Raw genomic sequence first — 72,089 nt, 5'->3', positions numbered from 1 at the left:
ATAATTGATGACATTTGGCACCCATCTTCAATATAGGTGGTTTTTCATCCGGATCGTTTTGATCCAAGATGGTGGTACGTGATCCAAGTTGCACCATGAAGTAAGCAAATTTTTTAAGATAGAGATGTGGATATGGAAATGCCACTACCAATGCTGGATCCAATTGATCCAGATGAATCTAGCGAAGAAGATGAAGATCACAATATGAGCCAAGAGGAAGATGTGCATAATGACATCGCACGGGAGGAAGATGGAGATCACAATATTAAGGAAGAAGACAATGATCATCAAAAATCACCACACTTTATTGAAGAAGATGATCAAGTACTTTTAGGTGAACGTATGATGCTAGAGTACAATGATGATATAGGAGATCAACTCGGTATAGAGTTAGAGATGGACTTGTTTGGCGCATTAGACTTGGCTCAAGATGAAACCATTGATGTAAATGCTCTTCGTTGATTTTTTTCATCTCAAACTTGGACATGAATATATGAGCTTCAAAGGCTTGATGTACATGCTCTCATACTTTTATTCTCTCAAAAGATCAAACATGTATGAAAATTTAAAAAAATTTGCCATTGGAGAAAACTAACTTTTAAGGTCGATATGAGAAAAAAAGCTCTCTATAAAATGTCGCTATTCGGTCTGAGGTTTTGGGTCTAGTGTTTGGTAAAAATATGTAAAAATGCATTTCAAACATGCAATTGATATTCGATGAGCATAACAGGACATAAAAATGTCCTTTTGAGGTTTTGTCAAAAAAATCAAACCTTGATGTAGATTTGGTTTTACAGTAGACTCATAGGACTATATCCTAAAAATATAAGGAGCACAAAAAACCATTACAGTAGACTCATGTATCTTAAATTTAGCATGAACTAAAGCAGAATGAACACAAGCAAAATAAGGTTTAAATTTGGTGTTCTACATGATATTATGTCTCACGCTACTCCAAAATATTCTATTGAAGACATATACAAAGTATGGTTGAGTTTGAAACTTGTGAGACATGTCAAGGAATTTGCAAAATATTAAAATTTACCTCGCTGTCAGCATTCACTACAATTAAATTTGAAGGTCATAGATCATAATAAGTATGGTTATATATCTCCAAATAGATCTAAACATATGTGTTATAGTTTGCCTGGAATCAAGGACTTACAAACTCTAAAAAAACACATTCTAAATAAGAAGTATGAACATTTTATCTAAAGCCTCAGAAAATAACTTGAATTTAAGGTTAGGTTGTCCTTAAACTTTTAGGTAGAACTCAAAGCAATAGGTGCAAGTTCAAACCCATAATAATTCTATCTTTTTTCATCATATAAGACATTATGTCAAATAATCAAAACCCCGAATTACATTATTGACGATTGTGAATAATTCTAGGAAGTGGCTAAGTTAACTGGACATAAATGTGTCCTAGGACATTTTCATGTCCTACCAAACTAGTGCTAAGCCCTAAATCCTAAATCCTAAAGCTTAAACCCTTAGACCCTCCCTAAACCCTAAACCCTATCTCTAGACCTTAGAACCTAGACTCTAAAGCCTAGACCTTAGACCCTAAGCCCTAAATCCAAATCCCTAGACCCTAAACTCGAGACCCTAGAGCTTAGACCCTAAACCCTAAATCCTAAACCCTAGACTCTTGACCCTAAAATGTCAACCTTTATATACTAACATGTAAGCAACCCTAAACCCTAAATCCTAAACCCTAAATTCTAAACCCTAAGCCCTAAACCTTGCACTATTAACCCTAAACCCTTGTGTCTACATCCTAGACCCTAAAACCTAGATCTTAGACCCTAGGACCTAGATTCCGAACCTTAGACCCTAAATCCTAAACTTGAGACCATAGATCCTTCACCCTAGCTAAACTCTACATTGCCATTAACAATTTATAAAAAATATTGATTTGTGCAACAGGCTGGGTGCACACGCAACTTGTTACACAATCATGAAAATCTGATGATTTGTGCAACAGGCTGATGTGCGTGCAAGGTTTACTGATGTATAAGTTAGGATGAGACACTTCAAAGGCTAAACTTTGTAGTTTTTCTTCCAAAAGCTTTGTCGTCAAGTTTATTAAAGCAAATAATTTTAAAAGGTTAAAAGGGGTAGGGGGAGGCAAGCATGGGGAATTGGAAACATTTGGGGGGAAACCCACTTAGGGAAAAAACTTTGTTGGCCACTACATAGCATGAAATATGAGACCAAGGCTAGCTATGTACTAATGTAAAGAAGTTGAGCTAGATGAGATCGTTTGTTCTCGTACAAGAGAGACATTTCAGATCAATAAAGAAGATTTCAAGTTCAGATGATTACAAAGCCATCATCGACAGCAGCAAAGACTTCTAGGATGCTAGGGTTTCATAATGGCATAATTGCGATACTTTGGTACTATAGTATCGGCAACAACTATAGAGTTTAGCTTTTTGCAAACCCTTCTTTCTCAGATCCATGATGACTAGTTGACTAGTTCTTTTATCTTCACATCCTTGGATGTTTGATTTGGGGTGACTATTTATGATGCTAAGTCTACCCCTCATCTTGCACTCAAGGATTTCTCCAATGATGATTCTTTTGATTTGGCTCTCTTATGCTTCACATGATGGCATTCTCATTTAGAGATTGTGCTTAATGCATGCTTGGTCTTCTATTTTCTCTACTTGACTAAATTTCACTTTGTGGAGGATGGTTTCAATTGGATTTTTGACTTGGGATAGGCTTGCTAAGTGGGGTGAGGATATGTCTCCTACTTGCCCTCTTTGTCAGTTTTCTTTAGAAACACACTTGCATTGGTTTCCAGATTGTGCTATCATAAGACTTGTATGGCACACAGTTTTCACATGGTTTAGGATTGTGGGCATTTGTCTACCAAAAATAGATGGAAGAATGCACTATCAGGTGATTGGGGGAAGATAATGGATTGTCAAACATCAATCTGGAATATTCTTCTCACAATGGTTATTCATAGGATCTAGCTTGCTCGTAATTCTATGGTTTTTGGATGGATTGCCTTTCCTAAGCATTTTTGTTGTCATGTGCTGGATGAATTGCTTTCAGTTTTGCATTACTACAATAAACTAGTAGTAGATTTTAGAGTAGCTTATGTTGTCCTTTCTAGGGTTTAATTGTATGTCTTTTCTTCTTTTTTCTTAATATAAAACTCTTATTTGCACATAAAAAAAGAAAAGAAAGAATCAAGTTTGTAACCTGACTCTTGTAGTCTTGTCCCTAGATGGATCTTTCCTCCCCTTCCATCAGCTTTCATGTACACTCCATCTTCATCTTCTTGCACACAACCAATAACTCCATCCACCTACACTACATCGAGTCCTGCATGCAGTAGATGCTTTCCATCAACTCCTGTAAATGTTCCAGCAAATATTACAATTTTTGTCCAGAAGCTCTCTTCTATCAACACTCTCAGGTTTGAGGTCTGCTCTTACTATGCAAGACGTTGTGCACAACTTCAATGTCGACAATGCTAGGTTCACTCTTGATATGCTCGATGGACTAGTCTTGTCTAGTAAAATTCATGTCGTGCACTACTTCAATGTTGACAATGCTAGGTTTACTCTTGATATGCTCGATGGACTAGTCTTGTCTAGTAAAAACTCATTGGAAAGGCCTTATGTCTTGGAAGAGTCTTGTGTATGCATCATGTACTAAAAAAAGCTCTGCCTAATGCGAGGTTACGTTTGAACACCCACAATTCTTTGATCATCCTTCTGGCATTTCTTTGGTTTTTTGTGATAAGTAGACATGATTTATATCGCTTTTCCATGATTTGGATGCTTGGCCTTGTAAACAAATTTACTTATTTTTGTTGGTGATTAAATCCCAATTGTGTAGGTCCTTGAATTATGGGGGCATATCAGTCGCTTTGGACATTTTCAAGTCCAGATAGCTCAAAATCCAAAAGAAAATTTATCTAAAATCCACTGCCAAAAGGTTTTCTTGACCAGTTGAGCATGGCACATCTTAGTCGCTTTGGACATTTTCAAGTCCAGATAGCTCAAAATCCAAGAGAAAATTTACCTTAAATCCACTGCCAAAAGGTTTTCTTGACCAGTTGAGCTAAGAAACCATTTTGGCAGGCAATGCTTCTCCTCATCACTTGTTCGTAAGCAATAATTTTTCCAATAATATAGTTCATCAAGTGGGTTTTGGGGGGTTTTTTGTAGAGACATAAATCCAGCAAGCAATAGGTATGTTTCAAACGCAGATGAAAATTGATAGAATTATTTTTTAGGTCTAGATGAATAATCTGGCATGCTAGCTTGGATAGATGAATGTAGTATTTTGCTTTAGTTGTGAAATTGCATGAAAAATAATATTTCAGGTTTTATGTTCTAGGTTGTCATTGATGAGCTTCAAGTCCTATGGACTAGAGTAAATGCATATGATGCAAGTGAATCTGATATAAGAAGAACAATATTCACTTTAAGGGGAATCTTGCTATGGATCATCCATGACTTTTCAGCTTATGGGCTCACTTCTGGTTGCTACACAAAAAGGGATACAATGCTAGTCTTGCACTTCGAGGAAGATACTCATCATGCCTTAAGAAGATGGAATATATAGGCCATAGGCACTTTCTTCCAATGGACCATAGATTCAAAAGTTTAAGAATTGCATTCAATGGCTCCACTAAATATAGAGAGCATCTTATATATCCTAGTGTCAAAGAAATAAAGGAATTTTGCAAACAGAGGGAGAAGTGGCTATTGGAAAGTAATAGGAGGCCTAAAGAAGATCCAGGGTTATTGACTAGGTGGAAAAGATGATCAATATTTTATACATTGCCATATTGGAAGGTAAGCACTCATGCTTCTACATGATTTAAAAACTTAAAATACCTTGCTTCTTCCATGTTGTATTAATTTTCATGCAACACCTTCTTGTTCGTAACACTCTTGATGTGATGCATGTGGAGAAAAATATTGTTGAAAATGTTTTAAAGACACTCTTACAAGAATCAAATAAAGATTCATTAAGAATTCATCTAGACATGAAGGATATGAAAATATGACCAGAATTATGGCCTCAAGTAGTCCATGGAAGAAATGACGAGTTGAAAATGCCAGTTGTGTCATATAGATTTACAAAGAAGGAAGAGGATGAGTTTTTTGCATTTGTAAAGAATATGAAAGTTCCAACAGGGTACTCAGCATCTTTGCTAAAGCATGTTCTTAGCAAAAAGCTACAAGGAATGAAAACGCATGATTATCATATTTTCCTTCAGCAGATACTGCCACTAGTAATAAGACATTCTTTGATTGATTCTGTTTGCTCCACTATTATGAGACTAAGTCTTGTGTTTCAACATTCAAGAGGAAGCTGAAGTGATGTTTCAACATTCAAGAAATAAGGTCTCTCATAATGAAAGAATGAAATACTTGAGAACTTTTCCAATGTGGTTGAAGCAAAAGGTAAGTAATAATAATACCCTTTATTTTCATTCACATGTAGATTTGTTGGTTCTAACTTTATTTATGTTCTTCCTGTAGGTCACCGAGTTAGTTCAAAGTGGAAGCTTTAAAGGTGATGACTATTTCACACTTCTTGATTTGGTAGAAGGGCCTAGTCATAAGGCAATTTCTCATCAACAAATGTGTGTGAATGGCTACCATCTACAGACAAAAGATGGAGATACACAAAATTGTGGAGTTGTAACATATTTCGATATGCTAAGCCAAAGTAGCATCAAAGATCAAAATCCAACATGATGCTTTATGCATTTTTTTGGAAAGATTGAGAAGATACTTCAATTGGATTTTGGGTCTTTCACAACCATCTTATTGTACTCTGATTGGTTCAAATCCGATACCAAAGGAAAGAATGCTACAACGAAAATAGATAAGTATGGATTCCAACTAGTCAACACAACAATGAAAATGAGCTCTTCAAATCTTGATGACCAACCCTTTGTCATGGTTGCACATGTACAATAAGTTTTTTATGTGCCTGACCCAAAGGAGCAAAATTGGAGTGTTGTGCTTGATCACATTCCAAGAGCAGGGGAAAATAACGATTCCATTGTCAATTTCTCTATTTCTAGAGATTTCTCATGCCCATCATCATGTCCACATGATATATTAGATACTTATGATGGACCTAGAGAGGGAGAGGAACCAATTTTAGCTAACTTGGTGAATATTGGAGATGATGGTGATGATGCTAATGTAATCAATGAGGATTAAGCAATCATGTCACTTGGGTGATTTCTTTAAAACTTGTTATAATAAGAGAGAGAGAGAGAGAGAGAGAGAGAGAGAGGAAGATTTTGTTCATGGATGATCTTGCCTTGTATTTGACCAATGTTTGGCTTGAAATGATACTTAAAATTTTAGGAGAATTTTGTATAGATTTGTTGAATATTCAAGCTAACAGTGATGATGATAACATAATTAACAATCAATTATGTTAGTTGAGACTGTTCTGAATTTTCAAAGTTGCATCACATGGAATTCATCTATATGTGTGTGCATATGCACACAGAGAGAGAGAGAGAGAGACAGAGAGACAGAGATATGTATGCTTAATAAATATCTTTTAGATGAATAGATACTACAATCATGGATAATGTTGCTCGCCATTTGGCAAATGTTTGGGTTGAAAGGATACCAAAAAATTTAGGAAGATATTGTAAGAGAGCTAGAAGAGGATCCAAATTTAATCATGATAAAGAGACACTTTCTTCTTTGATAGCCCACTCTCATCATCATCATTGGGATATGAAAATGACCAACAACATACCATGGAAGGCTATCATTGTCAACATCAACTAAAATAATTTGAAGAGTAATGATATATCAGGTATTTAACATTCCATACATTCTTTATTTGTATTATTATTTGGATTGATTTTGATTGATTTCAATGTGATTTATTTTTCTTATTTTTGCTATTACTTTTTTCTTTAAAAAATTCCAAATAATGTTCATGATGAAGAAGTTACATCACCGCCGGTAACCAAAAAAGGGAGAATATTAAAGGATGATGCAATGATAGAAAGAGAAAGATATCTTAGAAGGGCATCCAGAGAGGCCAAGAAAGCAAAATTTATTGAGCTAGGACATCGTATTAAGGTGGATGTAAATGAGGAACAAGTTCTCTCATTGCAATCAATTAAATTTGTATCGATCATTCAAAAGGAGATAGTGAGAAGATATGTTGATGTAAGGCTTGAATTTGTCTTGATATCTTTTGATGGTCTTACTTTTAAATATTTAGTATTTAAATTTTCTTTTATATCGATGAATACTTTTTTGTATATTTTATTGTATTTGCAGGCTCAATATGAATGTAATATTTATCGGTGACAAATGCTGGAAAACTAAAGTCTCAAAAGCATTTAGAGTGAACAAGCAGGCTGTATGTGAATTTTTTAAGTATTCTATTAAAAACTTGTTTACTTTAACATTGATTTTGTTGAGTTTTTATTAATGTGTTGTTTGTTATGAGTTGATGCTAGGCTTATAGTGTTTACTTATGGGATGGAGATGATGCATAAAAACCAACTTGGCTACCAAATGATGTATGGGAAAGAATAAAGACACTGCTAAATTCAGAGGAATTCAAGGTACGCAAACACACACACACACATTTTATTGCAAGTATCATATGTTCTTTCTTTATTCTATTTAACTTAACTACATTTTGACATTGTTTTCAAAGATCTAGTGAAAGAAATAAGAGAAATAGAAACGCCCAAGAAAACGTTACGAACTTAGGTCGAAAGGGTTATGTTGGAATGACACAAGAACTTGTAGGTTTAATAGTTTTCTTTCTTTTCATAATTCATGTTTTTATTGTAGTACTCTTTGATAAATCCACATGTATGACAAATATTTTAAACATGTAGATCTCTCGACTTCAATGGTCTCCTTCATATTGACAGGTGTTTTTAGAAGCTCATACCTCGAAAGGATATGGGATGAAAGGAAGACGAATACTATCTGACTATGCATTGTCTAAAGAGACCATGGTGTTGTTTCATTAGAGGTACTTCATGTTCTCTTTGTTTTATGAATAGAAATTATTAATAAATGAAATATAGTATCAATTTGATATATTTCATGTTTTTTATTGTGTAGGATCCTAATCCAAATGACAATGGGGATAATAACATTTATGGTCCAAGATTGGTTGTACCTACTAAAAAGACTACTTGTGGCAACAAAAATTTTACAATCAGTGATTTAGACCAAGTGATACATGAGAAGACTACTGAGTTGCAAAGAAAGCTTCATGAAAAGGATAAGGCTATGGATGCCTTGCAAGAACAACTTAATGATTTGAGGAAAAACATTTTTGCTCTACCTTTGGTAAATTTCATACCTACTTCATGATGATTTTCACAAAAAAGATGATTCATGCTCACACACACACACACACATGCGTGAGTGCGTGTATTGTAGATATTGTTTTGAAAAGGTTTATGGATCTTTGACTAGAGTAGAAAGCATTCACATGAAGCATTATTAAGTATCATATTTGCTTTATTTTAAAAAGGTTCATCAATCAACAATAAGAGTAGAAAAGATAGCACCACAAACAAATGACATATGTGTTTTCCAAGTAAGTTGAATTTATCTATTTTTCTTAATTAGTATGACAATGACCATAACGTTTTTAGATATTTTTCGTTAAAAAATTTTAAACAAATATTCTACAATGATCTCTTGAATGTATCTTTGTAGATTGATGCTTTTCAAAGTGGACAATGAGTAAAGATCTTACATAAGGACTCAAAAGACACAGTTGGAATAGGGACAATAATTAGTTTGGATCCTTCATTTAGAGTTCATACTATACCAATAGTAGTTGGTTATGTAGTAGTATGAGTTAATGATGCAATCATTAAGGTGCTTGTATATTTAAAGCAAATGATGAGATTCAGACATTGCTCAAGCTGTAGGCTTGAATGTTGCTTGGAAAACTCTTCATGTAATGTCTTTATAATTTTATATTTTATTTGTTATGTAAAAATTGTATTATTTATTTCTCAATCAACTATCAAATAATATTTGTTATCGAGTAAAATGTGTGTGTTATAAAAGATAAAAGTTATTCCTTAGCATTTTAGATGACTTCTTCACACTGTGTACTATGAGTACTGATGCACTTAAGACTTTTGATTAATCTTTCACACTTAGACAATAAATTTCATTCATAGATACCAAGTATTAAATGTAAAATTTTAGTCATTTAATATTCCAATGTCATGTAACTTTTCGGCCCATTTTAAAAGCTAGTAGAAGTTTAAAAAAATTTGCCCATTTTGAATGCTACTGTTTATAAAATAAGAAATGGCAATTGTGATTCCATTTCTTGCCATTTGTAACATAATAACCGGCATTTTATATGTCACTTTATTTCCATTTTCAACATGAAATCTTGTAAATTTTAAGTCATATTTTTCCATTTCGAATATAATAATTGACAATTTTTATGTCACCTTTTTCCATTTCAAACATACATTTTATGTCACCTTTTCCATTTCTTACACAATTGCTCTCAAATGTAGTGCCATTTCATGCATTAAAAATGGCAAAAATATATGGTACTTTTGGTTGCCATTTTGATTATGGAAATGGCAAAACTATATGGCACTTTTAGTTGCCATTTTGTTGAGATATGGTGCCATGAGCACATGAATTAGAGGCAAAGGTATGTGCTAAGGAATGTATTAAAGTAGCCACCCTAGGATGTGGACTACAAGATGTGGAGATGTGGATCGAGGACATCCACAAGGAGAGATGTGGATCAGAGGATCCCACAGATGTTGACCATTCAAAGGGCACTCTCTATAAGAGGCCTATCATGTATTGTTGAGAACACACATTGCAAGAGATATAGATTTGCTATCTCCCTCTCATGTCTTATTCAATGTGCTTTGAGCCTCCTTAGTTCTTCCGCAAATTTGGTTCCCCTGACATATTTTAGTTCTTGGGAGAAGGAGAGACCTCTCTAGTATGAATAGGGATATATTTTGAAATAGAAATATCAATTTATGAAGGTTCCTCTATGATCATGCCTATTTCTTTCATAATCCAATTGCTCCTACATAATTTTACCATTTTTCTTTTTAAACTTTGCTTGGCCAGTATTGATATGTGGTCATAGATCTACTATGGATATGTTGCTTGGACACTATTGATATGTTGCCATAAATCTACTAGTTACAAATGGAAGGCCAATGAACCATGGGAATGGACATGACAAAACATTCAAACACTTAAAGAGAATTCACTTAGATGGCATATGATGTATGACAATGTGTGGCCAATTTTGTGGAATAATCAATTTCTTCAATACCTTTAAAATATACCTTGAATTTTGTTGGGAAAATCAATGCCTTAAATATCTTTAAAAATACCATCAATTTTATTAGGAAAATAAATGCCTTTAAAACATACCCAATTGGATGATGTATGGCCATGCACCAAGAGGGTCAACCCATTCTACTTACCATGCCAAACGAGGTATCCCACCAAGCAAATTAAAAGATTGATAAGATTTAATTGGCCAATGTTTCTTGACATTTCAAGTGCCAATATTTTCATGGTCATAGGTTGAACTCATAAAAGCCTTAGAAGAACACATAAGACACTATAATGATGTGATATGCACTTTACCACTAATGCAATGTACATCCTCAACACTCACACTTAAGTTGCACTTATAGAATGTTACATGTGCATGAATGTTGAACCCCCAAAGCAAAGGTCTTCAAACATGAAGTGAAGGACAAGGCGAAGAATGAATTGAAAAATGGATTCAAGTTAGTAGTTTATGTGCAATGCAAAAGGAAGGATCATTTGATAAGTTCATGTCAGGGGCTTCTATGCAAACCAAAGCATTGGATCATTTGATGAGTTCATGTGTGTGTCTTGTGTGCAATGCAAAGGGTGGGATCATTTGATAAGTTCATGTTAGTGGCTTGTGTGCAAACCCAAGAGTTAGATAATTTGAGGAGTTCATGTTAGTGGTTTGTGTGCAATGCAAAGGGCAAGATCATTTGATAAGTTCATGTTAGTGGTTTGTTTGCAAACCAAAGAGTTGGATCATTTGATGAGTTCATGTTAGTGGTTTGTGTGCAATGCAAAGGCAAGATCATTTGATAAGTTCATGATAGTGGTTTGTGTGCAAACCAAAGAGTTGGATCATTTGATGGATTCATGTCAGTGGTTTGTGTACAATGCATAGGGTGAGATCATTTGATAAGTTCATGTTAGTGGCATGTGTGAAACAGAAGACGCAGATTATTTGACGATTTCATTTGTGTGCCTTGTGTGCAAATGCAAAGGGTGAGATCATTTGATAAGTTCATGTTAGGGGCTTATGTGCAAACCAAAGAGTGATATCATTTGATGAGTTTTCATGTTAGCAGCTTGTGTGCAAACCAAAGAGTTTGATCATTTGATGAGTTCATGTTAGTGGTTTGTATATGCAATGCAAAGGGTGGGATTATCTAATAGGTTCATGTTAGTGGTTTGTGTGCAAACCAAAGAGTCGGATCCTTTGATGACTTCATGTTAGTGGTTTGTGTGCAATGCAATGTGGGATCATTTGCTAAGTTCATGTATCCCTTCCTTGCATGCATCGAATGATAGTGGTACTTAGCATCATGTCACCGATCCATACTCCCATATTTCCCTTGCATAGACCCACCAAAATGTGGGATCATTTGATAAGTTCATGTGTCCCAGCTTCCTTGCATGCATCCACCATAGTGGGATCATTTCATAAGTTCATGCAAGACTTACCTCCATGCCACCGTCAATCCATACACCAGGATTTTCCTTTGCATAGACCCACCAAAGACATACCATCATGTCACCACCGATCCATACACTCATATTTTCCTCGCATAGACCCACCAAAATGTGGGATTATTTGATAAGTTCATGCAATACTTACCTTCATGTCACCAATCCATACACCCATATTTCCCTTGCATAGACCCACCAAAATGTGGGATCATTTGATAAGTTCATGTATCCCAACTTCCTTGCATGCATCCAACATAGTGGAATTATTTGATAAGTTCATGCAAGACTTACCTTCATGTCACTGATCCATACACGCAAATTTCCCTTGCATAAACCCACTAAAATGTGGGATCATTTGATAAGTTCATGTATCCCAGATTCCTTGCATGCATCCAACATAGTAGGATCATTTGATAAGTTCATGCAAGACTTACCTTCATGTCATCGATCCATACACCTAGATTTCCCTTACATAGACCCAATAAAACGTGGGATCATTTGATAAGTTCATGAATCCCAGTTGATGGGATCATACAACTTGTATGCTTTGCTTTCTTCACTTTAGCCAACCATGATGCATTTGCATGACTTTGCATCTAATTTTCTACGATGATCGTCATGAATGTGGCCATATGCTATGCAACTAAATATGTGAAGATGCCCAATGCATGGCTTGTCTCCAATGAATGCTTCATAAGGTGTCATACCAGTGTGGAAGCTCCAAGACTACTCATAGAGAGAGAATGAACTAGAGAGAGATGGACTCAAGAGTCTACATAAGAGAATATCTACAAGAGGGAGAGAAGGCTCATGGAAGAGGCTTGAGGATACTAGAGCTACAGCAACATGAGGCCTAATGGTGGAAGAGATGATGAACAAGAGAGAGGAGGACTCCTTTCATAGAGATTTTGTCACCCTCCTTCACCCATTTACAAATTCAGAGCAGTTTTCCATTCTAGCTTGTCAACTGCATCTTCAAAGTACTCTTCAAAGTACACTGGTTCTTCTGTAGCCATGATGGTAGTCATAAGAGCATAGTTGGTGGCTTTAATTGACTTGAATTGCTTTTCCTTTCTGAGCATATGTCAATCTGGTTCGTGGTCTTCTCTCCCTAGTAGACCCTTTGAGTTGCTATGGCTCTTCTTGGGGTGCTTCTAGCAATTCTTGCTCTTCTTCATCAACCTTTTCTACAGATGACTGAGTAATTAGTGTGTCTATCTCCTATGTATATGATGTTTTTCATTTTGATTCCTCATCAAAGATTACATATCTAGAGATAATGAGTGCTACAGCTTCAACCCATTTTGTACAAGAGTCAATGGCACCCAAAATATATTGATTACCTGAAAACTTTACTGGACGTTTGATGGGGTCCAATAAAATCTAGTCCTCCTCCATGTGCCACCCCTCCACCTAGGCGGTCCCATGCCTACATTTAGTGAGATATGGCCCAAAGTCCATGGGAGAAGTAATATAAAATAGATGGAGATGGATATTATATTGGGTTATTCCCTCCATATAGGATAGGCCCATGTGGGGGAGGTATGGAAGGTCCAAGAGTGCAAGTTAAATAATCGAGAAAGTAGGACGAGGTGGCAAGATTCCTTGTGCCAACCCTCCACTTGTCCTCCTAGATGTTTGAATATATTATTGGGAAGAGACCAAGGGAGTATCATAGACTTGGGATATGGGAGTTGATATATGTTGAAAAATGTGGCCAAGTGTTATCACACACAATTAAGTGTGTAACCACCTAGACCACATGGGAGACTCTTCCACACACACCATGCATGTGGGAGGATGCATTTATTAGGAGAGAACCTCTCTCTTGGCTATAAAAGGAGGGGACTATTACTTGATGGGACACGCTTATTCTTGTAAATCCACCTAGCTAGTACTTTGATATTTCCCCTCATCCTTACTTTTAAATAAAGCATGACCCTCTTTCCTTGATGTCTCCATCTCTACATTCCTCCTCCACCCATGTACATACTCCTCTTTCCCGTCTCCCTCTCCCCTTGTGCCATAGTCTCCCTCTTCTTTCCCTCCCCTCTTAATCCCTTTTCCCCACCCATGTTAACACTCCTCCCCTCACATTCCCTATCCTCTATCGCCCTCGAGCATTGCCATACCTATCCTCTAGCCTCTTGTCTTGATTTCTTTTTCAGCTAATAGAAATGATGTGGCTGCTGGGATCAAAATCTCCACGGCTAGTGGTGTAAAATCTGTTACTCCAATGACTGGGTGTGGCTTTGTAGCCTCTTCTGTACACAGTTCTCTACTTTTGCACCTCCAAACTGTGTGCCTTCCCTGTCTCTACGGCTGCAAAACCTCCCTGCTTCTGCACTTCCAGTCTACCTGCTTTCTGCTCACGGTTCCTACATGTATTCTCGCTGGCGAATCTTCTGCTCGTACGGGTTGCATCTGTAGAACTGTAACATTCGTGCTCCCTCTGAGTTCCTATGCACACATTCGCACATCTACTGTATACACTCACGTGCATCACAGATAGATCGCAATGGTTTTTTAAGCTCCTGTGTATTCTGGTCATGGATAGTTTTTATGGGCTTCTGCAAAACTAACAGATCCCGTGCCCGCCCCCCTCTTCTTCTTCTTCTTCTCCTTCTCTTTCTCTTCTCCTCTCCTCTCCTCTATTTTTATAAAGAGTGGGATTTGAACCCAAGACCTCCCTTCACATAAGGGAGACTTATCGTTGGCCCAGTAGATAAGAAGTGATGAAAATGTACTGATATTGCTTATATATTGAAATCCCATGAACTGTAACTCTCTAACCGTGGGGAGTCTTCACATGCTGTAAAACACAAAAGTACTTCACTTCATGTGTTCTACTCATATCTCCTACTAGATCACAGATTTTGAACTTTTTCAAGTTCACTTCACGGATGCACGCCACACAAGGAGGGTGGATATTTATGTCACTTCTCGACGAGTTTAAGGATTTGGTGCCTGGTCCTCCACGCCTTATGGCTACCAATGGGCAAGATCTCTTTCTTGATCTTCATGTCGATCTTCAACAACTGATTGTATAGTGCATTGCTCAAGGAGACGATGGGTGGGATGATACACCATGGATGATTCAAGGTAAAGAACTAGTGATACGCTGGGAGGACTTTGATTTCAATTCTACTCATTGTGCACTGATCGAGCTACTTGCTGCTTCGAAGGTAACTAAAAGGGTGTCCTTCTTCGAAGGGTGGGATGCTCCCCAAGCTTGGGGGGGGATTTGGCACATCTGCCTATTAATTCCTATGGATAAGCTCATCTTGAATGGTTTATTCTCAATCATACTACAAAGGTTTCTAGGGCTCGGCTATGGTTGGTAATGTTTTGACCAAGGAATCCCTTTGTACCTAATCAACCCTTTGTGCCTCATTTTGAGCTTCAAGTTGTAATTCTTTTTTGTCTAAAGATAAACTATCAACAAAGGATTGCAAGTTTATTTGGTGCTGAATGTTTGGCTCAAGTATTGAATTCTCCCCACCCTCTCCTTCTACCTATCTTGGAAGACCGAGAAACTTGGGATGTCCGGATTTTAGTCTTGGTGTGATGACATCTTGGCTCCTCCAATTTGACGGCACATACAAACCGTCGACCAAGGCTGCTGGTGTGGGTGTGAAGCTCACTTCACCAAGGGGTGAGGTGTATTGTTATAGTAAGTTTGCACCAACAAGTACTTGCAACCAAGCTGAGTACTCGACACTCATTTTTGGGCTACAAAGGGTGCAAGAACATCGCATCAAGCAACTTGAGGTGCAAGGAGATTCTCAACTTATGTGTGAACAAGTTAGTGGAAGGTGGAAGTTGTAGAGCAAAGGCTTGGTTCCACGACATCAACAAGCATTGGAGCTGTGCCAACAATTTGAAGAGGTAAAAATTCAACATATCCCTCGAGCTCAAAATATAGTTGCTGATTTCTTGGCATGTGAAGCTTGTACTTCAATTACGCATGATGCGAGTGGAAGCACCACCCCAACAAAGCCGCAAGCCATGAAGGAGGGTGATCATTTGTAAGGAATGCAAAGGTTCATCATGAAACTAAGTGTTGGGCATATTTGATATGAGTTTACCAACTTCAGAAGATCATCAGAAAGGTCCTCAAGGACATGGCTCAAAAGAAGTATGCCAGACTGCACACCCCTTGAAGAAAGAGCATGGCAATTACAAGAACTGAAAGAAGCTGAATGTGATGTGCAAGCTCTCCAACTATTGACATTTGTCATGGCATTCTTGTTTGCCTTGATGAACAACCTCATGCAGCGCCGTGTCTCTAACCCTCGCTTGTAAAGATGGATGTGATATCATGAGGGTTGGTCCTTTTAAGATTGTATATGAGCTATTCTATGCTGAAGATTCTTCCTGTGTAGTATTTCACAATACACCAGTCACACCCTACCCTGCCTATGTGTGCTTTGTGGATGTATCTTCACCTGATTTTCAGTTCAAGCTACCTCTTTCCATTGTTTTCCCATAGATAAGCCTCATTTCTTCTCTCTTTTCCATTTTCCAAGCATGGCTGACATTCTTGTGTTCTGTGGATGGGTTGAAGAAAATCCAAATGAGTATCTTGTGGCCTTCAAGCACCATTGTGTTTCTCTCAACTTTCTTATTGAAGATAGATGGCTGTTGGTTCTTCCCACATTTCTAGAGGGTTTGGCTCAAGTGTGGTATGAGAAGCAGGCCTCCGATGTTTGCCAAAGTTGGCCAAGGGTAACAGTAGCAATGATTGAGTATTTCGGTAAAGAAGAGGAGCCGGAGAATGTGTACCTGCAAGTAGCAAACTTAAAGCAGTCAGAAGGTGAGACGGTGCATCGATATGTGGATCGAGTGTCCGTGCTCAGGCCAGATTAGTACAACTTGAAAAGTTAGATGAAACCCGATGCCTTGCACCACACCAAATAGAGATCCAAAAGAATCGACAAAAGGCCTGCTTGGATGCTAAGATTTGCAAGGGATGGGAAAGACACTTTGCTGAGGGGGATGTTGTGCTATGCTTTGATAACATATTAGACCACCAAATGGATAAGAAGTTTCTGCCACTTTGGACCGGTCCATACAAAGTCATCAAGGAATGTAGTAATGGGTCTGTACAAGTTCAGGAGCTGCATAAGCCATATGGCAAGAAGGTGATCAACAAGCGTTATCTCAAGCCCTTCTTTGTGCGTGATGGTCTCAGGCATGGAAATGTTGTGCATTCCCTACCTGGGGGGGAAACTGTTATGGATAAATTTGACCAAAGTAAAAAGGCATAAATATGAGTGTGTGCTAGGGTTGAGGTGGCAGGGCATGACCATGTGCCACCCTTCCACGTAAGAGGACCCATAAGGTGTGTTGTACATAATCCATGGTAGTAATATTATAAAATGTTAAGGTGGCATGGCTCCTCCATGTGCCACCCCTCCACCTAGGTGGTCCCATGCCTGCATTTAGTGAGATATGGCCCAAAGTCCATGGGAGAAGTAATATAAAATAGGTGGAGATGGATATTATATTGGGTTATTCCCTCCATATAGGAATAGGCCCATGTGGGGGAGGTATAAAAGGTCCAAGAGTGCAAGTTAAATAATGGGGAAAGTAGGATGAGGTGGCAAGATTCCTTGTGCCAACCCTCCACTTGTCCTCCTAGATGTTTGAATATATTATTGGGAAGAGACCAAGGGAGTATCATAGACTTGGGATATGGGAGTTGATATATGTGGAAAAATGTGGCTAAGCATTATCACACACAATTGAGAGTGCGTAACCGCCTAGCCCACATGGGAGACTCTTCCATACACACCATGCATGTGGGAGGATGCATTTATTGGGAGAGACCCTCACTCTTGGCTATAAAAGGAGGGGGCTATTACTTGATGGGACATGCTCATTCTTGTAAAGCCACCTAGCTAGTACTTTGATATTTCCCCTCATCCTTACTTTCAAATAAAGCATGACCCTCTCCCCTTGATGTCTCCATCTCTACATTCCTCCTCCACCCATGTACATACTCCTCTTTCCCCACTCCCTCTCCCCTTGAGCCATAGTCTCCCTCTTCTTTCCCTCCCCTCTTAATCCCTTTTCCCCACCCATGTTGATGCTCCTCCCCTCACGTTCCCTATTCCTCTATGGCCCTCAAGCGTCGCCATACCTATCCTCTAGCCTCTTGTCTTGATTTCTTTTTCAGCTAATAGTACAAACAACTCCCTCTACTCAAAGATCTCAAGACATGACAAGTGATACAGTGTTATACATGTCAAGGAACAACAAACGGATGTAGTGAGTGTTCCTGTAAGACACCAACCAACCAACCGGTGGCATGCTTAAATTGTCAAGGACCTCACTTCCTAAGGATGACCAAACCTTGCCCACAATGGTAGCTCTCAGAATGAATGCTCCATTGTGATTGAGCTATGGGTTAGATCATCTTTTCAAGGATTGTCTGATGAGGAGGACCCCAATAATGCCATATAGACCTGAAGGCTGGCATTAATTTACCAAGTATCGAAAGAGGCCAAGTTTCTTTGGTGTCTCTAAATGTGTTCACTAGGGTCCAGGCTAGAGCTATGCGTAAGGGTCTCCGTAATAAGGCCAAGAGGGATAGAGCAGCCACAACACAACCCATGGATATAGGGTAGATGAGGCCATTAATGTGGGGAAATATTAGAATTATTCGAAGCGGGTCCAATGAGGACACGACTACAGTCTCCACCTCCACATCTTTTGGACACACCCCATCAGCTCAAATCCTATTGACCCTTGGACTAAGGGAAAGGATAATACAAGAGGGGTACCATCTTACAAGTAAAACTCAACCCCTACGAGTCTTAATGGATACCCAATCTTGCTATTGAAAAGCAATGCCTCATTGAGGCACAACAACTAGTTTGAGATTGTCAAGAGAAATTTGAGCAATGGCTCAAGATCAACAAGGCCATGGACACAATACATCCAAACTAACAAGCCCTTATTTGATCCTCCTAAAGCCTCTCCCATGTTGGAAAAGGTGAATGAGGAAGAATCAGGGGCATGTATGTGGGACATTCTCTCTAAGGCACAAGATGTTTGAAGAGAATACCACGTGGCATCAAGTTCCAGAGGAGGACCCTATTTCGTTTTATGGCTTTGAAGAGCCAGAGTTAGAAGGCCAAGAGACTATCACCCAACCTCGAGATGTGGCAAGGCTAGCCGCATTCGTATCCACATAAGTAAAAATGCCTATTGTATCCCTATTAAGAGGGAACCCTATCCTTTAGAGAGATATCTCTGACTGGATGAATGGAGAGATGGTCACCCCTGAGGAGGTGCCCACTAGTTGAATCCCCCATGGAGGAGCAGAACCTCCTTAAGATACCAGTCAATAAATTGGGCCAGTACTTCAAAAGCAATGACACTAATGTTATAGTTTTGGTCACCTGCCAAAACAAGAGTGCCACGGCAATACTGGATGGAGGTGCGGGTGTTAGCATAGTCACAAAACAATGCTGGATCAAGTGGGGATGGCTTGAAATTGAAAATCACCAATCTAGTGGTCAAGCTTGTAGATGGAGGGATAGCCCAACCTGTGGGAGTCCTGAGGGACATCAAAATCAAAACCATTAGACTCACCTAACTTGTTTAGTTTGTCATAATCAATTTCAACAGTCAACTGGATGATTATGAGGTGATTCTAGGAAGACTACAATAGGACTAGCCCATGACTAGCTCTCCAAGAGAATCTATATGCGCAAGGATGAAGAAGTTATGAGGGCTAATCATCAAACCTGGAAGGTTCACCCCATGACCACTAATCTATTTGTTTCTCATGTCTAAGCTGATACCACAGAATAGGTCTCCTCCATAAATGTGTTCCAAGCCTACAATGAGAAGGATGCAAAAGAGGACTGGGATGAACAATGGTACGCTCCACTGCCAAAACTTGAGCTCTCCTAGAATTGGATGCATGTCATCGTGATTAATGTTTTGAGAGCACCTGATAATGGAAGAGGATATAAAAGGTCAATAATAAACTCCATTGGTTGAGGCACACCAATTCTGTTATGGTTGGGCCACTAACTCTCTTCCAAGTGGGGAGCTAGATTAGATTGAATTAAGCCCCCCTCTGGTTCCCTAATGGTAGAGGAAATCCCTCCACCTAGAGCAAAGGCCCCTCTAGATGCTAAAGACATGCAAGGAGATAAAGCCCCTAGGGCCAAATACTAAAATACTTCTCCTAATGAGGAGAAGTAGCTTGAATAAAAAGTCCTGAAGGATGATGAAGAGGAAGAGGTTGACTTACACTGGTTTCCCTAAGCATTTCAAGGTCTACATGGTCCAACACTCCTGCTACATTCCAATCATTGATAATTGGAGCTTTCAAGGAATACTTGAGGTATTTCCAAGAGGAATTTTTTGATGTTCTACGTGTACATTATGCATGGGTTGATCACCTTGAATATCTTTGACTAGTTTGCAAGATGTGTTGCCTCTATAGTATTTCTCTCAATCTATTCATGTGCCAATTTTTTATTAAACATGGGGTAATATTAAGTTATGTTGTATCCAAGAATGGAATTTCTATGGCTTACAATGTAATTAGGCTCATCTTGGAGCTACCCCCCTACCAATGTGAAGGGAGTACATCACTTTACTTGGCATATGATCTACTATTCTATATTTATCTATAGCTATGCAAAGATTGTGTGCCCCTTTTATAAGTTGTTGGTCATAGTCAATTGGATGAAGGCCCTCCAAACCTCCTATGAAATCATCAAACCCGTCATGTCTTCTGCCCTTACTTTGCAAGCACCAGAATAGAATTTAATATTCCTTGTACATATAGATGCCTCCAACTTCGCAATAGGGTGTGTGTTGGCACAGCCAGGTGAGTACAATTTGGACTATCCGATATATTTTGCAAGTTGCCATCTAAATAATGCAGAGATGAAATACACAACAATGGAGAGGGAGGGCCTTGCAATGATCTACATTGTGAAGAAGTCTCATCACTACTTGTTAGCAAACAATTTGTGTAGTTTGTGGACCACCAGACACTCCTCTACCTAGTAAATAAATTTACATGATGGGACGCTTCATGCGGTGGATGCTTATCCTTTTGTAATTTCATTTCCCTGTAGTGGTACAAAATGGATGCACCTACTTCATGGTTGATCATATGTCCCGAATCCCAAACAGAGGACCCACAACTTGGGGTGGATGATGGCCTCCTAAATGCCCCACTATTCCTTGTGGATTTAATATTGGAACGGGATCAAGAGGTTGGTCATTTCTTAGCCAATGGGCCCCCACAAGACAAGGCTCTTAACAAAGAAAGGGGCCAAAAACTCATTAAGGATGCAATACCATACCAATTTATAGCTAGCCAACTCTATCGAATGGGTAAGGATGGCATAATGCGACACTATATTGCAAAGATGAGTTTGTGGACGTGTTGGAAGAAGCCCATGTGGGCATTGCAGGATCATGGGATACAGTTTGCAAGTGTGGTAAAGAAACACTGTCACTAAAGAAAGAGGAGAAATATGGGAGGAAGTAAGATGGAGATAGCAATGACTCCCAAAAGCAATGTAAGCCCAAATTAGCACCAAAAAGCAAGACATGAAGCTAATGTGGAAGTATAATAGGCAAATAACCATTGATGAAGTCATTGGAGCACAAGTGGCCCTTCAACCAAAGAAGTTGTCTTTAATATCACTCCATTGCACTGTGTTTCTTGGGAAGATAGAGCTTAAGGTGTACGTAAAAATGTGGAATGAAAACTTCTTGCACCCTAGTGAATTCATTGATTTGGAACTGATGCAATTGCCAAGGAATGATCTATGTATCAAACACATGAAATAGATGCCTTGGTTCCAAATATATTTAAGATGAGCACCAAAGAGAAAATAGTGTGAATCAACATGAAATGAATATTAGGCATAGTAGAGATGAAGAGATCACCAATATCTGAGATATCAACAAATAAGAGAAGAGTGGATGGCACCTGGATGGTAAGAGTAGATGAGCAATCTTTTAGAAGGTTTGAATGACCAAGAAATGCAAGCTAAGAAAAAGAGTCAAATTTTTCATTAGTATAAAATTGTATATGATACTAATAAGCACTGCAAAGAACGAGGAGAAAAATAAGGTCAAGAATGATCAATGTTCACCTCTTAAGGGAAAATTAACATCTCCCATCATCCAACTAAATCCATGAAGGCAAAGGAGTGGATGGTATGGTTCCCCCCATGATGATGCTCCACAAGAGAGTGCGCCAGAAACTCCATTGGTGAATATGAATCGTTCCTTGTGCAATTTGTTGATCCTATCCTTCAGTGACTTGGCATAGTGGGGGTACATACGGTATCTTCACTATCAAATGGGTTTGCATCTAGAATGAGGGGGATTTGTTGCTGAACCAAGTTTGATGGTACCCCCTTAAAATCTATGTATTCTCAGGTTGTTGTGCTCCATGAAGAGACTTTGGCTTCCCTGAGGAATATGTTGGGGAGTTCTTCATTGATTTCGATCAATTTTGGTGCTTTCTATGAACCCACATTTGATTTGTATGATTTAGATCAATTTTGGTGTGAACCCACTTTGATTTCTCTGATTGCCTAGCATTTAGTGATTTGCCCACTACTTTGGTTCAACTTATTTGGTCTATCGGCTACTCTTAGACTTCTCTTTATGCTTCTTTGTCTTCAATGAAGCCTTTTGGGAGGAAGGCCAGGGGGAGCTCTTTGTATTTAGCCAGCCTTTTGGTTACACCAAAATTGTGTCAATTATTGCAATTGGCACCATGTTGAGGATGAGTAGTTTTTCCTTGCATAGGCTTCTTCCACCTCAAGGCATTCGATCTTGCAATTATTCTATATCAAGCTTTTCCCCATTGATATCTGCACATCCTTCCCATCACGTGTGATGCTAAGGGTCCTCCCTCCCCAATTGTGAAGCATCTTGGTACCTACTACTCTTCAATCATGGTCATCCCAAAAGCATGGGGTACCTTATTTTCTCTCCATTTTGATCATGATGAACATGAGCATGAAGTAAAGTCCATTGATCTTGATGCATGTGTCATTCATCATGCCTACTGGCATCTCCAATCTCTGATCCACTATATGAATTTGAATGGTGAAGGCTTCAAGTTTTTCAACTTGAGCCTCCTATGGATTCTTCAAAGATAATGTTTACGCTTGAGCCTCCATCAATGATGCTTTTACTCCTGAGCGAGCACTACCTTCACCATGTGACTTCCAATTTTTGATATTGATCATGGGCTCTTCATCATCCCCATTTTATATTTCATTCACTTCCACCATCGTTTCTAAGAGTGTTGATGGTCAAAGCTCCTAGGTCAATTATTGTACTTTAAAGAATTTCACACATTGTATAGTGAGTTTCGGTTGGCCAATGAAATTCATCATTTTTGAAATCCCAAAGCTTCTCCTAGGACATGTTGGCCTAATTCTACTCCATTGTAGATTTTCATTATCTTCTCTCTCAATTACATTTCCATCCTTTGTTCAATTCCGTGGGTTCTATCTTTCGGCCGATCGATCGATCGTTGCTTTGCGGACCTGATGACACCCCCATCTCAATGGAGGGTCCTTTTTGCTTGAGGTAGCTTAGCCATTTTTATTTTTTATTTCTAGCAAAATCCAAACTAAATTGGATTCTTGAGATGCATCTAGACCACTGCTTGTGGTCTGGTCACCACCTTCATACCGACCTCTGTCAACACCACACGTGCCATTTTTTTGCGCAGTCATCTTGATTGCATGCTTTTTGTAGCATGTCTAGTTGCTTCTTGCACAATAAAAATATGTTCCTTTGGTGGACTTCCTTGCCCACAAAAGCAGCAGGCTATGTTGGTGCTCTTTGGTTTGTCCTTGTGATAGGGTCTTCTAGTCCCCTTTTCCACTTGGTGGACATCATCCAATTGGTTCTACCTGTTGTGAACCAGCACTCTTTGGTTGTATGGCCCGAATGATTGTAAATATTACAATACTAGCATGAGTAACACTCATTCACTATATCACCATCCACCTTACACTAGTGGCACCATACTTTGCCCTACTCTAAGGTGCCTTTGATTCCCTTCTCATTTAGAATCCTTTTGAATTCCTCATTTTTGAACATGGCATCCTTTATTATCAGCAATTAGTCTTCATCGTCTTCTTTTTGTTTAGTCTTGCGTATTGTTCAGTTGCTTGGTCAACACTCTCATCAATGTTGCAAAATTGTACATAGATTTGCATCACCCATTGACCTAGTCAGTTGAGCTTCAGCAATACATCCTCCTTATTGAATTTGAGGAATGTAGCTTAAAGCTCATCCCAACTACTTTGTCCACGAATGTGGGGGGGAGGCAAATATCAGGTGTTCTTTCTCCATAGAGTATAAAATCACTACCATATACATAACTCTACATATGAGATTGGGTACTCTCTGCCTCTTGTCCCCATGTAGTTTTGGTCCTCTTACTGCAAACCTTGGTGGACAAAGTAGCTGCAAACATGTTCATTGTGTCTTGTGATGTTAGATTTGGTCTTCACCCTTCTGATAATTTTGAAGATCGGCTTCCTTATTCTTCCTAGAAATCATCCAAAATTGTTGGAGGTTGGGTTCCTTGCCTTTCTTGCTTGTCCCTTTCTTCCTTTCTTCCTTTGGCATAATTTCTAGTGAACCTCTTAGCTTGGTCACTACCTTTAGTCAAGGTGTCTTTTTTAGTTATCGTTTAGAGTCGTCTCGCTTGAGATTCAATTTTGGCAATTGACTCTTCTTTTATTTTTGGTATCTTTGTTGGCATCACGTTCTTGTGATCACTGTTTTTTACATTCACTACTGTAAGTCGGTTGGCACTATTCCCACAATTGGCTTTTCTAACACAAACCACTTCTTCCCCAACTAGATCACCAAGATGTTAACACTAAATCATGGCTCTATGTGCAGGTGCCTTGGGTTGCCCCATCGCACTTTGCATTGCATTGGATGTGTGGGCAATGTTCCTATTCTAGGTAGCCAATTGATGGTTCACTTCCCAATGAAGAAGTACAAAGGGATATATAGTGTATGCATGTGGCATGGGGGTAAGGGAAAATGCACGAGTTAGAAAACGAAAGGAAAGAGAGTCAAAGATAAAGTATAATGAATTAGAAATGATCTTATTTTATTCCTTGTGATCAAGATTTAAATGACATTAAGGCCACACACTACGCACATGTGTTGCCCTAGCAACAAGATGATTTGAACTACTAGCACTCTTGGACTTTATACACATGACTCTCTTTGACATTCGCGATGGGTACTATGATGGCATTTACAATCATTTGCACCTACCCGTCAGAAGGATAGGGGCAAACACATCGTCTTGGTTCATAGCTCTGATGCTCCTGACATTTGTGGACTCTATATTTGTTGGCCTTCTCTGCATTTGCCAAAGACTCTAATAGTTGTGATTGCTGTTGACTTACCTTTACCTTGTAGTGCAATGGCTACCTTGGGTTGGTCATTGTATAGAATACATTGATTGGTGGAAAGGGACTACTTCCCACCTTGCCTTGCCCTTCGACTTATGCTCCTTTGTTAGCAATTCAAGAGACCTACCACCCGTTGCCTAAGTTGAGTCCCACATACATTGGTTTAGGTTCAACAAGGGGCCCCCTCCCCTCTTATTTATGAGGCTATTAATTTAAAAATTCCTTTATTCTACTTCTTTCACAACATCTTGGGAAGAGAGTGATTAATGAGGACTTCCCTCTATTTATGATGGGAGGAGTCTCCTCCCTTCTTGTTTATGAGGACAAGAATTTAAAACCGTTTTACTATGCTTCTTTCACAATGTCTTCATTTAGCTTAGTGGAAAGGTCCAATGAGTTGTTAATGGGTTGTAGTCCCTCCTTTACATGGAATTTTAAAGCTATCTCTTTGAACTTAGCTAATTGAGATATGACACCTTTTCGTGTAAGAATGCAATTGAGTTTTTGAGTTTCTCTATTGAAAAATGTAGACATTTTCAATTGTGTTGATCCTTAGGTCAAATTATATGCATGGGGTACTTTGTTGATACTAAGGGCCTCTAGAATAGGTGAATGAGAGAAAACTAATGGAAGAATAAGGTGAGAGCCAAATAGTGGGTATAAGATTGCATTCATAATACATTCTTTCTATGCACTTCAAGTCAAGTGTGTGCAAGACTTTTGTGTCAATCTTTTGAGGTGAAAGGGTAGAGATAAGATGTTATTCTACGGACATAACAACATTGTAAGGGAATAAGCTATGTTCATAGGTTGAATGTGATCCATGTTTCGAAGTTGGTGAAAAAGGCTAAAAAATAAAGATACCAAACCCCTCCAAAATAAAGGAAAGGATTGTTTGCGCACATAGAGCAAATTGCACTATTGGAAATGACATGTCCTTTTTGAGTTGGGACTCACTTAATATGCCATGAATGGTTGCATGAGTACTGGGTATAGAAGGAGTATAGAAGCCCGGTTGGAAACGTATCCAAAGTAGTTGAATTTTTTTTATAGGGCCATAAGGCTAAGGAAGAAAATTTAGCATAACAGTTTTGAATTGTTTGTAAGGTCATACATCCATGATTGCACATTGGTATAAGGGCCCTTTTGTTTATGAAGTATTGAGAGTTACTATTTGTAAGGTGATACATCCGTGATTGCACATTGGTATAAGGGCCCTTTTGTTTATGAAGTATTGAGAGTTAGTGAAAAGATGCTTGGGAATGACATAGGTGGCCATGATAGGAGTACCAATGTGAATATTTGATCAAATAGACATTAAACATATGGAGATGGTGAATTTGAGGTGTTGGGTTGAGGTGCAGAAGATGCTTCGACAAAAAGTATAGAGGGTGTACCTACAAAGGATGGATGGAGAGGGGTAGTGAAGATTTCTCTACAGTGGCATTGGTTAAAAATAAAATGATGGATATGGGAATGGATGTCATGTGGATTCAGTGAAGATGTAGATTATCCGTATATCGAAGGAACTAGGTTGTACCTAATAAAGATGAGAATAGATAATAGACAGGTGTACCAATACGAACATAGGTCAAAAGTGACAGCTTCTGCATGCCAAAATGTAAGTTCTTTATTGACAAAAAATAATATACATGAGTGTGACTCCCTTGGTTTTATGTACCAACAACTAGGTCTATTAAAAACACAAAGTTCTTTGTGCATTAAAGCTATATTAATCATACACAAACATACGTGGCTCCTTGTGCGCAGAATCAAGGCATTACATACATGGTACGAATGGTTCTTGTATGCAAGACACATTAAAGATTATGCAAGATTATTACGACCAGGGTGAACATGTTTCAAGAGCAGATCTTGTTCTATGGAAGCTTTAGATTGTGGGAAATTAGAAGATGAGTTTTGCAAGTGAGAGGGTTTTTAACTATGTTAAGAATGTGGTTGAAACTTTAATTGTTATTGGGAAAGGAATAGTTTTGTTGAGGTGGAAGTAAGTGAAGGAGTTTGTGTGTGATGAGTATATTAATGATGGAATACCTACTGTGAGGATGTCCAAATTTTTCACGAGAAATTTTAAGAGTTGTTCCTCGAGCTTGTAGCCCAAGTGGGAGGTCTTGTTTTCAAGCCTCAAGGAGACCTAATGTGAGTGACAATGCGTGTGGCTTCATTCAATTCATCGTGCCTAGTCAAAGGGTTTGGCAGAGTTATTGAATGAGTTGACAAGTGTTTGTGACCAATGTGTTGTGGAGGTTGTCGAACTGACTCTAGATACATGGTCTTGGTCGGCAGGGGCAATCTGGGGTAGTAGACGGGGGGGCGCCAACATGAATGTGAGGGTGAGAGAGAGAGAGAGAGAGAGAGAGACAGAGAGAGAGAGAGAGAGAAGAGGAAAAAGGAGAATTGTGTCAATGGGGGACCTCATGTAGGAGACGTGTGGGCGGAAAGAACGCTTAAAAAGGAGGTCAAAAAAAGGTCGTGCTTTATAATGCGCCTGGGCAGCAAGGGCAGCAAAAGACGGGATTGCGTGGGGCCGGGGGCGCCACGTCAGCGAAAAGGAGCCCGACGTGGCGGTCTAGAAAATAATTTCCGATTATTAAAAAAAAAAGGCCAAAAAATAGTTTCTGAAATTACTTTTATATTTTTTACCCACCCATTTTCTTCATCATCTTCATCATCTTCTTCTTTTCTTCACCTTGGTCCTTGCGATCGCCATAGCCATAGCTTCGAGCTCTTCCAATCGCTATAGCCATCTCCAATCTTCGATTTTTCTCCCACCATGAACTACCCATCTCGCCAAATCGCCCCCTCCCCTGATTCCCCCCTCCAAAAATGTATCCTCGTCACTGGTGGCGCTGGTTACATCGGTAGCCACACTGCCCTCCAGCTCCTCCTCGAAGGTCACCTGGTCGTCATCGTCGATAACCTTGACAATTCTGTCGAGGACGCTGTCACACGCGTCGCACAACTCGCTGGGAAACATGGGCGCAACCTTTACTTCTTTCAGGTAAAGATCGTTTCTTGGGGGAGAAAAGTATGCTTTAATTTCGCAGCTTCAAGCTCGTACAAAATGTAAGAAGGTTAGAAATGAGGGGCTTACGGTTCTTCTACCCCTCGGAATCATTATGCGCATCGTTTTTAGCACACCGGATTTCCAAATCTAGGTTCTTCTACCCCTTCCGAATTCTCCTGCAGCCGTTTTTAGGATAAATAGCGCGGAGCGTGAGTATTTTAGCGATGATGTATAAATTATGTTTTGCAGGTGGACCTTCGCAAAAAGGAGGCGCTTGAGAAGGTCTTCTCAATGGCCAAGTACGGGTTTTACTGCCACTTTTGGAATTCCATCTTGTATTGGAGTCAAAATTTTCGTCCAGTGTGGACGTTTCTGGAACTCATGTCAAATTTTCATGACGCTTACGAATTTCCCTGGCAGGTTTGACGCTGTCATTCACTTTGCGGGCGTGAAAGCTGTGGGTGAAAGTGTAGCCAAGCCATTGTCCTACTATGGGAATAACCTGATCGGCACACTCAATCTCCTGGAACTCATGAGTAAATATGGCTGTAAAAAGGCAAGGCTCCACAATAACCTGTGCTCTAGTATCGACCCATACCCTTAGTGAATATTCCCCAAGCCAATGTTAATGATGTCTAGTTAACTAAGCGAAAAGTTGTCAGGCAGTAGATCTTGCAGTTTTATTGTAGTGTACATATACCCTAGTGGGTGCAGTTCAGTTAGTTAATGGATCATCTATAGATTAGCCTTTTTCCTACTGTCCATTATGGCCCTGGAGTGTTGTTTAACATCTGATTTGTCAGAACTTGCACTAGATCTTGCTTTATGCGTGTAGCAGACGGAGCTTCCTTTTCTCTCAGGGGAAATTGAATATCTCTCATCCTAAGGAGTGTAATGATCTTACTTTGATTTTGCAGCTAGTATTTTCTTCATCTGCAACAGTTTATGGTCAACCAAAAACTGTCCCCTGCACTGAAGAGTTCCCTTTGTCAGCTACAAACCCATACGGTCGCACCAAGGTATTTTGTTTTACTCTTTTTTATTGAAGCTGCCTTGTTTGTTCTACTGTGGAAGAGGCTAATGCATGGACACCCTTGCACAGCTCTTTATTGAGGAGATAGCCCGTGATGTTCAGAAAGCAGATCCTGAATGGGGGATCATCCTTCTTCGTTATTTTAATCCAGTTGGAGCTCATCCCAGTGGGCTCATTGGTGAGGATCCAAGAGGCATTCCAAACAATCTGATGCCATTTATTCAGCAAGTGGCGGTTGGCAGGCGTAAGGAGCTAACTGTTTTTGGAAATGACTATCCCACGAGAGATGGTACTGGGGTATGCATTAAATTGCTATTTTTTCCTGCATTGTTTTTAAATACTCAGGTGTGAACACTAGAAGTGTTGCTTTTTGGTACAATCTGAAAGAAAGAAGGGGCTTCTGTTGCTATGTTTAGGCATCAATTATCAGGGTCAGGGTTCACACGTAAGTGATGTATTGTTGGGATGCTCAATTAGGGTCCCTATTATTGCTTGAGTTTAGGAGTCAATCAATGCTAAAAGAGGAAGAGAACCATTCTAGCTTTGGAACGAAGGTCAAGTTTGACATTTGGTAATAGAAACTCAACATTCTTGGTCTGTTTACAATGTAGAAATGCTGATGAGTGACCTGCAGCAACTTTGGCCACGGATGATGTCAGTAAGAATGCTATGGCCTGTAGTCTACCCTAGGTGTGATGCCAGGATAGTGTAGTCTATGCTAGGTAGGTTTATTAAGTGGCATTGGCCAAGTCTAATCACAAGGTTTTGCATGTGTTCACGTGGCAAAGATTGGGAATCAAGTCTTGTTTGCGCTTGAGGATCTGCAGGGTGTAAGTCCTAGTGACATGTTGTTCCCTTTAAGAATCACGTTGTGCTCGTGCTTGAGAATCTGCAGGGAGAAAGTCCTATTGTCATGTTCTTTTTGCAAAATCTGCCTAGTGGGGGTAGCATAATCAGCTTCATTTTATGGACTCGTGCTGTTTTGTTTCTACCACAGTTCATGGTTGTGTACACACTTGCACGAGGGACAGAGTTAGAGGGTCACGTGATTCTCAGATGTCCAGCCTACCATGAGATGCAAGGACGTTCCCGTGTCATTGCCACAAGACCCTTTTTTCATGGCAGTGGCTGCTCAACCTCCTTCCTAGCCCCCTTGCTGCCCTTCACAAACCCCACCGAGCCCTGCCCTCACTCAGCCTACTACCTCCTCAGTGACGACTCCTCTCTCCCCCTCCCCCCTCCTGTCTCGTAGGGCTGGCTGCGCTGGGTTACCCCTGTTGAATGAGCCTTCCCTTCCTCCTACTGGGTCCTTGGGCCCTCCCTGTAGCACCTTCCTCCTCTGCTCCTAGGTGGGTGAGTCCCACCCTACACTCCTCCCTTGGGTACCTCCCCAAGACCTGTCCACACCCCTGCCCCCGTGCTTCGCTTGTTTTGCTCCTTCATCCAGCTCTGCCCATCACTTCTTGGACGTCTCCTCTCTTCTTTGACTTCCCTTTCCTCTTTTTTTTTTCACCCCTCTTGTCCCTTCTTACCTGGCCTCATCATCTAGTATGGCCGTGAAAAGTCGCATACCAACATAGGGGCATGAATCAATGCAAATTTCAGGTCTCCAAAATTGATATGCGCTTCTTTTGACCACTAAAAAGCATCCTTTTTCAAGAGGTCCGTAGCTGCCCTCTTGGCAAATGTCTGAATAAATCGCTTGTAGAAGGAAGCAAGTCCCAAAAAGCCTCTTAGTTGGGTGGGATTTAGTGGCTGCAGCTATCTCCGCTCATGCATTGCACCTTTGCGGGGCCCACCAGAATCCCATCTCTACTCACAATGTGCCCCAAGCATTCAACCTCTTTTGCCATAAAGTACATTTGCTGGCGTTTGCATAGAGCTTATGCAACCTCAAAATATCCAGCACGTGCTTGACATGCTCAAAGTGTTCCTGTTTGCTTTTGCTGTAAATGAGGATGTCATCTAAGAAAACCAGCAGCACTGGGTTTGCCCAGGAGACTTTGCGGGTCTTGACCCAGTATAGCTGCTTATGGTTGGGCACTGATGACGACATGTTGCTTTGCTTCTTTTATTTTTTATGTAGATTTTTGGACTTTAGAACAACACAATTTCTAAATTTATACGATTGGATATATTCTAGTCTCACAAAGGTATACATATAGGAAGAGAAGTGGCTGCAATATTTTGTTCATGAGTGCGTGAAATCATACAAACCACTTTTTGTTCGAAAGGCTATTTTGTGTTGATCACCCTCTTTCACTCTGATAACCCGATCTGAGATCTATCTTTGTGAAGAACTGAGCACCCTTTAGTTCATCCAACAGATCATCAATCTTGGGCATCGAATTCTGTTTTTAATAGTAGCCTTGTTGAGGTCCCTGTAATCAAAGCACATGCGGTATGAACCATCTTTCCGAAATTATGGCATTGTCAACATCCCTCTTTGGAGGTAACTGACATGACATATCAACAAAATTTGAGAGTAATTGTTGTTGTATTTCCATGTCCTTCACTTGGGGAAGGCTTCCCGTATGAGTCATTGACACATTCAATGCATAAATGGCACTTTCTTTCTTGAGCTCTTGGGTCAACTGCAATATCATTGTTTTGCCCTTATGTGCAAAGTAGGGAAGAATTGAGCACCCTCTAGTTCATCCAACAGATCATCAATTCTGGGCATCGAATTCTGTTTTCTATAGTAGCCTTGTTGAGATCCCTGTAGTCAAAGCACATGCGGTATGAACCATATTTCTTTTCCACAAGGAGCATTGGGGAGGCAAAGGGAAAAGTGCTATGAGAAATGAAATTCTTAGAGAGATGGTATGGAGCCTTGTTTATGGGGGCTTACTTCAAGGCTGGAAATCATGGCATGCTCAACATCCCTCTTTGGAGGTAATCGACATGACATATCAACAAAATTTGAGAGCAGTTGCTGCATTTTCATATCCTTCACCTGGGGAAGGCTTCCTGAATGAGTCATTGACACATTCAATGCATAAATGGCACTTTCTTTCTTGAGCTCTTGGGCCAACTGCAATACCACTATTTTTCCCTTATGTGCAAAGCATGGATGAGCTGAGCTCCCTTTAGTTCATCCAACAGATCATCAATCTTGGGCATTGAATTCTGTTTTTTATAGTAGCCTCGCTGAGATCCCTGTAATCAATGCACATGCGGTATGCACCATCTTTCTTTTTCACAAGGAGCACTGTGGAGGCAAAGTGAGAGGCGCTATGAGGAATGAAATTTGTCCCAAGCAACTCTTTCTGTCCTGCCATTTCCTCCTGTTCCACATTAGAGAGACGGTATGGAGCATTGTTTATGGGCTTACTTCAAGGCTCCAAAACGATGGCATGATCAAGATCCCTCTTTTGAGGTAAATTGACATGGCATATCAGCAAATACATCAGCAAAATCTGAGAGCAGCTGCTGCATTTTCATATCCTTCACTTGGGGAAGGCTTCCCGTATGAGTTACTATCACATTCAATGCATAAATGGCACTTTCTTTCTTGAGCTCTAGGGCCAACTGCCATGCTGAAACAAACTGCATTTTTGGGGCTGTCAAACCCTGAAATAGCACTATTTTTGCCCTCATGTGCAAAGTGGAGAGTCATGGCATTCAAGTCAATACTAAACTCTCCAAGGATTTCATCCAATCATATCCTGTGAATAGGAGGCTTGATCAGCTCAGAAGAAACCAGATCCATGAAGGGAAGAACCATGGAATAGGCCAGATAGATTATGACTCAGATTCTGATGCTGACATCCTTCCTGAACCTCCTGCAGACCCTACTGGTTTTATGTCCTTTGCAATGAAAGCCTATTATTCTAATGGTGTGCCAGCTCATAGGAGCAGAGAACCACCTTTCCTAGGGATACCGGCCGTGAACTGGATGGTCTGTGTCAAAGGTTCAACGAGTGCATGTAGTTATGCCCTTCCATCAATATATTTAGACGGTTAAATCTGCTGAACCTAAGGGTGTTACATAAAGAGAGAGTGAGAGAGCAAGAAGCAAGAGAGCTGAACGTAGTGCTTGCAATAGAAGAAGTGAGTAATACAAGAAGTGGGATGGGTTTGTCTAAGTGACAAAACCTTATCCTTCACTAACAGTAGTTAGTGAACTAACTGTAGTTAGTGAACTAACTGTGGTTGGGAGGAAAAACCTCTAAATGAGGGAAAAGTGCCCCTAACCTACCTATTACATTACATTGGTCACTGCTGAATTATAATAATAATTCTAACACCCCCCTGCAGTGCCAGTGTCATGTACAAGGAAATGATCAATCACCAAAAGGAGATAAGTTAAGGGCACTGCGAAATGCCTCAAACTTTTCACGTGGAAGTGCTTTGGTGAAGATGTCTGCAACATTGTCATGTGTTGACACATAGATCATACTAATCTCTCTTGCATGCAACTTCTCTCTGACATAGTGATAGTGAACCTCAATGTGCTTCGTGCGAGCATGAAACATAGGATTCTTTGCCACTGCTATAGCACTCTGACTATCAGTGAGAATCGGAGAAGGACCCTCCAATGAAGATGAAGATCAGTAAACAAACGATGCAGCCAAACACATTCAACTGTCGCTGTGAAAGCTGCCCTGTACTCAGCTTCACATGAGGAGGTAGCCACTGTAGACTGTTTGCTCAACCAAGAAATGCAAGCATGTCCTAGAAAGAAACAATTCCCACTGGTGGACTGCCTAGTATCATAGTCTCCAGCCCAATCTGAGTCACTGTAAGCATGCATCTGCAAGTCACCCCCCTTGGGAAACATCAAGCCAAAAGACTTTGTACCTTGCAAGTAACGGAAGATGCGTTTTACAGCTTGCCAATGCATAATCTTTGGGCTGTGCATATACCTGCTCACCTGAGAAACTGAAAACTGAATATCAGGTCGTGTATTGCAGAGATAAATGAGGCATCCAACAGCCTAACTATAGAGTGTGACATCAATTGATTCACCCGCATCATGCATTGTAAGCTTCAGCCCCGGCTCCATGGGAGTGGACATAGGCTTGCAATCATGCATTTTGAATCTGTCCAAGAGCTTTTGAACATACTTGGACTGAGACATAACAATGCCACGTTTCTCTTGAATAAACTGGATCCCCAAAAAGAAATGTAACAAGCCCAAGTCTGACATATCAAATGTAGCTTTCAATTGGGCCTTGAAATCTGCAATTACTTCCTCATTTGATCTGGTGAGCAGCATGTCATCTACATAAAGAATGATGACCAGAATATCCCCCCCATCCTTCTTGATGTAGAGGGTGCTCTCAGTTGGACTATTGTGCAGCCCCTTGCTGGTCAGAAAGGCATCAATTTTGGCATACCATGCACGTGGGGCTTGTCTCAGCCCATACAAAGCTTTATTCAGCTTGCATACCTGAAGTGCATTTCCTGAAATTTCAAAGCCCAGAGGTTGTTTGACATAAACCTCTTCCAACAAGTCTCCATTAAGGAAAGCTGTTTTAATGTCCAACTGATGAACATTCCATTCAAAATTTGCAGCCATGGCTATAACTGACCTGATGGTGGTCATCCTGGATGTAGGAGCAAAAGTCTTCTCATAATCTATGCCTTTTTTTTGGGCATATCCTTTTGCAACCAGCCTTGCCTTGTACCGATCAATGGAGCCAGATTTTCTGGGCATATCCTTTTGCAACCAGCCTTGCCTTGTACCGATCAATGGACCCATCTGGCTTTCTTTTGACTTTGAAAACCCACTGTGTACCTATGGCATTTTTACCTGGTGGCAAATCCACAACATCCCAAGTCTTATTTTTATGAATGGACTCCAACTCATCGTGCATAGCATTCATCCAATGCACATTATCTTTTGCTTCTTCAAATGTCTTAGGCTCCTCCTCATCAAGAAGAGTACCTGCAGAAGCTGATTCAACTGAATGAGCTCCCTCCATGTGCCTTACTGCACTACGAGTTCTGCCAGGCAATGGAGCTTCAAGCCTGCTCTCCTTGAGAGTCTGAAGCAACCAATGCGGGACTGTTTTGGCTGCATGTATCTCTTGAATTTCTTGCCTGACAACTTCATCCACACCCTGAGGTTGTACCAATTCAGCTGGGGGCTAAATCTGTACTTGTGGAGCTGGCGGAGGTTGCTGTAAATTCTGATTTTCAGCGGGGGAACCAAATGCTATAGGAAGCATCCCCTCAAACACATCATCTGGAGAGGTTGGAATCTGAAATTCAGCATTTGTATGCGCAGAATTTTCATAGAATATGACATCTCTATTGACAAAAATCTTGTGTGTAGCAGGATTGTAGAGACGATAGCCTTTGCTTTGTGAACTATATCCCACAAAAATGCATTTTAGTGCAATTGACAATGTAAGAAATCCACAGATCGTGACAGACAACTTGTGTCTGAACTCCACAAGCACGTGGGCATATGCAACACAGCCAAAAATTCTGAAGTGGTCCATTGAAGGCTTTCTCCCATGCCATGCCTCATAGGGAGTGATTGTCTTCAAAGCCTTTGTAGGAGCCCGATTTAAAATATAGTTGGCACACGTGAGGCCTTCCAGCCAAAACCTATGAGGCAACTTTTTACTTATGAGCATGCATCTATCCTTTTCCATGGCGATGCGATTCTTCCATTCAGCTTCGCCATTCTGTTGAGGTGTAAGCCTCACTGTAAGCTGATGCATAATGCCTTTTTTTTTCAGAAATGTCTCAAATTCATGAGACATGTATTTCCCCCCTCGATCTGTGCGAAGTGTTTGCACCTTGAGTCCTGTCTCATTTTCAACCATAGCCACAAAGTGTTTGAAATACATAAACACTTCTGATTTTGCCTTGAGACCATAGACCCAAGTGTAATCGGTAAAGTCATCTATGAATGTAACAAAATAGAGATAACCCCCAAAAGCAGGTGTCCTCATGGGACCGCAGACATCACTGTGAATAAGCTGCAATTTTCTTGTAGCTTTCACTGCACCATCCTTCTTGAAGGGAAGCTTATGCATTTTGCCAAGAATGCAACCTTCACATGCATGAGGAGGCGGCGACTCCAAAGGAGGTAATGCATCAACTATCATGCTTTTGAAGTGTCATTAAGCTGCCATTGCTCATGTGCCCATACCTAGCATGCCATAACTCCGCATTGTGCATCGCAGCAGTGGGAGTGCTAACTGATAATGCAAGATGGGATCTTTTTTCATATAAATCAAGCTGAAAAAGACCCCGATACAAAGTGCCAGACAACCTCAAAGCATATTCATTTTCTTTGTCTCTGACTGCACACTTGTCATCATCAAAAACAACCTGAAATCCTCCTCTATTGAGTGAGGACACTGAAGGCAAATTCTTCTTTATACCTGGCACAGAGTACATCTGAAATTCTGAAATCTGTGCCATCAGTGGATGTGAGAATAATATCTCCCACTCCACACTCTGAATAAGAAGAATTATTTGCACAAGTGACCTTCTTCTGGCACTCATGGTGGACTGTGCGAACCACACATGCACAAATATCTCCTGAGTGGAAGTCACATGCCAACATAGTGCATGTGGATAAAAAGAGACACAACGCCAAGGCAGTGGACCTATGAGTGCATTAGTGAAACAAAACATAGAAATTAGGCATGGAATGCCACTCTCGCGAAGAAGTGCCAGCAATGTCGATGTAGATCTTGCCTTTCACATCACAAAATAATTGCACCAATACTCGGTACCACACTTGCATCCTCAGAACACCACATGCCTTCTTTGCCACATCACCTTAAAAAAAAACAGGTTGTCCCTCCATGAATCAAATGCCTAGTGCTGGGCGCTACATCCGATATTTGGTCGGTATGTCCCCATTACTGCATCTGCCTCCATCTCTTGGACAATACAATTTCCTTGGTTCACTTCAAGAAGAGCTTAGGTGTTGATAATTCAAGTGAAATAAGGAGCAAGGCACAAGAAATTCTTCTTAGATTGAATACTTGCTGGAATAGTTCTGCAAGAGCGAATTCCACGCTTGAAGAGATCAAAATGCATGCACATAAAAGATTTTTCTACACTCGCCTTGATTGTACCAGCATAAATCTCCTGATAGCCTTCTTTGCAGATTGCAGCTTGCTCTCCCTTGCATAAGATCCTCCACAGAAGACACCAACCGCAGCATAGCAGCATCCCGCAATGGAAAATCGGAATTCGTAAGGACTCTGGAAGGGCGTCCACAGTCTCCAACGTTTGCAAACCACGATCAAAAGAATACCGCAACAACAACTCCACAAATGGTTGCCTTCGTGTGCAGCAAGCACCATGACTCCGTAACAGCACTGTGAGGTTGATTCGTCCATCCTACGGGTGTTGTGCAAGCCCTCTGCACTGGGTTACTGCATTGTGTGGCAGATTATGGCCTGGCATTGTGTTGTGGATTCTATGGATGCTCTTGCATTGCGTGCATATATATAGAAGTGTCTATGCCCCTTCATTGCCCACACGTGTGCCTCTTGGTATTCCCATGTGCACACACCTCTTGGCATCCCCACTTAGTGCTAAACCCGTGTGGTTTTAGGCCCTAACAAGAAAATGCCTCACACAGTTGTTGCTTCTCAGGGTGCTACAAAGAAGGTACTGGACATCCTACTGAGAAGATCCTTATAATGGATCTTCTACTCTCCATGGTGGATTTTACTGCTTCATACAACAGTTACATGGTCCCGCAAACACATATTCAGCAGTTTGCTAGTGACAGGTCTCCACATCATCTGTTGAGACAGGAGACTGAAGGAACAAGGATCTACATGGCAGTCCTCAATAAAATACTACAGAACTCAGACATATCTTGGCAAAAGGCATCAAGCAATGTGTCTCATTCTCCTGTTTTAAGTCACATTTTCGTGCTCCTTCCCAAAGAACACACTTCCAGAATCCCTCTTAGCAAGATTGCTAGCAGAAAGATGAGGGATACTCAGGACCAGAAGGTGAATCTTTGAAGAATTTAAATGTGGAAGATACAAAAGATTTTCCAGAAGATAGTCACAAGAAAGACAAGGATTTGGTTATTCAACTTAGTTGAATAATCAGCAGGCGTTACTCAATCTTTTTTTAAAGATGCTCTAAATGCTGGTGCTGTGCCCACCATTGCAACATCATGGCAGAATGTGGAGGACAGTGAATGTCGACGTGTTCATGATGCAGCTATGGAAGCATATGTGTTGCTCATGTTACTGTAGAAGATGTGTATGCAGCACTAGGGAACCCTTTTGTGTTCCCGTTTGAGATATGGTTGGTCTTTCAGTCGTCAAGTGCTGAGCTCTCACAATTGCCTGGTTCTTCACCATCATCTATAGTTGGTGTGAGAGACCACGCTTAACATCATGTGATTACATGTGTATAGCATTAACACATATAGAGTGCTATAAAGGAAAGGGTTAGATGCTCTAACCCTAACCCTAAATAGGTTTGTATATATTCTATATTTTCAACTAAATCTAGTGTACAGTTAGTCATTTGTGGTGTGCTCTCTAGCTGTGCCCCCTATCCTCGGCGATCAATAGTCGAGATGCATCAATGTCATGAAGTCCCACAGCAGAAATACTGTCAGCTCAGTATCTCGGATGAAACATATAGTGTCATCGAGTGACCTCATGAAATTACGGTGAGCCCGTTTGTACTGAGGGAGTGGAGGTGCTACCCCCCTCTCGAACGTCAGATAATGCTCCAGATGCTCGCTCTGTTGAACTACTTGTAGGAGCCCGGATCAATCGGCTCTAACTAGAAAGCATCAAGGTAAAGCTGCAATATCCCAGGTGAATCTGCCAGTTCACCTTCCTCCATTCATTTTGCATCGAGTGATGGGTAATTTTGAAATTTTACCAAGTAGCGACAAATAACTTTACCCTTGAGCTTTCTATCTCTGTGTGCTAGAATTTGCTCTGGGACCAGAAGTTCATCCTGTCCTTCCACTTCAGGCTGTATCTCTTTAGCTAAATCCTTGGGAACATCTGCATGATATTGCTTTAACTCTAGGCCCTCTAGGGGGCCCATTAAAAATGCCACGTCATCATTTTTCAACAACCACTCTTTTACTTCCTTGGAATGCATTTGGGCCTAGGGTTTAATTACGCTTATGCCCTAGGCATCATGCCGCGTTTAATTACACATTATTAAGCCCACCTTTGGACTTTTAAAACCAAAGTTGTGACAGTCTTGTAGTACATTAAAGTACTTAGAATTTCACGTCCCCGTGACATTTGCCATCTCAAGAAAAGTCTCTATGGCATAAAGAAAGCACAAGTATTTTGTTGATCTGAGATACAGGAAATCCAATGCAGATCATAATCTCTACTACAAAGTTCAAGGGAAAGACATTACTATTATACTTTTGTACGTAGATGATTTGATTGTGACCGGAAGCAAGGATAACTTCATCAAAAAGCTAAAACAAGACTTATCTGCAGAGTTCGACATGAAAGATCTTGGACTTATGCACTATTATCTTGGAATTGAGTTCTGAAGAGATTCATATTAGAACAAAGTTTGAAACTTACAAAAGATTCAAAAAAGCCTACAGTCAATGACAGGTACTACAGGCAGCTCATTGGATCTCTTATATATTTGACTATCACACGGACAGATATCTGTTATGCAGTAAGTTCACTAGCTCAGTTTATGGCAAATCCAAAACAGTCTCACTGGAATGCAGCCAATCCACACAGGGATATGTATTTTTTCTTGGTCAAGGTGCTATGTCATGGTTGTTAAACAAACAGCCAACGTTGCTTTATCTTCGACTGAAGCATAATATAGAGCACTCACTACAGCTGCATGCGAGGCTATATGGCTCAGAAGACTATTGTCAGAAACATATTACTTTGATGAATCAAAGCCAATAACAATATACAGTGATAATCAATCGGCTCAAGCATTGGCCAAGAATCTAGTATATTACTCCAGGATAAAGCACATTGATGTCAGAGAGCACTTCATTAGAGAAAGAGTGTTACTTGGTGACATCACACTGTAGCATTGTGATAGCAAAGAGAATGTTGCAGACATTTTTACCAAACCACTCGGTAAAGAGCTTTTCGAGAAACACCAACAAGCTCTTGGTTTGACGCAGAGGAAGGACATTTCCATTGAAGAGGTGTGATGGAATGTAATGTTCAGTCTTTCTTTGATTTGCCCGAATCATCATCTTGAGGAAAGGCCTACTTTATGATGTTGATCTTAAGGGAAGGTGTTGAGAGACCACGCTCAACATCATGTGATTACATGTGTATAGCACTTACACATATAGAGTGCTATAAAGGAAAGGATTAGATACCCTAATCCTAGCCCTAAATGGGTTTGTATATATTCTACATTTTCAACTAAATCTAGTGTACAATTAGTAATTAATTTGTGGTGTGCTCTCTAGCTGTGCCCTCTCTCCTCATCTCCACTCTTCTCCTCTCCCCTTTTCATATTTTGTCAGTTGGTGTTGGGGTAGGGTTGCAAGTAAAGTCACGGTGTAAAACAGTTATGATACTATCCATGGAGCTGCTCATGTATATTTATTGCCAAGAATATCAATCCTTGATGCATGTGAAACTCCTCTATCCTCAAGGTACTGGGGTTGACGACTACTCCTTTTTCCGATATTCTCAAGAATTGGATCTTTGTGAGACAGTGCTGGGGTTTCTTTCCAAGAGTCCGTGACGTATGGAGCTGGAGTGGATCTAACCGTATGATATGGTTGATCTCATCTCGTGGGATCAGGGGGATGGTGCATCCAAGCTGTACTGAAAGGTGGGGATCTAGTCTATTTGAATACCCTTACTGGTGAACCCATCTAGATATATGTGCATACCATGTCATGGTAACTCTACTATATGCAAGTTGCTTGGATGACTCAAGTGCAACTCGGTAGCGTCTAGTTAGGCAAGCCCAAACCCTATGAAGGTATGTCAGTGTTCGTAAGATGGCATCAATCTATAGTGGTGTCATGGTGAACTCTGCTTGTGCTATCTGGTGAGGGACTGGGGAGAATGAAAGAAAAACGTTCGTGAGAGGCCTTGCGGGCCTATGGGACAAAGTACACTAAGAGAAAGAACTCATATAAGCCTCAAAGGGCTGAAGTAAAGGGTGTGCTAGGGCCCTTGTTGAGTGCTATGCTAAGCTAAGCTATAGAGTTCAAAAACTGAAATAAAATTGAGGCTTAGAAGCTGAGACCCCGGCACCGTGGTGGCCTTTAGTGGGCTGCAAAGATATCTTGGAATTGCATTTGTCAAGTTGTCTCTCGCTGTGGTGGAGGGCGTGGTTTGCTCGACCTCTGTATCCGATGAGCTATGTCAAGAGTGATGCCTCGTTTTTGGTGGTCTCCTCTAAGGAAAGCGGAGATAGGTCGGACCTCAATTATGCATGCTTTGGTCACACTTTGTGTCATGTGCTTTGTGTCCCTTGCTTGGCAGCATCATGTTGTCTCTGTCCGCTGATCCATACCGCCCGCATGTGAGCTAACTCTTCCTCCTCCACCCCCCATATGTCCTAGAGCCGACTCAAGTGCATAGAAGTCCGTGATATGTCACTCTGATTGGTTTGTTCCAAAATCCTGTGACGCTGTCATTGCTTGCTGCTGTCATGGTTTGTCGTAGTGTCTCTCTATGTCATTTAATCAGATAGAGACCAATGCAGATCTAATCATGGAATTGGATCAGTCAAGAGAGTGGACCAAAGCCGTGTCCGTTTTAAAAGAGGTAGTGGTATCGTCCCGGAATCTCATACTAGGTTGGGCAAACACATAAGAAATGCTTCTTTGTCTCAACATCCCCAGTGTGCATAACCTGTGGATTTGCTACTCTCTAGGTATGCCAGCTCTCCTTGCCTCAATCTCCAGTTGATGTGACGATACCTGCATCTGTCGAATGGCAATCCTCAGTGCATGTGAGACTCCTCTGTAAAGGGCTCTGATGATGAGTCCATTGTCCGATACCCTCAAGAAATAGTCGTGATAGAACTGGATCTTGGTGGGGAACACTCTTGTCCCCCTCCCCCCCACCCTCTCAAAATAAGAAAAAAAAGTCCGTGATGTATGGAGTTGGAGGAGATCTAACCGTATGATACAGTTAATCTCATCTCGAGGGATTGACTTGGGCGGTGCATCCATGCTATACTAACCGGGTTCATTTGGATACCATGTGAACACATGTACATACCATGTATCAGGCCTACTCTCAGCTAATCGTCTGGATGACTCTTGTGCCAACTGCGGTAGTCTCCATTGAGGTAAGGCCCAAACTCTGTGAAGGAATGTCACAGTCTGAAAAATGGCATCAATTTGGAGAAGCATCATGGAAAACTTTGCCTGTACTATCTGATGGGGGATTGAGGGCGTACTCGGAATCATCATATCACTTGTAGCCGCTCAAATCTCCTCCACTCTGTTGCCGAAAGGTTGCTCCCCGAGAATGGTGCCGTGTACATGGCAGTCGACCTCGCTAGGGTGTTGAAAAGCAAGTCCTTCGTGGGTGGGTCCTGAAAAGCACTGCCTCTTTAACCAGGCCAAAGCTCTTTGTCCACATGTGAGTCATGCTCTGGCTAGATGGAAATTGGCCATGTGAAGACTAAACTCTGTGAAGGAATGTCACTGTCTGGAAAATGGCATCAATTTGGAGAAGCATCATGGCAAACTTTGCCTGTACTATCTGATGGGGGATCGAGGGCGTACTCCGAATCATCATATCACTTGTAGCCGCTCAAATCTCCTCCACTCTGTTGCCGAAAGGTTGCTCCCCGAGAATGGTCTAGATGCCTCTGCAGTCCCTTTGCTGAATATGATATAAGGACAATGTCATTGGCATATAGCAATATTTGTACCATCCAGCAGTGATCTCTCATCTCCTAGGCGGTCAATGAAGGATGTGATCCCGTCAATGAAGAGAGTTGGTGAAAGAGGGCATCCCTGCTTCACTCCGATGGTCCTCTCTGATAGGCCTTAGATTCTCCCTCTGACGGACTTGTATAGGCTCATCACCCCCCGAATCAGAACCTCTGGAATATGCATCTCCTAAACGCTCTTGATCATACGGGATCGTGGGACAATGTCAAAGGCCTTCCGGAAGTCTACAAAGCAAGTGTAGACTTTTTGGTGCCTCGATCTCGCCTCCTCAATGATGACCCTCAAGGTGAAGATGTGGTCTAGGAGTGAGTGCTGCCGTCAAAAACTTGCTTGTCCTAGAGCCCGCTACCCCTATTCTTGTAACTGCTGAACTCCTCCTCTAGTACCGACCCATAATCTTGGCCAGAGTGTGGCTAATCATAAGGTGCGGTAGTTCCCAATGTTTGTGGGGTCCCCTGCTTTGTGTATGGGCACAATGGTGGTAGTACTCCAAGTAGGTGGGAAGCCGTGGCGTATAGTGTGGTTGAACATCTATGCTAAAATTGAAGCTAGGATCTCTTGTCCATGTGCGAAGTGCTCAGTGTGAAGTCCCTCATGATCTTGAGCTCTCTGGTTATGGAGTTGGTGGGAACCAATGACATGTGGTGAGCTTGGGCATGGAGGACATATCAAATGATTTTTGCATCAGGATGTCATAGAGTGAGCTCGCATATGTGGGCCATACCTCTGGATCTATGATGGGAACCCTTCAGATTGAAGCCCCCACCCAATGGTAGGGTCTCCCCCTCGAAATGATTAGGATCACCTCCTCCATGCGTGCATTGAAGTCACCAAGTAGGAGTTTATCTCCGTTGCCTGGAAAATTCCGTGATGTCATCATATATTGTCTCATATGGACAGTGTTTTCTATTTAGTGACCTCATGTGCATAGGATGATGAATATGGGGGGAAATGTCACGAGGGCGTGAGTTTTGATGCTCACATGTGGCCTCGACCCCGGTAATCAAATGGTGAGGTCGCAAGATGTGGGTGTGCAAGTTTCCCTAGGCAATTGTGCCTTGGGGGCAATTGAAAGGTTTAGGGTGAAAGAAGGGCCCCAAAACCTTAGGCCTTTCAAGTTGGTCATTGGTAGGCTTTAAAAGAGGCTCCACTAGAGGGGGGCCTAGGGGCAAATGGAGCCCTTGGGGGCAACCCAAGGCATGGGTGCCACGTGGTAAGCACATGCAGGCCTTAGGGAGAGAAACGGCGATGGACGCACTTACGGCTCAGGAGCAAAAGGAAGAAGGGAGACTGGTGGTACGAGAGCAATTAGGCGTGGAGAAAGACTGCACGTGGGGGCAGTTGCGAATGGTCGTACGGAAGATGCATAAGGGTGGCCTTGCATCGGGCGACGTGTGTGGGCTGTGGGCTGGAAAGAGCTGTATGGGCTGCAAATGGGCTTTGTACGGGCTGATGCATGGGATCGTGTACGGAGGGCATGGTTGCTAGGTACGGATCACTTACGGACTGCCTATGGACTGTTGCAAAGATCACGTACGGATGATGAGGACTGCGTACGGTCTGCTCATTGACTGTGTACGGTCATGGTATGGTCTAGTTATGGGCTGTGTACGGCTATTGAACAGATTGTGTGCAGGCTGAGATTGATTTGACGTACGGATGGAGCAAGGGCTGCATATGCACGTCCGTTGATCACCAAGGCTTGTCCATGTGGGTGCGCTGGGAGCTGGTCTAGTCACAAGTAGTTGACTATGAGTCTCTCTGAAGAGCAAGTGCGCACGCAAGGTACCTTGGCCTGTTTGTGGGCTGCAGTTGGAATGGGCTGTATAACAACCTCCCATTTGCCTTTGAATATGGGCTTTTGCCAAAGTGGCTGAGTGGGAGTGCCTTTCAGCTTGATATGCAGGTATTGAGTCCAGGAAGGTGTGCAAATAGCTCATGGTTTTTGAAGAGACTTGCTTGGCAGGATGGTTACAATGAATGCTTTCAGAAGATGTTCGTGTTTCTGATCTCTGTGGGCAGTTCAGTGATGCTTTCTCCCATTGTTTGGGTATTCCAGTGAGTCAGTGGACACTTTTGATTGTCTGGGGAGCGTGTGGCCTTGTTTCGGCTGCTAGTAAGCGCTTTCAGGTTAAATGCAGGTGTTTGCACTGAGTATATATGCCTATGGTCACATGGTTGTGATAGCAGAGCCCCGCAGGGCTAATGTGTTGTGTGATACTGATGCCTTGGACTGAGGGAAGAGCATTGAATGCGTGTGAGTTGGTACTCACTGTGTAATCTCTTTGTGGCACTCTTCAATTAATAAAGGAATACCGAAAGGGGCACCAAGGCTTTGGGCCCTGTTTGTGTCTTTGTGTTTGAGCAGGAGCGTTCTAGCTACCACTTTCTGTCTGTGGAGTGTTTGCTGAGTATTTTATTGTGAAGGCTTTTGTTTGGTTAGTGTTCTACCACCCTCTTGTTAGCCTTGAGGCTGGTTTCAGGAAATAGCACACTGCAATGAAGATCGGTCGTGCCTTCGGGAGCTGGACTCGTATCCACTTATCTCGTGCATGCTACTCCCTCCGTACTACAGATATGAATGGTCTTAGGTATCATCTGAAAAGGACAGCTACACCTCTAGAGCCCTGTATCCCACTGTCTCTCCTCATCTCCCTCCTATGGGCTGACTCCCAAATATATCCTGTCACTTTGAGCAGCTATCTTTCTGGGCTCTCGTGTCTCTCGGTATAGAAGATTATGTCTCTTGTCGGTGTATGTCTTAAAGAAACCCCCCCCCCCCCCCCCCCCCCAACGGATTAGGACAAAAGGGTGACATTGCAATTTCACACTGTGTGCACTCATCCCATGGGCCTGACACCGTTGTAACTCCCCATCTTCCTTCTCTTCCGTCTTTTCCCTGTCTACTCCCTCTCGAATAATCACTTTACCAGGGTAATCTTTTTTTTTTTCCAAAATTGCTGCCTTTCTGAAATAAAATGGCTTTTCACTTTTCTAGAAAGCTTTTTGTTTTTTTCCACCTTAAGGTTTGGAATCCCATAACTTCCAAATGACATCCAAAGGAATCCAAATATGCAAAAATGTTGTAAGATAACTTCTATTTGTCTTTACCTCCTCTACGAATCCATTCTCCATGTCTTCCAATGAAATTTTATTATATTAGATCTAAAACAGTGCAATACTGTTCAAAACATTTCCTTTTTCTTCTCTTCTACCTCTAAACAATTGAATCTAGAGAATTAGATCAACGACTTTCTCTTTTAGACTTTTCCTACGTATAAAATTTCATATAAATATTTGTCCCGCAATAAAACTACAAAGTACATTTTGAATAGAAAGTACTTAGAATGGAAAAAAATAGGTTGGCACATTTGGAGTTCTAGATGCACAGAGGCTATTGATGGCACTCAGGTCTGCCTAGCTTATATCATTGCCAGTATCTAGATATTTTACATGCCCGTTTTTATTTTAGTTTCAAAAGAGAGTTTGATTGAGTATGCTTTTGCTTTCAAAGTTTGGACTGTAATTTTGCATCTTTGTAGGATGTGTTGGCTATGGCAAGAAATGGAAAGCTCAAAAATGGAGGAGAAAAGGAGAAAAAAGAGATGTTGTAATATATTTTTGCAAAACTGAAAGTGGAGGCTGAAGAGGGAGCCAACATAACAAAACCCTAGGGCTAACTGCCCTAACTGGACTAAGTGTCCTAACTCACTCAGGTGGTACATGTACTAATTGTACCAATAGTCCTAATTGACTATAACTAGGCCTACAATGCACATACCAAGGAATAAGTGGCACCTATGGATAGCCCATAGAATGACCTACAAACCCCCCTTCATGGTATGGGCTGAAGTATCCTGGACATGGCTTAGGATACCTGAATACCTAAAACAGTGCAATACTGTTCAAAACATTTCCTTTTGCTTCTCTTCTACCTCTAAACAATTGAATCTAGAGAATTAGATCAACGACTTTCTCTTTTAGACTTTTCCTACGTATAAAATTTCATATAAATATTTGTCCCGCAATAAAACTACAAAGTACATTTTGAATACAAAGTACTCAGAATGGCAAAAAATAGGTTGGCACATTTGGAGTTCTAGATGCACAGAGGCTATTGATGGCAATCAGGTCTGCCTAGCTTATATCATTGCCAGTATCTAGATATTTTACATGCCCGTTTTTCTTTTAGTTTCAAAAGAGAGTTTGATTGAGTATGCTTTTGCTTTCAAAGTTTGGACTGTAATTTTGCATCTTTGTAGGATGTGTTGGCTATGGCAAGGAATGGAAAGCTCAAAAATGGAGGAGAAAAGGAGAAAAATGAGATGTTGTAATATATTTTTGCAAAACTGAAAGTGGAGGCTGAAGAGGGAGCCAACATAACAAAACCCTAGGGCTAACTGCCCTAACTGGACTAAGTATCTTAACTCACTCAGGTGGTACATGTACTAATTGTACCAATAGTCCTAATTGACTATAACTAGGCCTACAATGCACATACCAAGGAATAAGTGGCACCTATGGATAGCCCATAGAATGGCCTACAAACCCCCCTTCATGGTATGGGCTGAAGTATCCTGGACATGGCTCAGGATACCTGAATATCTAATGTCATGGTTGCACATGTTCGTATTGTAGGGATATAGCAACCTATGACTATACAGAGTACAACAGATCAATTACAAAAGGTACTAAGTTTAAAGCTTGCCGAAAAGCCTCAAACTTAGCGACGTCGAGGTAGAGCCTTCGTAAAAAGATCTGCCAAGTTGTCTTCAGTGGGAACATAAGACAATTGAATATCACGTGCCGATAATCGCTCTTTGACATAGTGATAGTCAACCTCAATATGCTTTGTGCAAGCATGGAATACACGATTCCATGCGACAGCCAAAGCACTCTGACTATTAGTGAAGTTGACGGTAGGAGCAATCTGACATGCATAAAGATTTGCAAGTAGCTTCTGAAGCCAAACACACTCCACTGTAGCTGTAAAAGCTGCTTTGTACTTGGCTTCACAGCTAGAAGTAGCAACTGTACTCTGCTTCTTGTTGAACCAAGAAACACATGAAGTACCAAGCATAAAACAGTTGCCACTGTGACACACAAGTGTCCGATCAGCCAGCCTAATCACTATCAGTGAATCCATGCATGACAAGTGAAGTATCAGCCCCATAAAGAAGGCCTTAATGCTGTGTGCCCTTGAGATATCTGAAAACACGCTTCATGGCATGCCAATGGTGCATAGATGGGATGTGCATATATCTGCTCAACTGTGAGACAACATACTGTAGATCAGGTCTCGTATGGCATAAGTAAATCAAACAACCAATTGCCTGTTGATAGAGAGTGACATCACATGCACCGTTGCCATCCTCAAAAGAGAAGTGAAAACCAGTCTCTAATGGTGTGGATACTGGCTTGCAATCCTGAAACTGAAAATGCTGCAAAAGCTGTCCAATGTACTTGGATTGTGAAGCAAATTGGATGCCCAGATAGTAGTGCAAAAGACCAAGTTAGACATAGCAAATGTCTTCTGCAAATCAAGTTTAAAATCTGCAATTTGCTGAGCATGTGTGTTACGCTCAAGTCGAGGTAACATGACCTCGGAAGGGTCAGTCGACATTTTCCTTTAAAGGATCAAAGTTTGTATTATATTTGTTTGGGCTTCACGTAAATGATTAAAAAAAAGGAATCAAGGTAAAGGTCCTAGGTGAGGGTGATATGGCACTAGACTAGGTGGATCTAAGGCTAAGGGGCCTAAATGCATTAAATGTGCCAAGGGGCAAATCGTTTCAATGATATTCCAAGAGAGGGGTAAATGATGCATTTACGAGGGACCCTAGAATGAAGACATGTGGCATACTAGATCCATCTAGGGAATTTTGGGGCTTGGTGGAATTTTGTAAGTAGGAGCCTTTACGAAAAAAAAAGAGAGATCTGGAGAGCTTGCTATTACCGAGAGGTTGGCTGGGAGGATAATTCATGTGCCTATGCTCGTGATTTGAAGAAAAGCTAGGCGTTAATAGTTTTGGATGTATCGTTTGATATCAGATCTGCAAGCGATAGGGAAAAGGGGGATCGAGAGAGGTCCTGGACTGGTGGGGCGGTGATTGTGAGTATGAAGTACATCGCGAGCAGTTCGTTAATCAAAAGGCCGTATGACGCCCAAATTTAACGACGAATAACACGAACGTCATCACAATTCATAAATATTAGGATATTTGCGTGACGGAGCGTTGGGCTGTTTGCGTTGTCTAGTTTATGTTATCTGTTCATGTAGTTTGTCAATGTTGGAGCTGTGTGTGAAAGGGTAGCAGGATCGTGTACAGCCACATGTTCATATTTGGTACCTTCAGGGCTTCTTGGCATCGTGTGAAGAACTAGTTGTTGCACGTAGACTGATTGGCTAGCGTTGTGACGGGCTGATGGAATATTATACGGTTGAAAGCATTCGAATCATGGTTCAATTACTGTGCGAAGTCCGTGCGTTACAATAGTTGCATAGGTTGTCTTCTTCGCTATCGGATTGACCACCCTGGTGTTGCCCTTAATTGTGTTTAATTATCACGGAGATTGTGTGAAGAAGCCATATCGTAAACCTTCACGACATCTATGTAGGGAGGTTACAAAGCTTTACATAGGCAGGCAAGAACGCTAATAGACATTCGAGGGGGCATTTTCCCTGCTGCAGTTGGTTTCTCGTGAGGTTATTGGAGTTACGACTACCTGCAGAGAGCTATTGTGTGGTTATGGACTTGCTTGTGATATTTTGTTATTTGAAGATTTCGGTTATCAGCGAGTACTATGCAGATAACAGACGATAACTATTGAAGTGAGAGCCGGGGTGTTTGGGTCTCCAACGAGGGGGTAGCTGAGCCAGAGCAGGAATATTCATCTGGTTCAAATACTTGGAACAACCTAAACAGGAACAACTTGATCTCTCCATGCTACATGAATGACCACGGAGCTTTCTATGCCTTCTAAGTTTTGTTGGAGTATATGCTCGTTTATTTGCCTCCGTGTGTTTGAGTTATTTTTGATTGCAGGAGTTTCCCTGGTATAGGGAAAAGTGGGTTTTGGTTACATTGTGATATATGCCTAGTTAGCTGTAAATTTGGAAGTTGGGCTTTTAATTGTGGATACAGTTTTAGGCGTGTTTTATTTAGTTTTTAAAAAAAAAGAAAAAAAAAAGAGACCTGAATGGAAGTAGAAGAAGAAGCTTCTAGGGTGGATCCCGTAGAGTCGGGACTCCGGCCGACCCCGCAGGTGTCGCGCCTAACAGGCCATACACTATCTGGTAGAATTGCAATGTTAGAGGATGCCTTGCAACAGATTTTAGCGCAACAGTTACAAGCAAATGTAGAGCAATCTGAGCTCAAGAAAATGGTTCATAGTATGTCTGCTAGACCATCTTGTGAAGAGAAAGGTAAATCTCCAATGGAACCGGAGTCCAGCGTTCATACGGTCAAGCCTAGGAGGGCTATGGTGCCTAATATTGCCAATTATAGGCCTAAAAAGTATTTTTGTCGGATGTCAGACCGTAGTTCCGATATAATTGAGACCTGGTTACACAAATGGGACGACGCTTTCGCCATTTGTGAAATCAGGAATGATATGAAGAAAATCCGCGAGGCCACCCGTATGTTTAATGAGGCAGTGGATAGGTGGTGGATAAAACAGCAGAAAGATGGATTGGCATCCACTACTTGGGAGGGGTTTAAAAAAGAATTTAGAAAATACTTCTTACCTCCTGACGAAGCATCCCGAGCTTGGGATCAGTATCGAAACCTTTGTTAGAGAAATTTATCAGTGACGGAATACACTAATAAGTTCAGAGAAAGTGTAATGAAGGTTTATGAACCTCTACCTCAGTCAATCCAAGTAAAAGATTTTATCTCTGGATTGAATGATCGGATCAAGATGGAAGTTCGGGCTAAGTATGCGAACACGCTAGATGAAGCAATTGCCGTAGCCCTGAACTATGAGGATGCAAAAGGGAACAGGCCAAGTGGGTTTGTGTAGGTTGGGACTCGGTATGAATACCTGAAGAGAACTGGGTTTAAGAAGAAGTGGATTAGCAAAGGGAGTGCCTCACAGCCTAGTGGTCAAGCCAAGCAGGTGAAGCCAGTTGAGACTCCTAAACCAAGTACCACCATTGGAATGAAAAGAAAAGTAGCACCAATGGCAGCTTGGGCTTGGTCGAAGCCTTCTTTGAACCCAGAGCAAAGAGAAAAAGCGAGGAGAGAAGGCTTGTGTTTTGGATGCCTTCAGCCTCATCAGTGGAACGATTGTCCACGAAACAAGGATCTTCAGATGGTACCTTTTATATGGGGACAGAATCAACAGGAGAGTTTTAACACCATAAAACAAGCTGTGGTCTCAGGACTGGTGTTAAAAATAGTTGATCTCTAGAAACCGTTTTTCCGTGAAACCGATACAAGTGGCATTGCGGTAGGAGCAGATCTCCTCCAAGAGGTAAGGCCAGTAGCCTTTGAAAGCAAGAAGCTTTCTTCCTCTGAACGAAATTGGCCAACTCATGAATTAGAGTTGTATGATGTTGTCCATGCTCTGAAAACATGAAGACATTATTTGTATAGATCAGAGTTTTATGTTGATGTTGATCATGATACTCTAAAACATTTTTGTAAACAACCTGACTTGAGAGGCGGCTAAGCTAGGTGGGTTGAACTCATGCAGGAGTTTAACTTGATGATTCGGTACTGAAGAGGAAAGGATAATAAAGTTGCTGATGCGTTGTCACGCATTATGCATAATATGAGTTTCACGGTATTAGAGAGTGCTCTAATGACCAAGATTAGAGAAACTCAAAAGGTGGACAAGTTCGTCCAGAGCCTTTGGTCTAAGGCTCATGTATTCAAATCCGTGGAAAAGGATGACCTGGCATCTAGAAAAGGCCAAACTTATGTAAGATATGCCATAAGTGATAGTATGCTGAAAAGAAATGACAAGGTAGTAGTACCTAATTAGAATGATCTCAGGCAGAGAGTCATTCAACAATGCCATGATAGCCCATGTGCGGGACATCTAGGAGTCGAGAAGACATATGATCTTGTGAAGTGAGATTTCTTTTGGCCAAAGATGAAAAAGCATATTCATGAATATGTGACACGTTGTTTTTCGTGTCAAGTAAGTAAGGCAGAGCGGGTGAAGCCACTCGGACTTTTACAACCTTTAGAAATACCACTAGGTAGGTGGAAGAGCATTTCCATGGACTTTATTGTAGGTCTGCCTACGACACAAGGTGGATATGATTCTATCCTTGTGGTGGTTGATCGTCTTACCAAGATGGCTCACTTCATTCCAACTAGAGAGTTTGTTAGTGCCCCGCAAGTGGCGGATTTGTTTATTAGACATATATTTCGTTTGCATGGATTACCCAAATCCATAGTGTTAGATAGGGATGTCAAATTTACCGGTCATTTTTGGACTGCGCTGTTTGAGACACTAAGGACTGAGTTGGGAATGAGTAGTAGGGATCATCCAGAAACGGATGGTCAGACGGAAAGAATCAACCAAATTTTAGAGGATATGCTTAGAGCATATGTGTCATTGAGGCAACATACATGGGACAAGTGGTTGCCATTGTTAGAATTTGCTTACAATGATAGAAAACATTCCTTTACAGGGTTCAGTCCGTTTGAGCTGAACTATGGTTATAGACCAGCGAATCCAACGATAGTTGGAGTACCTCAGAAAGTGCCTAGTGCCGCGAACTTTGTGGTTCAGATGCGGGAGATGCTAGCACTTACGAGAGCTAACATCCGCCAAGCTATGGATAGAGCTAAGGCGTATGCGGATGAAAACAGATCCGTTAGAGAATTTAAGGAAGAAGAAAAAGTTTTTCTCAAAGTTCCTTCACACTCAAGTCTTTGACTGCAGGAGAGTGTGCTAAGTTATCACCTCAATATTGTGGGCCATGGTTAATTCTAAAAAGAATAGGTAAGGTAGTCTATAAATTAGAATTACCACAGGGTTGTAAGGTGCACCCAGTGTTTATGTTTCTCGTTTAAATTTTTTTTTGCATACAGGTGACTCACTAATCGAGGGTATTGTTTTGTTTGAAGAGATAGAGGATAATGCAAGACGCAAACCAACAAGAATCCCGGATCGAAGAACAATGCATGTACGCAATCGGAAGATATCCACGGTGTTGGTTGCATGGCATGGTTTACCTCTATCAGAAGCTATCTGGGAATCCGTATACCAGCCATGGAGAGTTCCCAGACTTCATCATCGAGGACGCTGATGCCTGAAGAGGGAAGGAATGTTACGCTCAAGTCGAGGTAACATGACCTCGGAAGGGTCAGTCGACATTTTCCTTTAAAGGATCAAAGTTTGTATCATATTTGTTTGGGCTTCACGTAAATGATAAAAAAGAAGGGAATCAAGGTCAAGGTCCTAGGTGAGGGTGATATGGCACCAGACTAGGTGGATCTAAGGCTGAGGGGCCTAAATGCATTAAATGTGCCAAGGGGCAAATGGTTTCAATGATATCCCAAGAGAGGGGTAAATGATGCATTTAGGAGGGACCCTAGAATGAAGACATGTGGCATACTAGATCCATCTAGGGAATTTTGTAAGCAGGAGCCTTCACGAAAAAAAAAGAGAGATCTAGAGAGCTTGCTACCACTCAGGTTGGCTGGGAGGATAATTCGTGTGCCTATGCCCGTGATTTGAAGAAAAGCTAGGCGTTAACAGTTTTGGATGTATCAATGTGTCCCAGTCACAAGCATGTCATTCACATAAAGGACTAAAATCAGCAAATCTGTCCCATGCTTGCAGATGAAAGGGTAGCCTCTTTAGGGCTGTTCTGAAAGCCAAGTGTGAGCGAATGAGCATGAATCCTGGAATACCAAGCCCGAGGTGCTTGCTTCAATCCATAGAGGGCTTTTTTCAAGAGGCATACCTGCTTTCAGAACCTTCAATCTCAAAGCCAGGAGGTTGGGAAACATAGCCCTCTTCCTGCAAATGCCCATGAAGGAAAGCTGTCTTGATATCAAGCTGATGTATTTCCCAATGAAAGTGGGCAGCAAAGGCAATAACAATGCGAATTGTAGTGATTCTGGAAGTGGGAGCAAAAGTCAATGCCATGCTGTTGAGCATAGCCCTCAGCAACAAGACGGGCTTTATAATAGTCCACTGAACCATTAGCTTTCCGTTTGATTTTATAAACCCACTTAGTTCCAATGGCATTCTTGCCGATGTATAGAATCCAATTCAGCTTGCGTAGCCTTCAACCAACAATCATTCTGAAAGGCATCTTGATGACATAATGGCTCTTCATTGCATGCTGTAGCAACCAAAGCATAAGCAACAAAACTAGCATGCTCTTTCCGGATAGTTGCTCTAGTACGGGCTGGTAGAGGAGTATCTTGTTTGCTGTCTTTTAATGTGCCAAGGAGCCAACGGGATACCTTTTTGGGCTCCTGTATTTCAGCTCTTTTCTGGTCAAGAGCCTTGTGCAAATGGTCCTGATCAATGAGAGGCATATCAAGCTGAATACTTGGCTGCTGAGAGTAAGAGGGCTTCTTGCCACTCCATGCCTCTTCAGGAATACCACCATCCAAACTCTTACTAGGTGATCTATTGATCACATGCACTGCAGTCTTCATTGCCTCAGCCCAAAAACAACCAGAAAGACTTGCATTGGAAAGCATGCATTGCACATGTGGCCGCAAATGACCAACAGATGGAGGAGGTACAACCTCAGATGGAACATCATCCCGAGCATCGGATGGAAACAAAGGCAACAACCTGTCAAAAATATCTAGGGGCATCAACAACGGGCTGTTTTTGACAGTCCAGCAAAGGCATAGTGGAAGATTCATCAAACACAACATCCCGACTGACAAAACACTTGCCCGTGCGGGGCTGATATAGTTTACAGCCCTTGCTCTCTGAGCTATACCCAATAAAAATGCACTTGACAGCTTTATCATCCAACGGGAATGAGAGGGTTTAGCAGCTGAAACCTTGCCTTTCCCTTTGTGTTTGTGCTGGGCGTTTGTGCTGGGCAGCAAAGGCTTGATCACTAGCCATAGAAGCATTGCAATTCGCATGACTTTGCTCCTCCTGAAGAAGAAGAGCAATCAGTTGGTCAAATGAGAAATGATTGGCATTACCCCCTGCAACCAACCTCAATGTAGTAGCAAAGCCTTGATAAGAATCAGGCAATCCATCAAGGGTATTAGAAACAAGCTGAGAATTAGGCATAATCTCATCAATGTTGGCCAACTGCTCTTTCAAATCTTTCACATTAGTGAGATAGGCATCCATGTTACCACCCTCTTCAAGCTTCAAGTCTTTCAATTGCTTGCGGAGATAGGCAACCCTCGCCTCACCCTGCATAAAGCTTGTCATCAGTCCCAAGCATCCCAAACAACTAATCTTTTCTGCTACTCATGGTGCTGAAATTCAAGACAAATGCACCAATTGGCGAAGCAAATGAGAGAAAGGAAACCTCTCAAAATCAAGTGACAAAATTCTGCTCAAGCTTCAAAGCTTATCCCTGCAAGAGACTCTGTTGTCCCAAGGTGTATCTGTTGCAAGAAAAATCCCCAAAAAGGCAACACGAGGCCTTCCAAGGCAACACGGGGCCTTTCCAAAATGCAAATGAAGCAAAAATTGGAAAGAACCAATGCAACAACGGCTTACCCAGTGATGTAGCCCAAAAGGACAGTAGTGAAAAGGCTTTGAATGCAAGCAGAGAGACTCACCCTTGAAGGAGAGGTGAAAATGAGAGCAAATGAGGGATGAAAATGAGAATTACGGCAAGAGAAAGTGCTCCCACGAGAAGGAGAGCACTTAGAAAGGAGAGAAGAGTGATCCAATGGAGGGGTACTTGCAGCCCGAGGCAAAGAATAGCCAATGGACGAAGAAAGGGCTCAAAGAGAGATCTCCAGATCACTTCAGCAATCTCCAAAGAGCTTCAACAGCCGGCATGCAGCACAAGGCAGCAAGGAACACCTCCAAAATGCAGGCACGAACTTCGAGGCAGGTCCAAACAGCCCTTCGGTGCAGTAAAAGCTGACGCAGCAGGTCCGTACAGCCTGTCGGTGCAGTAAAAACAGACGCAGCAGGCCCGTACAACCTGTACGGGCTGTACGGATGGCTGTGTAGACTCTGTACGGAAATCTGCAGTCACACGTGCGAACAGGAGGTGCCGTGCAACTGTACGGATTCCGTACAGCAGGTAGCCGCCACACGTGAGGTAAAAAGTGAGAAAAAACAGCTCCCTTTGCCTCAAAATGCAGCTCCCTTCGTGGTGGATGCTCCAAAATTGTAAACTACTCGGTGCTTTCTATCAATTCAAACAACGGATTTTGCAGAGGCATTTGAATGAGATGATTGCGAGTTGCCAAACACATATACTTGAACTTAAGAGTTTGCAATTAAGCTGGAATTAAGACTTACACAGCTTAAACACAAAGTGACATCATTGGAGAATGCAATATGATTGAGGGGCCAAGACGGCCCCCCTCCCCTTATCCAGGCTCACTTTATTCTTGAAAATGGAGATACAAGACCAAGGTGCAATGCACCTTCCAAACTGATGAACTCAGTGAAAACCTAGGACCTAGATACAAGACTCAAGAGCATATGTACAAGGTAGACAACAAAAAGGAGGACTCCAAGCTCAGGTTTCAGCTCTTGGCTTGCCCAATCCACAAGGAAGAAGCTTGCAACAATCACCACTTACATCCAACATTAGAGACAAACACTAGTTTCTAGAAAGATAGTAGAAACAACATGAAAGTGCTGTAAATGAGATAAACTTGACAATACAGGCTCCCTTCGTGACTTGACCCTTTTGTAGATGAAGTCCTTGATGCCTCTGAAGCTACCTTGGGTGAGGAGAGTGTGGAAATGGGGCTGGAATGAGAACAGCTTAGAAAAACAGCTTGTAGGCTAGAGAGAGAAAGATTTTATTGAGTGATAGCTGTAGAGAGAGAGTGCCTATGCTGATCCCAAGGGAGGAGATGTAAGAGAGGAGCTACTGCTGTTCCAGAGGTGCATAGAAAGGCAGATTTCTGCAAGGGAAATGGGTTGGAACAGTAGAGAGAGAAATTTTGCAGTAGAGAGAGAAAGACTGCAGCAGGAGAGAGAAAGGGGCTGTGGCTGCTCCAGGCTAGGTGAAGGAGAGAGGATGCTGCTGCTGAGGTGAGAGAATGGCCTGGGGAGAAGCTGGCTGCACCCAAGGAGCTGGAGAGATTCTGCTGCATCATCCAAAAGGAGGGAGAAGAAAAGTGACGAAATTTTCATGTGTGGAATGAAGGGGAGAGGCCTTCTTTTATAGGCTCAGCCCCCCCCTTAGGCCTAGAGTGGAAGGTGGACACTTGTCCCAGATTTTTGGTGGGCTGCAGTCCCAAAGAGGACAGCCCATAACCTGCCCCAAATCTACCAGATTTAGGGCCAAACACTTGGCCTGCATGCCCTGCCACTTGCCATGCATGCTGCCACATGTGTGGGACAGGTGGACTGACCTGCCAGCTCAGATTCCATGTGGCAGTCTGCCACGTGTCAGCTGCCACGTCACTCCCAAAAACCCTAAAATTTCAAAGTTGTCAGAATTTAATTCTGATCGTACACACGGGTTCCTAACAGCTTAGACTATCTATTGACGTACTCTAAGGTCATAATTGAGCCATACTGAGCTCATTTGTTTGTCGTCTTATCTTGTATCTCCATTACTCTTGGCATGCTGCCAGGCCCACACCCAAAGCTCAGGGAACATTCTCTTGAATGGTTCCTAGGTCGGTATGCAATCTGTGCATTTGATTGGTCCCATGTTTGGGTACTCAGGTGGGGTGTGGTTTCTAGATGTCCCTCTCAAAGAGAGGCCATCACTCTTGTGGGTCACTAATGCCCATAACCCAAAGCAAGGGGGTCCACCCTCAAATGCTAGACCTAGTCCCCATTGTCCGTAACTGAACAGAAGGAAAACATTTCATTTCTTAATAAGCATACTATTGAAAAACAAAAAGAAATAGTACCAAGCAAGTGGATACATGTTGAAGCAGGATGACATTCCCTTCGTCTTTCATTCAGTTGTCCGCAACTGAAATGCTTCCTCATAAGCATCCAGGATTTCATGACAGTCCTGAAATGTAGCTCTGTCCACCCATTGGGCATCGGTGGATGGGAGCCCTCTGAACTTCAAAAGGTACATTTTGCGAGTCGTGCCTCGACGTCCCGTAGTGAAGTTATGCAAAATAATTTGCTCTGGGATCAACAAGATCTCAGTGTCCTCTACTTCAGGTGCATCGTCTAGTGTGGGCTCTTGAGGTGGTTTCCCAATGAAGGGTTTCACCAAGCTTACGTGGAAGACATTGTGGATCTTCCAATGCTCTGGAAGTCTCAATCGGACCGAGACATCATTTATTACCTGCAACAGCTGAAAAGGACCATAATATCGAAAGGATAGCTTGAAGTAGATGCGCTTTTTGCCCACTTTGGTTTTTAACCGGGCTTTCTCAAATTTCAATAAGACCCATTGGCCTTCTTTCACTGCAAACGCCCTCCGTCTTTTATTTGCAGCTGCTCTTTGTTTCTCCTGTGCCTTTTGAATGGCTGCTCGAACCGTGGCATAAGCAGAGTCATAATCCTCCACGAATTGATCAGCGGCAAAGATTTTCTCTTTTGTTTGCATGAGTGGAGTTGGTAAAGATCTACCATATACAATTTCGAAAGGAGCTTTTCCAGTGGAGGAATGAATTGTGTTGTTATAGGCAAACTCCACAAGAGGAAGGAATTTCTCCCAAAAGGTTTGCTGGTCATGCACATAAAATTTCAGCAAATCCAAGAGTGTACTATTCGTAACTTCAGTTTGGCCATCCGTTTGAGGATGAAAAGCTGAGGAGAAACTTAGAAGAGTTCCAAGGTTCTCAAACAAAGCCTGCCAGAAGTTACTAGTGAACTTTGAGTCTCTATCTGATACTATAGACTTGGGCATGCCGTGGTGTCTAAAGATGTGTCTAATAAATAAATGGGCAGCTTCAGGTGCCTTGAGATTCTTTCTGCAAGGAATGAAGTGGGCTTGCTTGCTGAATCGATCTACTATCACCCAAATTTCATGTCATGATTTTGATTGGTCCTGGGAATTCCTATAATGAAGTCCATGGTGATGTGTTCCCATGGTCTCTCAGGAAAGGGTAGGGGCTGAAGTAAACCCTTGGGTTTTCCTCTCTCATACTTAGCTTTTTGACATGCGAGACAAGCTAAACTGTAGGCAGCAGTGTCCTTTTTCATGTTAGGCCAGTAGAAAAATTTATCCATGGCTGAAAAGGTGGCCACAATACCCCTATGACCAGCATAGGGTGGGTTATGGCTTTTCTCCATCACTTTAGATCTAAGCTGCTTTGTGATACATAGTTTGTTCTCCATGAATAAATAGCCATCCCTAATGTGGTAGGCATGATGGGTGTCTCCATCTTTCAAATGTGCCCATGGCTGAGCAAAATCAGCATCTCCCTCATAGAATTCTTTGAGGGCTGTTAGCTCATCATGATAGGGAACTGAAATATGGTGAAGCCGTGGTCTACGAGAAAGGGCATCAGCCACTACATTCTCTTTTCCAGGAGTATATTGTATCTGAAAATGAAATGATTGCAGAAAGGTAGACCATTTCATATGTCTCTCTCTGATCAGAGGTTGAGTTAGAAAATATTTAAGACTTTCATGATCAGTTTTAACAAGAAAATCTATCCCTAAAAGATAATGTTTCCAAAGTTTGAGAGCATGAATTACAGCTAAGAGTTCTTTTTCATAGATATCATAATGAAGTTCAGCATCTCTTAGTGTCGGCTTTCAAAGGCCACAGCATGACCATCCTGGGTAAGAGAAGCCCCAAGGCAATCGCCACTGGCATCAGCTGCTACTAGGAATGGTTTCCTTAAGTCAGGAATGATAAGTACAGGAGCTGTAGTCAGGGCATGCTTTAGAGCATTAAAAGAGTCCTTTTCTTTTTGGGTCCATCTGAACTTCAGATTTTTCTTGGTGAGATCATGTACAGGGGCTGCAAGTTCAGCAAAATGCCAAATAAACCTTCGGTAATATGAGCATAGGCCTAGAAAAGACCTTACCTCATGGGCATTCTTCAAGTCAGGCCACTCTACAATTGTCTGTATCTTGGCTGGGTCCATACGGACACCTTCTCGTGAGATAATGTGACCAAGATAGTGAATCTCAGGAAGAAAGAACTCACTTTTCTTCTCATTGATGTGAAGAGCATTTTCAGCTAAGATTTGAAATACAATCTTTAGATGTTCCTTATGCTCTTCCTCATTCTTGCTGAAAATGAGGATGTCATCAAAGAAGACGGTAGTGAACTGTCTATAGTTCCTGAACAACCGTTCCATCAGTCGATTGAACGTGGTTGGGGCATTAGTAAGGCCAAATGGCATTACCATATATTCATACAGCCCAAATGTGGTTCGGAAGGCTGTTTTATGAATGTCCTCAGGTACGACTCGTACCTGATGGTAGCCACTCTTAAGATCTATGCGGCTGAAAATTACAAATCCTCCTAAACGATCAAAGATATCGTCTATACGAGGAATTGGGAAACGATTCTTAACCGTCTGTTTGTTTAAGGCTCTATAGTCTATGCACATCCTGAAGGTTTTATCCTTCTTTTGGACTAGTAAGACAGGAGAGCAAAAAGAAGAACTACTGGGTTGGATCAATCCCTTGTCCAAGAGTTCTTGGACTTGCTTGAAGATTTCATCTTGTTGAGATTGACTAACTCTATATGGGGGTCTATTTGGAGGTGAAGACCCTGGAACTATGTCAATTTTGTGATCCTCTGGTCTCTCAGGAGGGAGGTGACTAGGAAGTTCCTGAGAGAAGCAACTAGAGAATTCCTGAAGGAAATCTAATCTTTCTTTTGTGAGAGGATCTGACTTTTCTTCACTTGGTTGCTTATCGCGTACAAACACTAGAAAAGAACATACTCCTTTCTTAAGCAAATTGGGAGATCGTGCATGACTTACCATAGGAATGGTGTTTCGTGAAACTCCCGCTGTAATGCTCACATCTCTACCCTTATGTTGGAGGGTTAGAATATTCTTCACATAATCGATTCGGGGGTTGACTTGCTTATGCCAGGGCATGCCGAGAATTACATCTGATCCTTGAAGTGGTGCCACCATGAAGGGTAGATGATCCAAGTACCCCTGGATGTGTACCCGAAGCTTGCCGATGATGGGGTACACCTTCTCTTCTTGGTTCTTGAAGGCTGCAGTTGCCTCCAAGGCTTCTCCTTTATCCTCTGGGGCTATCCCCAAGTTCTGTGCCATCTCATGAGAAATAAAGTTGTGAGTAGCTCCACTATCGAACAAAAACAAAGCGGATTGATCCTTTACCTGACCCCATGTTTTCAACAAACTATGGGTGTCGTTTACAGCTCCCTTTTCTGGAGGTGCTTCCACCTTGTTGACTACCAAAACTGGCTTTTTGAGGGCTGCTTCTTTGTTGCTGTTGTTTTTGGCAGCTTGAGGGCATTCGTAGAAGTTGTGGCCTCGATCGCCACACTTGAAACACCGCCCTTCGGAGTAATACTTTTGCTTTTGTTGTGGAGACAATGAGCTGAAAGTGCGGGCTGTTTTCTTCGAAGGAGGCTGGCTGGCTGACTTTTGCTCTTTTGGTGCGTCCTTTGCTATCTCCTTACCCTTTTGTTCCTTGGAAGAGGTTCCCTGGGACTTCCGCTTGTTGTTGCTGCCATTCCGCTTGTTGGAGAAAGATTGTTTCTTCTCCACCTTCAAGGCGATGTTGATGGTGTCTTCGAGAGAAGTAGGAGTGGCAATGTCCACCTCATGCTGAACGATATACCGTAGGCCAGCAAAGAACTTCCTTTGCTGCTCTTTTTTATCCTTCCTACTGAATGCTTGAACTTTTAACAAAGTATCCCAAAAACGATCAACATACTCACTGACTTTCTCTTCTTGGCGTTGGCGGAGGATGTCCCACTGCACCATTGTATCTCTCTTAAACTCCTTAGGCAGGAAGTGCCTCATCAAGTTCTTCTTGAAGTGCTTCCAGGTGTGGGCTTGCTGTCCAGTGTTGACCATAGCTGCCCACCAGAGTGAAGCACGGTCTTGCATGTGCAGGACGGCAAACCGGATCTTCGCCTTGTCTTCGTACTCGTCCCCCTCAAAGAAATACTCGAGGTCTCGGCCAGGCCAGCAAGACCTCGGGCTTGTCCTCTCCCTTGTACTTGGTAAACTTGAAGAGCTTATCTCCAAGAGGTACCTTATGCTTTGCATACCTTCGTCTCCGTGGACGTCTCGAAGGAGATGGACTCCGATGACGCCGTCTACCTCGAGGAGGGGAAGAAGAGGATGATCTTCCCTCCTTGTTGGAGTTGGTGTTGTCCGCACAGTCTCTTCCTTGGGATTGGGGCCCTATGTCATGAGTTCCTGCTTGGCTGCTTTCCAGCACTTGAACCTGTTGAGCAATGTTTGCCAAGAGAGCACTCAACTCATGCAGGTTAGGAGGAGGGTCAGGTCCATTGGCTGCCATGATGACAAGATAACTCAATGAAGGAGAGACTCAACAAGAGAAAGCACAGAGTACAGGACCACTGCCTAAGCTCTGATACCAATGTAAACTACTCGGTGCTTTCTATCAATTCAAACAACGGATTTTGCAGAGGCATTTGAATGAGATGATTGCGAGTTGCCAAACACATATACTTGAACTTGAGAGTTTGCAATTAAGTTGGAATTAAGACTTATACAGCTTAAACACAAAGTGACATCATTGGAGAATGCAATATGATTGAGGGGCCAAGACGGCCCCCCCCCCCTTATCCAGGCTCACTTTATTCTTGAAAATGGAGATACAAGACCAAGGTGCAATGCACCTTCCAAACTGATGAACTCAGTGAAAACCTAGGACCTAGATACAAGACTCAAGAGCATATGTACAAGGTAGACAACAAAAAGGAGGACTCCAAGCTCAGGTTTCAGCTCTTGGCTTGCCCAATCCACAAGGAAGAAGCCTGCACAACAATCACCACTTACATCCAACATTAGAGACAAACACTAGTTTCTAGAAAGATAGTAGAAACAACATGAAATAGTGCTGTAAATGAGATAAACTTGACAATACAGGCTCCCTTTGTGACTTGACCCTTTTGTAGATGAAGTCCTTGATGCCTCTGAAGCTACCTTGGGTGAGGAGAGTGTAGAAATGGGGCTGGAATGAGAACAGCTTAGAAAAACAGCCTATAGGCTAGAGAGAGAAAGATTTTATGGAGTGATAGCTGTAGAGAGAGAGTGCCTATGCTGATCCCAAGGGAGGAGATGTAAGAGAGGAGCTGCTGCTGTTCCAGAGGTGCATAGAAAGGCAGATTTCTGCAAGGGAAATGGGTTGGAACAGTAGAGAGAGAAATTTTGCAGTAGAGAGAGAAAGACTGCAGCAGGAGAGAGAAAGGGGCTGTGGCTGCTCCAGGCTAGGTGAAGGAGAGAGGATGCTGCTGCTGAGGTGAGAGAATGGCCTGGGGAGAAGCTGGCTGCACCCAAGGAGCTGGAGAGGTTCTGCTGCATCATCCAAAAGGAGGGAGAAGAAAAGTGACGAAATTTTCATGTGTGGAATGAAGGGGAGAGGCCTTCTTTTATAGGCTCAGCCCCCCCCCTAGGCCTAGAGTGGAAGGTGGACACTTGTCCCAGATTTTTGGTGGGCTGCAGTCCCAAAGAGGACAGCCCACAACCTGCCCCAAATCTACTAGATTTAGGGCCAAACACTTGGCCTGCATGCCCTGCCACTTGCCATGCATGCTGCCACATGTGTGGGACAGGTGGACTGACCTGCCAGCTCAGATTCCATGTGGCAGTCTGCCACGTGTCAGCTGCCATGTCACTCCCAAAAACCCTAAAATTTCAAAGTTGTCAGAATTTAATTCCGATCGCACACACGGGTTCCTAACAGCTTAGACTATCTATTGACGTACTCTAAGGTCATAATTGAGCCATACTGAGCTCATTTGTTTGTCGTCTTATCTTGTATCTCCATTACTCTTGGCATTCTGCCAGGCCCACACCCAAAGCTCAGGGAACATTCTCTTGAATGGTTCCTAGGTCGGTATGCAATCTGTGCATTTGATTGGTCCCATGTTTGGGTACTCAGGTGGGGTGTGGTTTCTAGATGTCCCTCTCAAAGAGAGGCCATCACTCTTGTGGGTCACTAATGCTCATAACCCCAAGCAAGGGGGTCCACCCTCAAATGCTAGACCTAGTCCCCATTGTCCGTAATTGAACAGAAGAGAAGGAAAACATTTCATTTCTTAATAAGCATACTATTGAAAAACAAAAAGAAATAGTACCAAGCAAGTGGATACATGTTGAAGCAGGATGACAAAAATGCAGTCTTCTCGCGTCAAGATCAGGGTTTTCGCGACAGAAGTGCTTGGAGAGTCTTCAAACACTCATAGATGTGTAGAAACCAGCAAAACTAGCGGGAATGAGGGCTCATGAGCTTGCCAAATAGCTTGGGAAAGCTGTCAATGGTTGAGGGAATGGATTCCCGACTTGCTCTGATACCACTGTTGGCTATGGCAAGCAATGGAAGCTCAAAAATAGAGAGAAGGAGAAAAACGAGATGCTGTAATAGATTTTCGCAAAACTGAAAGTGGAGGCTTAAGGGGGAGCCAACATAACAAAACCCTAGGGCTAACTGCCCTAACTGGACTAAGTGTCCTAACTCACCTAGGTGGTACATGTACTAACTGTACCAATAGTCCTAATTGACTATAACTAGGCCTACAAGGCACATACCAAGGAATAAGTTGCACCTATGGATAGCCCATAGAATGGCCTATAGGATGCGGTACATAATTGTAAGGGGTCCTTTTAGTTCTTTATGTTTTGAGAGAGAGAGAGAGAGAGAGAGAGAGAGAGAGAGAGAGAGAGAGATTTTATTCTTGTTTTTTGGAAGATTTTATTTCTTGATTTGCTTGTTTAATTTTGCTTAGTCACCTTCTTCCTTTCTTCTTTATTTCTTGTTTTCTTTCTCTTTTGTTTTTTTGACGTATTTTAGTAAGCACTGGGTTTGCCCAAGAAACTCCACGGGTCTTTAGAAACTGAGTATAGCTGCTTATGCTTGGGCACTGATGATGACATAAGTGTTGCTTTGCTTGCTAAGTATGTCTTCCTTTTGTTTTTCAAAAAAGTTTTTGTTACCTTTTTTTCTCTCTCTTTTATTTTGTATAGATTTTTGGACTTTAGACCAACAAAAAATCGGATATACTCTAGTCTTACAAAGGTATATTTTACACACCTTGGTTGAGGGTCCTTTCTTTTCTCAGACCATTGGAAAAAAATTATGACCGAGCATAAGGAACGTGTAGAATGGAATGAGGCCTCGTAGATGGTGTTAAGGTTGGTGATCCTTAGGATAGGTATCATAATACCAGGTATCCAACTGCTCATTTGGATTCCATTCTCTATCACACAGTTCAAATGTGTGTCTTCATTTATACAACTATCCCAATACACACTCACCCACATTTCATTGGTTATCTTCACATGCTTAGCCAAACCCACACACACACACGTCTAAGGTCTTGCTTACAATACACAAGAGGTTTTAACAACTATTTGTACAAGGCTATGTCTGAATTTCTGTTTGAACAAGAGAGTATTAGCTGGTTATGCAATTAGCTTGAGTTGAAAGGTCAAAAGGCTAGGTGGGCTGAATTGATTCAAGAGTTGGATATCCATAAAGAAAAGTATAATATGGTGGGCTATGCACAGAGTCAGATGCCTATGGCTTAAATAGGTAAATATGAATATGAAAATTTTGAAAAGTTGTTCATTGTGCTGGCCTACTACATCAAGCCCCCTGACTTTCGATCCCCTCCAAATTGCCAAAAGAAAGCGTCATCAAAGTTTGTGAAAATAGTAGCATGAAGTAATTGTGCATGTGCCTGGTGAAGTAACAACGGTTAGTATAGAGCGACGATAAAAGTCAAAAACATACACCATGGTAGATGCTTATTTACTCTAAAAGGGTAGATTTTGTATTTTGGATAATATGGATACTAGGCACACATTTCCATACGGTTTTCATATTAGACCGAGTGCAGAAATTCAAAAGACTTACTGAAATCAAATATCTTAGCGCCTTTAATTCATGCTGAAGTATAAGCTCTTAGGCAGTTCTCCACCCTTCTTTGACCTTCTTATCATTATAAAGGCTGCTCAGTTGACAGCTGAACATTTGTCCAAAATGTGTAGTTTCTAGGGGCTGCATTTTCAGCTTGGCAATTGTGACTTGTTCGGTGCTTTTTCAAAGAATTGCACTTGAAATTTTCTTACCACTTTATATTTTCATACAGGTTCGTGATTACATTCATGTCATGGACTTGGCTATTGGTCATATTGCAGCTCTTCAAAAGCTCTTTACTACCAGCGACATAGGTGAGCATTCCTCTGCGGCCGCTTGTCCCAACTCTCTTGTCCTTTATTTTTGGGGGAGGGGGAGGAGAGAACATGGGGGGGGGGGGGAGAGAGAGGAAGAGATATCCAACTTGGCCTTTTTTGGTCGAAATCATCCTTGTTACATGCCATTTCCACTGGTTGCGATTGTTTTTTTGCATTGACCTTTCCAGGATGCTTGAAGCTTATCCACTGTCTTTTTGCCCACATTTCTATGCAGGCTGTACTGTATATAATTTAGGAACAGGGCGTGGTACTTCAGTATTGGAAATGGTTGATGCCTTTGAGAAAGCATCAGAGAAGGTAGTCAACATCTGATGCTAATTTATATAAATTCTGGGAGTTCTTATAATAAATGTTTGCTTTAGCTAGGAAGTAGTCTGATCTTGGTTTCTTATGTTGACAGAAGATACCTCTTTGTTTTGCTGATCGACGCCCAGGAGATTGTAGTGAGGTCTATGCTTCCACAGAAAAAGCTGAAAGGGAACTACAATGGAAGTAAGCTCTCACTTAGTTATCAGTTCTTGACTGTGACAGCGCCATAGGGTATTTTGGCTCAATGATAATAATATTTATTATTCGGTTTTCTTTCAGTGTGCATGAATGCAAGCATTTTAGCCTTTTTACTCTGTTGTTGAAAATTTTCTAAGCTCTGGATTGCCATTATGTGGCAGAGCTCAGTATGGAATAGAGGAGATGTGCCGTGATCAGTGGAACTGGGCTAGTAAAAATCCATGGGGATACAGGCCTCCCGAATCAGGGACTCAGAATTGACATATCCAACCGTGCCTAATAAATTCTGATACAGTGTGCTTGCAATCTTTCAATATATTTAGTGAAGTCAATAGGTTAAATCCCAGTAGAAACATTTTCTACATGAATGGTACGGCATATAGAGGAAAGGTCGAGAGCATTAAGAGAACATATTTTGTACAGAAACTCGTGCAGACTAAAGGTGTAAAGTCCATTAGGATCAGACATGAGCAAGTAGGTATCCTCAAATTTTTTGTAATTAGTGCAGGTATACACCCTTTTTAGTTGAACAAAGTCATGTCAGTATCAATCTGCTATGTTATGGTAGCAGAGAAACACGGGAAGGCAACTATTTGCTTATGCCTGATCCAAATGGAATTTCCTTTTATTAGATATTTAATGACTCATTTTTGAGGGTGTAATAGATTATAGAAATTCAAAGGCCAGAAATTGTTGCTGTTATGGAAAAATATGACTAAGATTTTGCGGCATCTAGGACTGCAATTCGCTCGAGTTGGTCGGCTCTTGTTCCCGGGGAAAAATGGGTAATTTCCTGACCGAGTCTCGAGAAGCAAGATGTCCTTTCATCCATCCCCCCCGACCACGGATCAAGATTACCCGGGGATTTCCCGTCCCGGAAGAAAATTGTTTAGGCATTCCATAAAGCGATTCCCACAGTAGCGGCGAGTGAAATGGGAGTGATGTTTCGGTTCGCTAAGTTTCTCATACTGTCCCAATAAGTTTTTATTTAAACTTTGTGCATCACTTTCCTGAAGAATGTAAGTTTAGTATCATTCAGGTTCAAAAGTCTTTGTGTGAGCTGGGTTGAAGAATATGCAGGATCTTAAGTCATACTTCTTATGAAGATGCATGATCCTAGTAGTTTTTTGGTATTAAAAAAGAATTTGGATTCAGAAGTATCATGACACTATTTTTATGCAATGGTGTGTACGATGCAAAGCTTCCATCTGCCTGGGAAACGTCCATTGCCTATTTTTGATTGGCTGGAATTGTTTTGATTGTTTGGATCTCCTTGTTGTCTCTGATGATTGTTGCCATCTTGTGCCTCTAATACTTTGCCTCTGCCTGTACCTCTGCTTCTCTCTAGTTGATGCTGAAATGCTCATTTAGTGGAGTCCTTAACTCATTCATTGTAGATTCTTCAATTTCTCCTTCTGAATTGTGATGCACTGCACCAAAGTTTCGTTTCTCTCAGTTAGGATGATGAAGAAATCCTTTAAGCTTGAATGGTCTCTCTAGTTGCTGCTAGCTAGTCTTACGAGTCTGGAGTCTTGACTCTTGACACATGCATGGCATTTTTTTTTTCTGATCTATTTAGTTTCTCAACTTTTGAGTGTGGAAGTAGTTTTTGATCCATCCAAACCTGCATACATTTCATGTTTAAAGAAAAAGTTTTTATTGTAAACCAAATTTAGAAGCATAAAATCTTAGGGAGGGTATGCATGGATATCCTTATCCTGTACTGCTTATTCTTTGGCAAGCATTGGATCTTTTGGATCTATGAGGTTTCTCTTCATTTTTCTATCAATATGATCCTATTGATGGGTTGCTCGCGTTTCTCTTCTCAACAACTTCAATGTACTTCAATAGCTAGAGGAGAAAGAATTAGTTGTGATTCTTGCACAACGGTGACATGGAGTTTGGGGTGGAGTCAATTTACTGTGCAATAGTGCTTATTCTTTGGCACGCATTGGATCTTTTCGATCTATGAGGTTTCTCTTCATTTTTCTATCAATATGATCCTATTGATCGGTTGCTCACGTTTCTCTTCTCAACAACTTCAATGCACTTCAATAGCTAGAGGAGAGAGAATCAGCTGTGATTCTTGCACAACGGTTCATTTTTCTATCAATATGATCCTAATGATCGGTTGCTCACGTTTCTCTTCTCAACAACTTCAATGTACTTCGATAGCTAGAGGAGAGAGAATTAGTTGTGATTCTTGCACAACGGTGACATGGAGTTTGGGGTGGAGTCAATTTACTGTGCAATAGTGTAAAAAAAAAAATTAAAGTGTCTCAAATGTCTACTTTGAAATGGAATATACCATTTCGTTCTCGTTTGTGTGTAACATTCCCTGCTTAATATGCGATATAGTTGAAATCAAATGAAACTTGTAGTTATTGAACACCTCTTTGATAAGTTCTAGAAGCATTTCTAAACCCAATGGTCATGACATGGCTAGTGAAGACTTTGAACGTTAACACAAGTGTCATCTTGACTTTATCTTTGTGAGCCACCTCAGTTTAATTATATCTGGTGAAACATTCCATAAAATTGTATAGCTCCTTTCCATCCATTTGACAAAAAGTTTGTTAGATGAAGAGAGATGGTTAAGAAATTGTCAAGTGTCATCTTATTGAGTTCCTTGTAATCAACACATACACGTACTACAGTTGAATCCTTCTTAGGAACCACCACTATCGGTGAAGACATACTGACTAGAAAAATCAGCCCTGCTCCAAGCTATTTCATAATTTCTAAGTAACTAACCATTTGTCTTTGATTAGCTTGCCTTCAACAAGGCTGTTGAATAGGTCTTGCATCACGTTTAAGAGAGATTGTATGTACAATCTCTAATGGATGGACACCTTTCAGATCATTGTAGGTCCAAGAAAAGACATCCATAAATTCTTTACGATAACCCACCCTACCATTTTGCATGGTCAAAGCAAGGGCATCTCCTATTTGAATGTTCTTAGTATTCTTAAAAGTTTCTAGTTTAATAGCTCAAACATCAACCTATCTCACTACTAGCGAGTTTATCCTCAAGGGTGCTAAAATTCATCTCATCCATTCTACCTTGGAAACTCCAAGTCTGACATTGATGCTTGCTCAAAATTTGGGTCACCAGGATAGGCAGCAATCACTATTTGCGTCTTGCCTTGTCCTAGGAAAGTATGCCTACTTATAGTCTACCCTATTGGTCCAAGGATGAGACCCAAGAAAATTGAGTATTGAGAATGTCCTTTACCATTCATAACATGTCAAAGCTACATAATGCCACTATGCTTTTGATCTCAGCTGAAGGCATCAACGAGATCCTTCTGTCTCATTCATCTACATACCCCAGATCCCTACTGAACCTCCGAATCATTTCCCGATTTGTGCTTATTTGCCAAAGTGAAGATGCCCATGACCCCAGTGGGAACTTGGAAGAGCATCCCTCCAAGGCCACGCTCACATTGTCTGCCCTATGCAAAGTTTGGAATTCTTGGACTAATTGAGGCCAATGTCTCAAACACCTCCTAGTTCATGACATCAGTAGTAGCTGACCATACATATGTTATAGCATTTGGTACACATTAACCATCGATTGACAACCCAATTTGTGGAGAATAGCATCAAGGCTTATAGATGTCCTTGATACTAAATTGGGCTCAAGTGGTTGTTTTACCCCTCCGAACAACACTCACCCTATCTTGTGAATATCTGATGAGAGCATCGAAGCATGAACTATCATTTAGGGACCTTAGCCAAATCGCATGTTATGTCATATAGCGCAAGGTTTGGGAGGGGTACTCATATACTTGAATCAATTGGTTGTCCTCTTAATTCATCTTTTAGCTCAAGCTTGTTTAACTTTCTCATTTTGATGCTCAGTCTTAAAACTGATTGCACTTTGGGATGGATTTTCATTGAATTCCTTATTCTTTAGGGAAGCCTTTGAGATTTCTTCCATCAAAGTCCTTTCCTTGCTTTAATTCTTTCAGGAGAGAATTACTGAAAGGAACTTCCTTTTCATTTTTATTTGCATTTAAAGTTGTATTATAACATATACCAATTTACTATTTGTTGGAAGGAGTGGTTTGCATTTGATGAAGCTGATTTCCTTTACTTTCAATGTAGAAACTCCCTCTTATCACCTTGCCATTGAACATTTGTTGTACTTTCGGTCCCAAGTCTACTATCTTTAACTTGGTTTAGACTTGGCAATCTATCTTCTTTATGCTGGCTTTTTTGAGAAGTGCTTACAATTGACATTTGGGCACTCATATCCATAATTCCCTTTCATTTTACATGCTCTGTACACTACTACAACATTAGGTACATTAGGCTTTCTCCATTCTAAAGTGTCATGTGGAAAGGTAGAAGTTTAAATTTCTCATCAATAGTCTAGCAAAAATTCATTATTATATCCTTGACTTCATCTAATGAATTATCAAATGGGCCTATTGGGTAAGATTTTTGAGCGTGTTGAAAAGAAGGTTTACAATGACAAGCAAGTAGGTGTTAGCATAGGGACTGGTAGTCCATTCTGATGAGCTTGATCACCAACACCCATGGTAAGATTATAGTGGTGCTATTCTACGATTACCACTACTATTGCATGGGGATTTTATTTTTGAAGAAATATTTGAATCGGCTTCTTTAATCCCCTGAAAAGTTATGTATGTGTAGACAATTCAAGAGTTACAACTTTGCCATTACTTTGAAGTACCAACTCTTGCACTTGGTGCGAATAATCCTCAAAAGACTTTGTTGGGATCACTTATAAACATGTAACAAAAGTCTCTGTTGGGATCACTTATAAACATGTAACAAATGATGTTAGTACATGGAGGGGTATTCTTCTAAATAGGGACTCACATGCCATTTATATGTATGAGAGGATATATAAAATAGAAACTTGCTGTAATTTGTATGTGTAGAATTATATAGGAGTATCCAAATTTTAAGATTGAAAATGTTACATGCAAGAGGGGGAA

The 72,089-nt window shown here is 41.5% G+C and overlaps 1 protein-coding gene across 1 annotated transcript; it reads left to right on the top strand.

The window, feature by feature from the left end:
• Positions 1-27,954: 27,954 nt before the first annotated feature.
• LOC147882405 (UDP-glucose 4-epimerase GEPI48-like) lies at positions 27,955-67,833 on the top strand. Its single transcript, XM_087400260.1, has 9 exons — positions 27,955-28,268; positions 28,524-28,573; positions 28,695-28,830; positions 29,192-29,293; positions 29,377-29,604; positions 66,507-66,588; positions 66,827-66,909; positions 67,013-67,104; positions 67,281-67,833. Exons 1-9 carry the CDS (start codon positions 28,041-28,043, stop codon positions 67,378-67,380), a joined length of 1,101 nt encoding a protein of 366 aa, XP_087256386.1. The 5' UTR covers positions 27,955-28,040; the 3' UTR covers positions 67,381-67,833.
• Positions 67,834-72,089: the final 4,256 nt, after the last annotated feature.

This window comes from Dipteris shenzhenensis, chromosome 29, assembly GCF_047967505.1.
Source record: "Dipteris shenzhenensis isolate YYH24624 ecotype China chromosome 29, Dip_SZ_1.0, whole genome shotgun sequence".
NCBI classification, from domain to species: Eukaryota; Viridiplantae; Streptophyta; class Polypodiopsida; order Gleicheniales; family Dipteridaceae; genus Dipteris; species Dipteris shenzhenensis.
Note: the sequence above shows the minus strand (reverse complement) of the source record. Positions and strands in the feature narration are given on the sequence as shown.

What these genes read in the sequence shown, in the direction of transcription:
- LOC147882405 (XM_087400260.1), top strand. Translation starts at nt 28,041, where the DNA reads ATGAACTACCCATCTCGCCAAATCGCCCCCTCCCCTGATTCCCCCCTC. An exon ending in GTAAATATGGCTGTAAAAAG is followed by an intron (nt 28,831 to 29,191) that starts GCAAGGCTCCAC and finishes TTGATTTTGCAG; the next exon opens with CTAGTATTTTCTTCATCTGC. An exon ending in GAAAGGGAACTACAATGGAA is followed by an intron (nt 67,105 to 67,280) that starts GTAAGCTCTCAC and finishes ATTATGTGGCAG; the next exon opens with AGCTCAGTATGGAATAGAGG.